We start from the raw sequence: 60,948 nt of genomic DNA, 5'->3' as shown, positions 1-60,948 counted from the left end.
CCTAGCAGAGCCGGTTGTAAGAATAACAAACCATCACCTTATCTGTTGGTTTAGGCTGCTTTATCAAAACGACATACATAGTCTAAGTATCTGCCTTGCACCTGTTGTAAAAAGAAAAATAAAAAAATAAAATCTATAATAGAATAATAATTAAGAATCCTGACTAGCGCCCTTCCCTCGTAGTCCCCCTACAGATGTTCCTTATCGTTTTATTGACCTGGCTGGAACCTTTCTGTGCACTGAGGGAGAGAGGGAGGGGAACAGTTATGGGGGGGCACATCTCAGGTAGGGTTAACAGACATGAGCAACTCCTCCACGCCCACAGGAGCTTAGAGGAGTCCCAGTCTAGAGGTATGCTGTTTTTTTCTGACATTACATGCTGTTATTACTGTCATAATAATTGTTAGTCAGTCCTTTTATTCACTTAGACTGTTGTTATTAGTATTAAAGTTAAACTGTCGTACTGTTCGTCATAATCAAAATACAGCTGCCTACAATACTTTTACCAAGGCTAGCAAAGTACCTTGGTAAAAACAAAATAAAAACAGCAAAAGCTACAAAAATAAAATAAAAAATTAAATAAATACATAATTGGATATTTAAGAATAATAAAGAAAACAATTAAAATGATAATACAATTAAATGAAATTAAAAATCCAGTTCTGTGCTAAGCTGAAGGTCTTGCTTGAGACTGCAGTTCTGTGTTTCTCTGTGATGCTGTTCCACAGATGAGGGTCGTATTGATGGAACAAGGCCTCATCATATGTTTTGGTTCTGCATCCAGCTGCAAGTCGGCCAACAAGCAGCAGCAGATGCAGCTTGCAGCAGGTGACTTCTGTTATTGTTGCAGCAGCAGTCATGTTTCTAATGCAGACACACTTTAGGTAGAATCCTGTCAAATGTTCACAACAACTCAGTTACAGTATTCATGTCAGACACGCATGCAAGGCCTGTTCATCCACAATGTTTTTGTCCACAAATGGAAGCAACGAAATATATTTTACTATGACGATAACTATTCAAACCTTTAAACCCAGAAAACAATGTGACTTGTAGTTTGTGAACAGACCCCAATTTACATTTGATTGCAGTCTTGTGACACATATTATTAAGACTACTGGCATTTTAATAAGTTTAGTTAGTGATTTAGTGATTTATTTTACTGTATTATTTTTCTACGTTGGTGTGTTCGATAAGTGATTAAATCTGAAAAGTCTATTGTAAGGAGGAGGAGGAGGGTGGGGAGGCTTGGCTGGTGAGATATTTGTATTAAGAAGGAATTGAACATGTGGACCATAAGTGACCGCTGGAGGACGTAAACCGACTCACAAACTGGCTCCGCTGTTGCCTCCTCCTATTGGCCAGCCCGCCTGTCAATCACCGCAGCTGCCGCTTACAGGAGCCGTCCGCAGCGGCTCAGCGCGTGCAGAGCTGAAGCTGACGGAGGACAAAGTTCGCTCTGAGTGACTGGATCAAAATGAGCCGTTTATTTCACTTTTTTCATGGAAAATTAAACTGTTTTAATCGTTTCAACAGCTATGCTGCTGAACAGTGATATTTTTCCTGTCGCTCGGATGTTTTCTTCACCAGTAGTCTCTTAGAGTTGAGGAAACTACGACATTAATTTGGGGAAAAATTAATTGATATATTAAAAAAGTGAAACAGCCGCTCTGGTTAAACTGCGCCATGATCCCTGAATGTCCAACCACCGGGGAACCCAGAAGCAGAACCCGCTTCCAGTACAGTCCAGCGGGAGAACCGAGCCAGGGTCGAGTCAGCGGCTTGTTGTCCGAAATCAAAACCTCCATCAACAACGAGCCGTTCACCGACCACTACACCATCATCCCCGGGAAAGAGCTGGGCAGGTAGGAAAGTTGTAAAGACGTCAGGACTGTAAGTTTATATCGTTTTAGTTCGTGGCACCGCTGCTGCGGCTCTGGTTCAGCAGGCAGGACGCAGATCTGTTTCTGTGGTCATTACTGAGTGTTTGGGCTCTGACAGCCAAGCAGGCTTATCCGAAAGGATTTGCGCCCGTTAGATGGTGAACATCAGCCAGCATGCTCAGTCTGCGGTAATCCTCCTCATGTCTGACTCATTTCTTCATTAAAAACGTTCAGTATTGATAAAAACTTGCTGATGGGATTTTAAAGAATGAGTAAACACAGTTTAGGTAGTAACACTTACTGGTGTTTGTCTCTGACAGCAGCAAAGTCAGTTCCAGCCCTAGAATAACACGAATATGAGCACTCTTTTTTTTTTTTAAAGGAAAATATAATATTTAACATGACTTTTTAAAGCTTATTTATTAAAGGACACTCCTTCCTCTCTATAGGCTCAACCAATCTCTGATATATATTCCTGTAAGAGGCCGTTCTGTGTGACACTTTGTCGTATTCCAGGTACAAACTTGGTGAAAGAATCAGGTTTGCAGCCATGACGAGAGTCTTTGAGACAACAAAGGCTGTGCGCGCGTGTATGTGTGCGGCTTTGAATCGCATGACTTGACATTGTGACTGAGATTAGCTGCCACAGAACAACATGAAAGGTTACAATAATCTGCAGCACCGCTCAGACTTCAGCTTGCAGGGTGCAGATCATGTGTCCATCAGAGAGCCAGTCTCAGGTGTTGTCCTCTGTATGCTTATCATCCAATCAGAGTAAAGAGGACTTTTTAATACTTCAATCAATTCACCATTTTCCTCACACACCTCCCCACATCACCACTATGATAAATGAGCATCACCGCTTTCAAGTTTTTTTTCTTCAATATATAGATAATGATAAATGTTTGATGGAAATTAGTTGCCATGGCAACATTATCCCTTAAATCTCCAAGCCGTTTTTTACAGTCTTTGACCCTCTGTTTTTTATATTTGTTTGTTTGTTTGTTTATTTAATGTAAAAACACATGTAGAAGCTTAACCCTTTTAAGGCATGCAGACATGATGTTTACAGGACAGCCCCAGTTGTCAGATTACGAGGCTAAAATGATGTAAAATAAATGTGTTATTAAATATAGCAGCGTAAAGGCTAGGTTTTCTGACTCTGGAAATGTCTGTGTTTATGTAAAATGGGTTTAGTTGACAGATGGTGATCAATCACTGCCGTTTCTTCTGGTAGGCTGAAATCAGCACAGTTATTGCAGGACGGGTGGATGGACGAGGAAATGTGCAGGTTATTTATATGTGTTAAATAACAAGCCAGCCAATAACACTACCATGTTTTTAAAGCATGTGTATTTAGTTAGATAAGTGTGTTGCAGGTATAGTCCTGAGATTTACGAGGAAGATTCAACAGTCTTAATTCTGTCAGATAAACAGAGAAGCTGATAACAGAAGTCACTGGGAGTTCCTACAGAGAGCAGTTTAGACAAAACTCAGTTCTTCTTTTGGTTCATTTCAGTGAAATTACAGCCTCACAGAGGTTATGTTTTCAGTGGCATACATGTATCTGTCTATTTATTTATTTAACAGGGACAAATGCATAAAGCTTTGCTTCATAAAATAATACAAAGTAAATCCCTTGCAAACAGGTTTGTAGCCAAGGCTACAGCCTGTCTGTTTGTTAGCAACATAACGCTAAAAGTAATCGACAGATTTTGGTGAAATTTTCAGGAAATCTCTGAAATGGAATAAGGAACAATGATTAGATTTTGGGGTGATCCGGATCACTGCCTGGATCCAGTAATTATTTTTAATACTAGAACCAATTCCAATACCCCCTAGAACTGCCAGAGGAGGTCATTTTGATATTGTGCATCATCACAATGACAAAGGAAATTTATTTCCTCCTGTGAATCATTTTATCATTTGGAAGTAGACAAAGCTTTAATAAATAATTAATTGAATAGCATGTGACATTACTTTGGGCTTTCAAATAGAAAATGTCAAATACTTACTAGCTTTCACGTTCACTTCTCAGCCAACCTACAACAAAATTAAAATTTTAAATATATTTTATTTTGTTATCAATTATTTCAAGTGGAACAATTAGAAAAAAGTAGCATATAATAGTAAAGTAAGGAAACAGAACGCTGGATTTCAGCTGATATTGATTTCTTGTATCAAACGTCGACAGTTCAATAGTGAACGCACGCCGGGTCACTCTGGCAGCGATGCAGCTCTGGTCGAGGACTCCTGCATGACAAGATGCCAAAAGTAAAGCTTCTAAGTCGTCGGATAAAGCCCAGAATCATTGTAGGAAAAAACCAAACAAATAAATAAAGATTACAAGATCATGGTAGAAGTTATGAGCCGACATTGTTTGACCCGGATCATGTTGATATTCTGGATCTGGTGATCCGGAAGTTCATATATAAGTGGTACTAGGTGGGCTGGTATTTAGGGCTTTTCTCAGGTGGGGGACCGTTGGCATGGCGGAGGTCTGCGCTCACTCAGTGCTTCTAGTTTTGAGTTTAAGCTGTGGCAGCTCAAATCAGTCCCCATCCTGATCGTTGCATCCTAAAATGTCTGATATTTGCTACAGCTTTTATGAAAAGTTGCAGCACCTGAAATTTGAAATAATTCATTAAAATTCATCTATCCATTAAGGCCAATGTCAAGTCAAGTCAAATTTATTTATAAAGCACATTTAACAAAAACCTCAAATCACCAAAGTGCTGTACAAACAAAGCAGATAAAATAGCCAGGCCATCATTAAAATAAAATAAAATAAACCAATATTTCTCATAAAACAAAATACGCAAATAAAACAATATAATCTTACATCAAAATAACATAAAACACGTAAGAACATAAATACAATAAAAACTCAGATAAAATACTCAAGCTGGAGGAAAAGCCAGTGAGTTCCCCACAGCCAAAGCGAGGTTGTGGGGAGCTGGAGTCTATCCCAGCAGCTACTGGGAGCGTTTCACCATCCTGCCGAGCTCTGCAGCAAACTCAAAACCGATTTATTATTTCTTTATCAGCAGCAGATGTGGACATCCATACGCCATCTTGGTGGTTCTTGTTTTCATATCTTCGACTTTCTCTGTCCGTGTTCTGCTGTAGAAAATGTTTAATGTTTATGACTTTTTCTTCCACTACGACGTTTTTCTCCACTTTCATGCAGAACTCTGGGCCGGTGTCGTGCACAGACCTCTGTGGTGACATTAGAGGGTTAATGCGAGTAGTTTCGTACACATCTGTATGTTCATAATCAGAAACTGAAGTAAAGCCGATGTAAGTTTATCACGTTACGCAGAGGAACGCTGTGATTGGTCAGTGTTGCATTAAAGCTGCAATGATTGGACATAATTTGTAAAGACTTGCAGAATTCTTGAACTTGAAATGGTACTTGTCAGTAAATCATTGCTTAGCTTCTGACTTTTGATGGAAACACTTGGTTCAGTTAAACTGCAATCAGATGCTTTTATGGAACAATGCAGCACATGCAGAGATGAGTATTTAGACCGGATCATTTGCCTCAGTGGTTCTGGCCGACCCACAGAACGGAGCTGAATGCTGAACATCACCATGCTGTTATATCATCTGCAGCTTTAATATTTTTACTTTAGGGGTTTTGATTAGTTTAGGATGAACTTACCATCATTTTTATTGTGACAAAACTAAAAATTGGAACATTTTGATTTCACCCCTGCTCTTGTATTTTAGTCCACTCAGACCTCAGACGTCTAACAGTGGCCATCGATTGTTTATTCACCTGCCAGAGTCCAGTGTTTCTGTGTAACTCTATCGAAATTATAAAAATAAAAGATTACATCCCTTTGTCTAATTTATTATGGATAAAGCTGGTTTTGAAAAAATTAAGAACATGAATGGGTGTGACTTATATATCAGTGTTCATTAGGTAATAATCAAGCCTTGCACAAAAAGCAAGGAAATTTGTGTTTGGCAGATTATTTCTCTCTTTAAGACGACCAGCTGCAGTGTTATTATACACCGTTGGAAAGTCACCTTTACAACATGGTGCTTTTGTAGAATGAGCAACAGCTAAACATGTAGGAGGAGGTGCCACAAGAAAACGTGCCAGTGTGGCACCTCCTTCTCCACATGACATCCCATTCCTCCACCAGGAGTTGTTGGAGGTCAACCAGCACGGTTGTGTTGGTCACATTGGACCGAACACTAAGCTGATTCCTATGAGCTAGAGCCCATATTCTAGAGATGTGGAATCACCAGTAGGGATGCCACGATTATGGATTGTCTTGATGTGACTATTGTCAGAAATAATCACAATTTTAAGATTATTATGATTATTATGCACTATAAATGTGTAAAATCACAAACACTCCTTTTATAGGTCTTTAAGTTTGATTTATTTCTATATTATGACACCAATATAAAAAAGTCATATAGCAACAAAGTAAGAAATTAAAGTAAAAAGTCTGATTCCAACTTAGGGGGCTTCTTTCAGTAAACTACATTATAAAAATGCTTTTGGACATTTCTCTTCATCCTGAATAGAGAATTTAGAAACACAGGAATCAGCCTCCACTTGTTGTAGCTGCTGTTTGTACCATAATTAATCCTAGAACAGTGGAAATAAAGAGATAAGACCAGACATCTGGAATTAAGTACAGTTTCTTCTACAGACCATTTCACACCGATGATTATAAAAGGCATGTCTTAAAAGTGAAACTATCCTTAAAAACATTTTGAGACTTTTCTGTTCTTCTCACCTGAATACGTAACGTTAAGTAAATGCAGGTTAACTCATCACGTTGCGTTGTAAACCCACCCTGAGCCGTACACAGCATAACATTTCATTTCAGTCTTATGTTGAGTAAATATAAATGCCTTTTAACCAGTTGTAACTGGTTATCCTGCAGGTGGTGAAACATGTCTACAACTTTTATTATGTAATGCTGTACAGGCTGATGAGCTGTTTTCCACAATGACACCTTGGCCTTTTTTCTTTTTGGAGGGAACAACTCTTCCTCTTCCATACTTTGTTTTCGTTCCACAGATCTGCTCTGCTGATATGCTTCAGACATAATCTTTTATAGAAAGTGACCGTATTGGCAGATCTTTATGATTAATTAATTGTGGGGTTTGTTACAGTGATTAATTGTGACATCAAGTTTGGTGTTGTCCTTAAATTCACCACTTGCTCCAGAATCTCGTTCATCAGTTGATGCCAGCCCTACATCTGTGGCTTACACACCTGGCAGCAGCTGAGTGAATGCCTACAGGATAATATTGCAGGGAATTTTGGCACATTTTCTTGGACACTTTTCACATGTTTAGATGTGTTGCTCATTCCACAGAAGCATGGTCCTTTCAAGTTAGACCTCACTGTAAAGGTAACTAATCTGGCTTTTCAACGATGTATAACAAAACACCAGCTGGTATTATTAAAGTAGAGAAATAATTCACCAAACACAAATTTCCTTAGTTTATTGTGCTGCATTTAAAAGATGACAGCTTCTTGTCTTAACAAGTTTTAGATCCAGTCCACCTTGGAGCTCATACAGCTCCTGAAAGCAGATTTATGTTTTTTCTCTTCAGTCAGTACACCAATAAGGATTTGAGTGGCACGTTGCTCTGGTTAATCAGTGAAACCCAGATGAAGGGGTTGCCGTTCTTGAGCCGTACCTTGTGTGTTTATTGCATTGTTGACTCCGGTCCAGTTCCCTTGTTGAGCTTTCCGAATTCACGTGTGGAATTCCATTCATGAGGCATTCTCAGATTAAAAGCTTTGCCCTAAACCAGGCTTTGTCTGCCTTTTTTTTTTAAATATTTTTATTTTCCTGGACCGACTATAAATATGTTACATATAATTTAAAGAGTCACTTTCATCTGTTAAATAAGCTGAAAGTGGTGTCAGCTTCCATTATCCCACCCCGTGGTTTGTATCTGCTGGTAAAATCTAAGGTACGGCCACAGAAGTAGCAGAACATTCTGCCTGCAGCACGGCGTTCTAGCAGCTTGGTCGATATAAGGTATGAAGTGTGATGTGCATGGTGAGCAGTTTCCTGACTGGGGTGTGGATGAATGCCTCTCTGCCCAGTTGGCCTCCCAACATTCCTGCTCTGTGGGGAAAATCCCTGCTTATGCAGACACCGACACAAACCATATGATTCATATTCAAGCTGCACATAGATGCCAGTTTCATGATTCACTCATCTTTCTGATCAGAGAAGAAGTTGATGAAGGAAAAACACACCAAAGGATTTGAACATATGTTGACCATGTATTTGTAGACCAAGCAGTTTAAATCACCAAACAGACAGATGTTAGTCTGAGTCATGCATTCATGTTTCCAACCACAGCAACAATCACATCCAGGGAAAATGGAAATTTTAAATAATTGCTATTTAATTGTGATCACTTGACTGCAGAAACATTGCAAGGATTCAGTTATTTATGATTTTCCTTCCTTTTGAGCAACTTATTCTTTCTTTCTATCTTGTAGTTTCTTTAACACAAATAACTGTAGGTGCCACGTACTGCTGTCCACGTATTTCATTCCTCAGCTTTATCAGGATTTGACTACTCTTCCATATAAATTTCCTTTAATTACAAAATTTGCAAAGGTTTTTCTTCTGTGTTTCCCAAGCCGGTTTCAAATCCCGCAAACAACATTACAATGATCACATGATTCCATAATGTTTCAGCTTCATCTTTTATCCTCAGTTTGATATGATGCAACATTAAGAGCTGAGAGCTCGAGCTAACCCACCACCATGGTGGGTCCACTAGCTTCACGAGCCTTTAATGATCTGCCAAGCAGGCGTGACCTATATTTCACCAGTACAATGTCACACTGGAAATGTACTGATCCACATTTTTCAGGTCTTATTCAGGTCCATTATCATATAGGTTTTAATTTTTTGATTATTGTTGGCTTGAACTATGTTTTACACAATAAAATAAACACAAAATGTGGATTTGTGTGGGGACCAATGGCTGCACTTCTGTATTGGCATGTAGTGGTTTTTGTCGTCTTTTTATGGGATAAGAATTAACCTTTAGCTTTGCAGTAATGTTTGTTTTTTGGATTATTGTTTTGAAAAGTTGCTGTTCAATTGCACAAACTGGTCACCTCTTCCAAAAAGGGGCTGATGTGGGCTGAGGAGTTTAAGGTAATACCCTTTAATACATCTCTACAGGGGGAGCCCCATATGGCCCTCAGCCAAGCTCCTTTTAGTGTCTACAACAATGGTCACCTAATTCCATATGGTTAAGACCTAAAGCTTTTGCCTCATTCGCTCTTCGTGACATACACGGACCCTCACTTATTAGCCCATATGGTGCTGGTAAGAGCTTTAAGGGCTGGGATATACTTGCTGTGTATGCAAACCTGCACATCAACGTTCTGCACTGCCTGTGTATACTTGCTTCAGCACGACGCAGCCAAAATGCTCAATACTGAAAGTCACGGCTAGAGGCAGTACACACCACTTGGACTTTGAAATGGCAAAAAGGTCAACCTGCTAGTCACACTGCAATGGGTCCTTGGAGTACTTCTAGACCTGACGTCTAGAAGTGGTGCTTGCAGTGCTGTTATGCCGAGGTACTCCTATGTGAGTGGTCGGTTTGTGATTTTCCAGATTACTGGAACTTCTCGCTGAATTTGTGTGGTGACTGCAGAAGACGGGAAAACACTGATTGCCACAGAACTTTTAAAATTATTGAGTAGATGAACACAAATCAGTTTTTATTGAAAGAAATCTTAGAACTGGACAGTGAACGGACAGGGGCTGGTCATCCAGGACGATAAATTTTAAAACTGTTTGCTGTTGCAGTGGCTTTGTTTTGTGAATTTCTCGCATTTTTAAAACTTTTGCCAGTGTTTGTTGTTGCTGGGCTTCCTTGTATTTTTACCTTAAAGGGACATTGTGATTTTCCAGATTACATGTATCATGTATCGCATTCTAAAGCCTCACTTTCTCAAACACGTGATGCGGTAGCCGTCGTGTCTCAAAAAGCCACGACAACACCGATAAAAACATGTCGTCTGATAGTTCATGGAGTATTAGTCCAGTGAAGAGGCTCATAATTTCATAGATATTGCAAACTGTATCCCATCACACTGTCAGATATGGTTCCTCTGTTTTTAGAAGGAAGAATGGTTCTCACAAGGGGAATGGATCTCGACGGGGAAACTGACCTCGACACAGCACCAGCTTTTTGCCACAGTGAAAGCCAGCTTATAAAACATTCCCACCAGCTTTTAGTCCAGCTTTATGAAAGCCAGCATTTTCTGTCTACGAAAGCAAAAGAAACCACATAAACATACACTCTGTACCAACGAGACTGGTGTATTTTATCTGAATCTACTGTTATGCCCATGGTAAGGAGCAACACTGTCTGACAAAACTGAATGGAAAAAGTTAGCTTTAGGCTAACTTAGGCAGTACTGTTGACTTATTTGTCAAAGAGAAAGCTGGCAACTTCAGCATCTCTTTAAAATCTTTGTCCTTTATTGAGCTCCTTCCACCTAGGGAAGGCTAGCGCTACTTTGATCCTCCTTTTGGTATCGTGTGGTCCCGCTGCCATTTAAGTTCCCTTTTTTCTTTTTCTAGGCGATGGTGAAAACAGCTCCTGTGCTGCTGCAGCATATGTTTAACAATTTCACAGATTTTCCAACTTGCTGGGTTTGTAGGTGCTATTTATCCCTTGCCGACGGCTGTAGTTTCAAAATGGCAGACTGTCATGGCGCTGCCCTACCGTCTTACCTGTCACATGTATGAACAAATCTAAAATTATTTGTTCACAAGAATGTGTTAGATCATTAATGGAGGTCATGCTACACCAATGATAACACATATGTACATGTAGACATAATTTTGGCCAGTGAACAACAGAAATTGTTACACAATGTCCCTTTAGGGAACAAACTCCTCGTGGACTTTCACTTGATGGCAACTTAAATGCTTTATAAAGTCACTAGTGTTAAATCTGGCAGCATTCTTGCCGCTTCTGGAAACTTCAGTTCTGCAAATTAGGCATGTTGGTGTCTTGCTAGTAGGATTTTCTAATGAGTAATGATGCCACACTTTTTGAGTCTGTGTGTGGTTGTGTTGGTGGGGTTGGGCAGGAAAAAAGTAATTTTGTAAATAAGAATTTTGTTTTGCCTGTTGAAATAAAATGTTTTTATTTTTTTTGGTGTCAGGTTTAGATACTAAAACCCAACTCAGCATCAGATCTCCTCAAAGAAAACACTCTGAAAGAGGCCGTTTATGCTGAAATATGACACCTCCCTGTTACAGTGACTGCGCCAACAGTCAAAGACATCTTTCTTTCCACCGAACTGAGCGGTTCTGGTATTTTCTTCTCATTTTGTTAACCCATCATTTCATAAATCTGGTCAGCACATACAGCTGTGCAAAAGCAGAGACATTTTGCTGGAATCACCCTTTGCCCACCCAGTCATCAAGCCTCCAGCAATTTAACCAATCACAAGACACCCCTATTAGCTTTGATAGTAGCAGAACTGATCTAGAGGGTCTCAAGATCAATAATCAAAGGAGTAGAAGTGATCAAGCTAAGTCAACTTTATCCTAAGATGATGATGCAGTTTCCAAAACTTACTGTTTTTTAAAAGTCATTTATAGCAGATACAGTACATTTTAAGCCCTGGAAGCAATGGGTTTCAGTGTGGATTGGTCATGGCTGAAAGCAGCAGCAGGGAGATACTGTTTAGTTTGGGAGTCTGGATTTGCTCTTTAGAAAATATACTGGGCCACCACTGCTTTTTCTAAAGCACCATCAGCACATTTCCAAAGCCAGCAGCCTCATTCAAAGACTACACCCTAAAAGACAGCTTTTGTGCATGTGTGTAAATGCACATAAAGTGTATGCATGCACACAGGCCAAGCCAGAGGTAATGGCATGGTCACAGTTAATGTAAAGAAGCACTCTTATAGTGGATGGCTGGGGGGTGGAGGGCAGCTTAAACCAGGCTGCAGCATAAGCAGGATCCATCTAATGGACATAACTTTTGCCTTTTTACAACATACAGTGAGCATGCAGAACGTTTTCAAAACCTTTAGACCAATTCTACTACTTTTTGTAACTTAAAAGTATAGTAGCAGGGATGTTTGCTGTTTGTTTTCTTCATTGTTCTGCTTCTAATGCAGAATGTCCCTTATTTTACCTTCTTCAGCTGACTAACACTTCATGTTTGTTGATTAAACCAGGATGGTTTCCGTGTACGTATTATGGCTGCCATGCATTCCTGAGGCAGCTCGCGCTGATGCAAGTGTCACATGCGCGAGTTGCAATATTGACTTGAAGGCTAGAGGCGCTCATGCAAACCCGAGCATGAACACAAGTTAGGTGTGTGAGAAGTATCCCCTAAAAATGTTATAAAATCTCTGCAATATTCACTCATTTCAAGTGCTTTCAGGTGTGTATCAGCCACAGATGTATGACTAGTACTGGAATGGCATCTAATTGATAGACATATATCTTGTCCTGCCGCCGTCAATTGGCCGCCACTGCCTGCTACCCCAGTGCCACAAACTTTGGGGAAACACTGTTTATTTAAAGACATTACTTACATGATGTGGTTGTTGAAATATTTTGTGACCTGTTCTATGTTACAATGACTGCCACTAATAAAGAAATGATTGTTAAATTGTACATTGAAGCAAATATTTGTATTATTTTGAGTAACATTTAGCCTGGGTTATCTGGAGGTATCTGTAGGACCTCTATGCATGTGGACATCTTCAAAGAAAATTAATGTTATTTTGATTCAGTGAACATCAAATTACATTACTTAAAAAGAAATTCTACGAAATCATATTTCATTCTAATGAAAACTAAATGCAGCCCAGCTGCAGCCTGAAATACCAACGGTCATCACAGGAGGTTCTTTCTTTAGGCCACGAGACTATTAAATTCACCTTAAGCACTCCAAATTTCTTCCTTATTTCTAAAATTTATGCTCAGTTTTTTTTTCTGTGAATAGAATATTTAGTTTTCTACACAATCCTGGGTTGCATAATGATAATTGAATAAAAAAAAAGTCCTTTCTCCTCTAACACTGTATCCACCAGCCAGCTGACTGAGTTAAATTCAGTTATTCTGAACGGTTTGTCTAAGAGCTTCTCACTGCAGCCGAAAAGACACAGACTCTTTATAATTACCTCATCCAACAACCCTTAAAGTAAACAACTGAAGTGATGGAGTCTGCAGCTCCCTGCAGCAGGAGCCCCATGACTCTCACATGAAACTGCTGAGGATGAGGCAGCCCAAGGCTCTGTACACTCATACCAGTCCTTTATGGTCTCCACAAACTCCTTTTCTTTGGGATTTAGTCTGGCAGCCTCTGTTACTGCTTGAAGCTGTGATTTAATCAAGCACTAAGTTTATTTCTTCATGTACAAACATGTTTTGTTCTTGTACTAAGGTTGTACTAAGGTCTCTTAACTAAGGTAATTTAATTTATGCTTTATTTTCCAGTAGCACCATCTTGAGATTCTTCAAGCCTTTTGTTTGTTTTAAAATGTTTACCCCCTTTTCCCCCCCATTGCACTGTGTTCTCTTGAACACAGACAAGGAGAACAGAATTGACCGTGTAATATAATGATGAGGATATTGTCACTTTACAGCTCGTGTCTCTGCACAGCCTACATAACACCGTGTAGAGTAACGTAGAAAACTGTTTAATCTAGTTGCAGTATAGAATTACAGTAAAATTACAGAAGATTAAACGTTTAAACTTATTGTAACATGTCACTTAAACTTTGGAATTTGTTTTTTTTTTTTTTTCATCCATAGATTTCAGTTTGTCAAAATGAACCCCGAATATCAATGCTTGTTGCCCAGAGCGAAACAAATTTTGGCCCAAATATGCATTTTTGTTTGGTCTAAATTTGGCCTTGACTTACGGTGTTGACTAATGTGCCACATGACCACCACAAAGGTTTCCCGTATTAGGACCACTTCTGGCCCACAAAATACTAGCCGTAATCCACGTCCAGGTCAATAACCGACATCTGTACCACACGTGGCCCACAGCAGACTTGCCATAATCCAAGCCAGGCTGGCAACTGACATCAGTGCCGTAACTGAGCCATCAAACATATCTGCTTTCTGGGTGGCCTTAACATGTGCTGATTGCCTTGTTCTACTGAAATTCATTTTTATTGACATGAAGATTTTTAATTACTTTAATTTATCGTCTTATTGTTTATTACATTTTGGCCCTTTGGAGTTTGCCATTATTTTACTTTACTTGGTATGTCAATTGGGAGATGACATACCAAGGCTGCTCTCAAGATGAGATGACAGATGACAGAGAAAAGAAAAAGTAAAATGAAATTGTATCAAAATACTATATACAGGACACAACAGTTATCCAGGTCAAAAATAGAAAAGATAAGAGATCTAAAAGAAAAAAAATGAAGAAACTGGTGAATGAAGAAACAAAGAAAAAGACAAAAAAAGAAAAAGAAATCAAGTCTTCTCAGCCTGGCTGCAAACTGCCATTACATTACATCTTTGCCTTAAATAACATGCTTTAAATAAATAATGTTTGTATGAAAGTTTTGGTTGCACGGTGGTGTGGTGGTTAGCACCGCTGCCTTACCATAAGGTCGGCTGGGGGGAACCCGGGGGGCTGTGGTCTTTCTGTGTGGAGTTTGCATGTTTTCCTGTGTATGTGTGGCTTCTCTCTGGGTTCTTCGGCTTCCTCCCACTGTCCAAAGACGTGCATGTTAAGTTAATTGGTTGCTGAAAATGTTCCCTGTGTGTGTGAATGGTTGTTTGTCTCTTGCTGTGTGTGGCCCTGCGATGGACTGGTGACCTGTCCAGGGTGTACCCTGCCTCTCACCTGTTAAATTCTGGGATAGGCTCCAGCTTACTGTGACGGCAATGGATAAAGCGGTACAGAGAATGAAAGAATAAAAGTTTTAAGTTGTGATATTCTTTTTTGTTTTAATATATCTGGAGGAAACCCTGTGATGTCTAGCGGCTAATTTCCACCGGGTCCTTGTGCTCCACGGTTTCATTCTGACCTCCGCGTCAGGTCAGTTCACACCAGGAGCGTGTCAGGTGCAGAGCGGCTGCGAGTTCAGCGCCAACTGGATCCGCAAGATCACGGAATCACAGGAGAATTGGAGAATCTTGTAATTTTCCACTTCCAGGATAAGTCTCATCGCCCGTGATTAAAAAAAAAAACCAAAAAAACAATGTGACCCCCTGCCCAAATAATGGTGTAATGTTTACGTAGTTCAGTGAGGGCAAATCCATACGGGGACTTTTATTTTGAAAATCACTGAAAGCTTTTACTCTTCTCCCGTCTAATCGGTTTTGGAAAACATTTGATCCTGAAACTGACTGAGCAGCCGCTCACAGAAAGCGAAGGTCTTCACAGCAAACACTCGCTGTGTATTGGCAAGTAGCTGCTAAACAAATAGGTATTTTTGTTGATTCTCTCATCTTCTGATTATCTAATTATCCTCATCTTTAAGTGTGTTTTCAGTGATTTTTCATCATTCTTCTCTGTTAGCGCACTTGGTTTCATGTTGAAAAGACAGAAATAATTGAGTCATTGTAATGCTATGTAACACGAGACCACAGCAACCCTATTATGTCATTACCCAGAACGTATGCACCATAAAAAACAATGGCGGCGGATGAGTGGAAGTTCCCTTTTAATGTAACTGATGAGTCTTTTTTACACATCAGAGCAGGTCATGGAGTTCCTCAGGGTTCTGTGTTTGAACCATTACTTTTCTTATTGTACATGTTTTTATTAGGTAACGTTATTAAATAGTAGAGATGGGAATTTTAAGTGATTTTATTAAATCTATTAGTCAAGCCAATCAAAATTAATTTGATCTTTATGTCATCAGTAATGTGTGCTTTCCTTTTTTTTTCTTTAGGACAAAAAGGAGGAAAAAAACATGTGCCTTTAAATGCCTAAGCATTGAAAAAAAGAAAAGACTTTCTGCCATTAAGGTCTGATGAAAGTTAGGCAGATTACAAAGATGTCTTAAAGACATAAAGGCCTGGGTGATGTTTTTTTTATTTTTTGTATCCTTCAGAATTCAGGCATACCTGGGTTGTTGTCTCTCTTTTAATGCCTGGCTCAGACATATGAAAGAACTCCGAGTTAATTTAATCTTTCACTTTCACTTAAAGAATGCACAGCTGCTACAGTTGACAGTTAAATTAAAACTGTGTGCACAGCCCAAATTAAAAAGCATGTGGTGTAAATATCTGATGGGGGGGCTGATGATCTTGTCAGCTGTCCTCACTATCTGCTGTACAGTTTCCCCAGCTGTCCAGGATGCTCTTTATAGTACCTCTGTAGATGGTGCTGAGGATGGGGTTAAGAGATGAGCCTTTATCAGGCTTCTCCTGAAGTAGAGGCATGACTCAGCTTACTTTTTTATGAAGCTGCTGCTGAGAGACCAGGTTAGCTTTACAGGACTTGATGATTACTCAAGAGTGGTCCTAAAGTCAACTCTTAAAAAAACAAAACAAAAACAAGAACAAAAAAATTTGAAAAGAAACACACACTGAAAGTCGATCAGTGGTTTAACCAGGCCGATGAAGCTCTGACTGCCAACAGTAGTCAGAGGGGGGGTGGAGTGATGTAGGCTCATCATCTCCGTCACCAGCTGCATTTCAGAGGACGGGCCCCCAGCGACACGCGTGACACAATTTTCACATGAGACCACGTCCCAGTGTGCAGTGAAACGAGGTCACAGCAAATGGTGACATGAAAGAAAACGGGAATTGAAAATGGTCCCAGCCCAGCCAAGCCAGCCAAACACAGACATGCATTTGAGTTACATAGAGAGAGATGGGGGGGTGGAGAGAGAGAGAGAGAAAAAAAGGGAGCGCGAGAGAGAAAGAGAGAGAAAGATAGAGAGAGAGAAAGACAGAGAGAGAGAAAGATAGAGAGAGAGAAAGACAGTGATAGAGAGAGAAAGATAGACAGAGAGAGAGAGAGAAAGATAGAGATAGAGAGAGAAAGATAGAGAGAGAGCGGGAGAGAGAGAGAGCGAAAGAAAGATAGAGATAGTTTTGAGTTTTAAAAGGCCCTTTATTTCAGGCTACACATAGCAAAGGAAAAAGATTCACATAAAAGACAACAAAGAACAAACAACAAAATAAGAGGGGAAAAAATCAAAAATTGAAAACCAAACAATTTTCCATAACTGAACACAGAACATTCTGCTGACCCCAAAATTCCACAAATTCCTCCAACCTGTTTGTAAGTTTAAAGAAATCAAATTCCAGCCTGAGCCGAGCTGCCAGTAACCTGGTGAAGACCAGGAGAACCTCCTCTGACCCTTGACCTTTGATCCTGTTCCTTCTGGTCTTACAAGTGGCTAACTTAGCCTCACCGAAAATGAAATTTAACAGTGAGTGAACAGATTTTTTACATGCAGAGTACCGAAGACCAAAAATGAAATAACTGAAAGAGAACTTTTCTCCAAACCCCTGAACCAAACCCCTCAAACAAACCCATCAGCCGTGAACACTGAACAAAAAGATGGTGAACCGTTTCTAATTGGAAACAAAAAGGACACCCAGGCCCTGTGTTTGGATCAAGGTGTGCCAGGTACCTGTTAGTGGCTATGGCCCCGTGCACAACCCTCCACTGAAGGGCACCAGACCGTTTATCAATGGGGTGTTTGTACAGGGACCGCCAGCAGGCTTTAGGGGATGCCCCAGAGCCAAAAACTCAGTCCACCTCGACCCCCTGACAGCCGCCAGAGAGCGTAGGTTTGAAACCTTCATGCTGATGAGGTAGAGGGCGCTCTGTCCCAGCCCTTTTAACTCACCCAGCTCTGGTGTCTGAAAAGTCAGTAAAAGTTCTTGGTTCTCCTGCCACTGCTCTATAGCAGGAGAAGCTACCAGAGAGGGGAAAGCATACTCATACTCATCATCCCACTGGTCAGACAGAGTACGGTTCTCAGCAAACGATCTCAGTGGTTCTGGTAAAGAAGCACAGACCTCTTGTACCATCCTGCTAAGCAGTCTGTCCGAGTGTATCCGCAGCAGACCGGCCAGAGTAGAAACCGAGGATTTCAGGAGGTGGCCCAGTTTGACACAGTCGGCCTCCTTCATCCAGGACCGTAGAGTGACAGATGTAAGGATTGGAGAAGAAAACAGTTTGTTTCCAAGCAGGGGCTCCTCAAACAACCAGAACCCAGGAGTACAGACAGGCTCCCGCTCAAAGGAAAAGACCTGCCATGCCTGCAACACTGACTGGTAGAAAGGTGTCAAGCCCGTCAGATCCAGAGACTGTGGTTGGAGCAGGAACAAATGTTTGTCGTAGCCGAACCCCCCCTGCCTTCTTCAGTAACAAACAGGCGGTGTCCATCAACGGCGATCCAAAACTATAGAGCAGTCTCTGGGCTGTCTGTAGTCTGAAGGCTGTCACACGAGAGACAATGTCAATCAGGTCCTGTCCCCCCTCCTGGACCGGGACATACAGGACCGCCACTCTCAGCCAATGATGCCCCGACCAGAAAAAGTCCACAAGTGTTCTCTGTACATCTTCAAGCAGGCCTTCCAGTGGCGGCAGCACGATCAATTTGTGCCAGAGAGTCGGGACGACCAAATTATTAGCCACTAGAACCCTACCCCTGTAGGACAGCTGAGGCAGCAACCACTTCCAGCTGGCCAACCTAGCACACACTCTCTCCATGACACCCTCCCAATTCTTTTTCTGAAAACCCTCACTCCCCAAATAAACACCCAAAACCTTCAACCCCGGGTTCCCCCAACTGAGGCGTTCAGGTAGCATAGGAATGGGATTGTAGCCCACTGTCCAACCAGTACAGCCTCACTCTGGCTTCAGTGATGAAGAGAGAGAGAGAGAGAGAGAGAGAGAAAGATAGCGATAGAGAGAGATAGAGAAAAATAGAGAGAGAGAGAGAGAGAGAGAGATAGAGAGAGAGAGAGCAAGAGAAAGATAGAGAGAGTGAGAGAGAGAGTCTTGCAGCAAACACAAGCACACAAACAATCACACATATAAAAACACAGGATAAAAGTTAGTAATAAAGCACACAGATAAAATTCAGTTCAGTTCAGAGTTAACGAACTCCCTTCGCTGCAGCAGGTTCAGACTAGTGTTTCTGCCAGGAAACGTCTGGATGTCAGGCAAGAACATTTAGCTCCAAATCCGTAAAAGTTGGACCACCATTTAAAATATAAAGTAAAACAAAATGCAGTGATTTCCAAATCTCATCACTCCATATTTAATCCCAATAGAACATAAACAACACAACCGATGTTAAAACTGAGACATTTCATCATTTCATGTAGAGTATTAGCTTGATTTAAATCTGATGCAGCAACATATCTGTAAAAGTTGGAACAGGAGCAACAAAAGGCTGGAAAAGTAATTGGTACAAATTAAAAAGAACTGGAGGATCATTTGACAACTAATTAGATGAATTAGCTACAGGTCAGTAACATGACTGGGTATAACAGGAGCATTTCAGAAAGGCAGTCTCTTAGGCGTAAAGATGAACAGAGGTTCACCAATCAAAGACAAACTGGGTCTAAAAATAGAACAATTTCAGAAAAATGGTCCTGTGCATATTGTTGTGGTGATTTTAAAGATCAAAAGATTCAGAGAATCAGGAGGACTCTGTGCATATGGGACAAGACTGAAGGCCAAAACTGGATGCTTGTGATTTGTGGGCCCTCAGTCATGTTTCTCTATTGGAAATCATTGCATGGACATATGTGAACACAGTTTACCCTGAAATCTACAAACACAGGTTAAAGCTCCATCATGCAAAGAAGAAGCTATATTATTCTTTTACAGGAAATGCAGTTCCTAGAATCCGTGGAAGTCTGTATGGGTCACTTTCTGTATTGCAGCTGATTTCTCTTTTTCACTTTTACATTTTCAGTCTAGGTCAGTTCAGTAATTGCTTTAAACGAAAGCATCGTGAACTTTACAGATAGTTTTCCCAGTTCCAGTCATTGTGTTTCTAGTTCTGACGGATCTTTCTGTCTTTTAGGGGGAAGTTTGCTGTGGTCAGAAAGTGTGTGGAGAAATGCACGGGCCACGAGTACGCTGCAAAGTTCATGCGGAAGAGGCGGAAAGGCCAGGACTGCCGAATGGACATCATCCACGAGATCGCAGTGCTGGAGCTGGCCACAACCAGTTCCCGGGTGGTCAACCTCCACCGGGTCTACGAGATGGTTTCTGAAATGGTTCTAGTTCTGGAGTTGTGAGTATCCAGCTGAAACAGACATGAAATATGAGCTGTGAGTTACATTTAAACTTCCCGTTTATATTTCTTTATACCTCCAACCTGTTATCCTGTGGCAGAGCTCAGTCTGACCTCACAAGTCAAATCAATCTTTATTTGTATGGCACTTTCAAATACAGGAGGTGCAGCGCAGGTAAAATAATAATACAAAATAAAACACAAAACAACAATAAAATAAACAATAAAAGAGAAAAGATAGTACAAAGCCTGGCATAATGATCATACTCTCTGAAGTTAAAAGCCAATGTAAAAGATGAGTTTTTAAAAGAAATTTAAATTTATTCAGGGTTCTGGCAGACCTCAGAAAGAGGGACCAGTCCAAATACCTGGGGACTGTCATGATCCTGGTTTATTTTCTTGGTTCACGTTTTTTTTTTGTTCTTGGTTTTTGGTGTTCAGTGTCATGTTCTGTGTTTTTTGGTTTCTGCTCGTTACTTCACCTGATTGGAATTACTTCACCTGTGTCTAGTTTGTCCTGCTGTGTTTAAGCCCAGGGGTTTCAGGTCCTCCGTGTCAGTTCATTGCTTCTGTTTGTTTGCTTCTGTCGGTTCGTTGCTTTCTGTTTGCCATGTCGGAGTTTAGTCATGCCACAGTTTTACCACCGCAGGTTCAGTTTTTCTTCATTAAAACTTTTTTTTTTTTTTTTTTTTACCTGCAGCGATCTGCCTTCCACCCCTTAAAGTCTTCTTTTGGGTCCTCAAGGCCCATGACTTTTCTGACAGTAACTACTAACCACCTTTGTTCTTCAGATCTCAGAGCTTTACAAGGACGGTGATAGTGCAAAAGCTCAGAAAGATAGGAAGGTGGCAGACCATTTAAACAATTAAAAGTCAAATTTTAAAAGAAATTCTGAAGAGGAGGAGAATGATGTTAAACAAGTGCAGCTTTTCAGCCCTGCAGAGCTTCAGGCCAGATTTGAACGCTCCAGCAGACACGCGCTATCCCAACAATGTGCTTCACTTGTTTTCAAACACACACACGGTTTTACATCCATGGGGTTTGGCTATTACATTCCCTCACCCTGTACTTCACTGTTACAATTTAATAACTAACCCTAACTCTGACCCTAAAACCAGCTTTTCCTACCCTGCAAAAGTCAACATATTGATCCCAACTCACAGGAAATCTCCAATGTGTGCAGAGTTTTATGTAAATATTCTTTCTTTTTCTACATTTATGGGGGCCCATCATTGACACGCTGGCACTTTAAACAAATCCTGGTCCTCTTCCACAGATTTATTTGGACTTGTGGGAAGACTTATTCTCACTGTGGTGCAGACCAAAGAAGTGAACTGGGGTCCACTTGAAAGTGCAGTTTGCTTAAGCCCCGTTTCCACTAAGGGGTCCAACCCGGTACAGGATACTACAGCTGGCATTTTTTTTGCATTTCCACAAGCATAAACTGGGAAGGGTGCTAGAATTTCCAAACTGTCCCTTCCTTTGAGATCCCAGTATCACAGATCCAACTCTGAAGGGTGGATCTTGACGCATTACAATCCATTGATTGATCGAAAGAATTGCCACTTCCTGTATGACTCAGGAATGAGAACAAAGCAGGAACAGTTGTTTAAAATCACAAGCCGAGAAGAAAGAACACAAAGTTCTAGATGTTCTCATTTGTTTCTGTCACATTCTTCGTTATAATTCATGATGCACGTGATGCAGCTGATTTCTCCACATTCTCTGCACAATTTACCTCCTCTGGATTATCCTGCTGTGAATGTGTCTTCAATTCATTCCCTCCTCCTCAGTTCTAACAGGTTTAATTGTAGGTCTAACCTGAATGTCAAGAAAACACACACACACTCAAGTTTTATTCGAAGCAGTTTGATGTGTTAAATCCATCAGTAACACTTAATAAAGAGCACAACTCGGTGTGACCCAGAATGTGGGATTCTCTCTCTCTCTCTGTCTCACACACACACACACACACACACACACACACACACACAATGCTGTATGCCGTTGACTACAGTAGCCACACCAGTTGTCGATGATCTCATCCCACTGGTCATGCCTGGGCCATGCTTGACCTGGTTCCCATAGTATTTGTGTGTGTGTGGGTGTGTGTGTGTGTTCATGCCACGCCTGGCTGATCAGAAAGACCTCTCTTACTTCCTCTGTCTCTTTTTATGTCCTTGTCTCGCTCTCTTCAAATGTCATATTGGATTTTGTCTGCACTCTTCACAGTATTTGACCCCCCCAGCCCCCAACACTCGTTCTCTCTGCTGAGTCTAAACTGATGGATATTATTGGAAGATTCTGGAGCAGCTGCCATCTGATGTCCAAGCTGTCTGCTGATTATTATGACTGTGTTTCCATTTCCTGTTTTTATCTCATTTTCCTTTACCGATTGTGGAGGATCTACAAATTCCATTCCAGTTAAGATCCCATATGGATCTCCGGTCCTATCAAGAACTACATATTTAACAGGAGATGATGTCTTCTTTCTCCACACATGTGAATGATGCTTTGAGGAAATGGGTGCACAGACATGTTCCTTCCTTTAGCTAGAATGATGCAACAAGGAGGAAACAGGCTCTTCACCAGAAATCAAATCAGATTGGAAGTGGTGATTTTGAAACTACCATTTTAACTTGATCGAGCTGGACTTGTGTTTTTCCTTAGATGAAAACAAAATGAAAACCAAAACTCTGCCTTCTTTCACTGAATGAAAAGGTTCCTACAAAAAAGGTCAAACTGTTTAATATCCCAGTGTGTAATGTAGGCTACTTGTGGCAAAAAATAAAAAAGTTGTAACATAGTTTAACTCAAAATTAGGTCCATATTTATGATCCAAACCAGGCAGTCCCAGATCCACTGGAATGAAATTATTTGATTAATTAAATTAAATTGATCTGATTAACCTCGTCTTGATGGAGCCTGTTTTTCTGACATACCCAAAATAAATTAAGTATATCTTGACAACTACAAAGGCTATATGCATAATCCTGGTCTCAAAAGAAAGCTGAGATATGTGAGATTACTACAGAAGTCAGAGGTTATTAGTTTAAGTGGAAACCAGAGGAAATCAGCCCAATTCATCTAGGAATTTATTAAAATAATGTGTGTTGAGGAACTGTTCAAAAGTAGAAGCTAAGAAAGTGAAACTGAGTGGTTTTACAGACGTTTTAATAGGGTTGTCACGCAGGTAAACATCGTAGGAAGCCACCACCTGACTGATAAGCAACACCTCTATTAATCATCAGGAGAATCGAGGGGTAGCCAGAGTTTTTAGCACACAGTAATGAGACACAATCAGCAGCTTTCATATGACACCTTGTTAGTGTGGTTTTTATTTCCCATATAACTGCTTGGGGTTTGAACTGGTGTTTGGTTTGGATGCCAGTGCTTGGTCTTTTAGCTGAGTTTCTTCCTGTCATTTTGGTATGCTACATGTTAGGATTGATGCTGTCTGTTGTGTGCAAAGCTCTTCTGTACTGTACGGGTCTCACGCTGCCCCTCTGTACTGGTGAAGAAATTAAAGATTCTGCTGCTTCCCATCATTGTATAAAGAGCTCCTCAGCAATGAAAAGGTTAATGTGAGTTGCAGTAAGCAGTTGAAATAAATTAGAATAAGTATTCCAGTTTTCTGGTTTATTGGCAGCTTATAAGATTTATGAAGCAGTAGAATAAAGCAGAGATGCTACACGTCTGTCACATGTTGTTTTTCAGGATCATATATGTTCAGCAGCACATGCAAGACTTTCCTATCAAGGAGGCCCCAGAAATGCCTCTTTTAATGATCCAGTTGGCCCACCTCCCCAACCTCAGTCCATAATCCCAATCCCAGCCATTGTTCATGCTAAAGCTAATCCCAGAATTAATTGCTGTCCATGATGAGGATAGTGCTCTGTTACACGCACACCCACACACGGTCTACTTGCATGTACTCATACACACAGACCAAACTACAATAACACAGAAAGTCACTGTTTGGATGGTGTTGTACATCTGTTAGTGGTTTCCCTAAAGTTAGAAATCCTTTGTTAAAGTTGTTTGCATTAAGAAAAGAAGCTAAGTAAACTGTACAAGTAGAAAAGTCATTTCTACTGGCTCTTGAAGCTGGAAGGTGTTTTTTTTGGTTGGTCAAACTTTCAGCCTTGCTGCCATGTTCTGGACCAGCTATTACAGTTTTATTGTGCAAGCAGGGAATTTGGTACAAATTTGGTACAAATATTTACTCACCATTTGACGGATAGCCCTCTGAGATTTACTCTCCAAACAAAAAATGTACTCGCATTTGGCGCCTGGCAACTGTTAATTTTGGACCCTGGCAAGTGGCGCTCGATTTGCAACTGAAAACAGCACAAGAGGAAACGGCGACGGACAAAAATAATCAGATCATTTCATTTTTATGATCGTTGAAAACTCAGATCGTAATTGGGATTATATTCGATTAATTGCCCAGCCCTATCGGTACTAAACCTTGGAGCATCCCAGCAGAGTCAGTAGGTTACTGATATTAGTTTTTCCACTAATACACACCTTGACAGAGCACCCAGGTAGGAATGATTGTGACTTTACATGTTTGTATTCACAAACACAACAAGTTAGGGCTGGGCGATTAATCTTTTCAACCTCGCCAGTGATGGGCTGGCCACATTGGAGGCGACGTCGCTCCTTCTCCATCATTTTCTATCAAACTTGCTCGAATGAGGTGAAAATCACTGCCCTCCTCCAGCAAAGCGACAGACGATATTCGTGCGTGTGAAATGTTTCACTTGTTCACGCAGACGTGCACACGGGGGTTTGCGACGCGACACAACAAAATAGAAAAATGTTCAATTTTTGTGAGTCGCGACTAAATAATCTAGAGATTATCATTTTTCCCATAATCGAGCAGCCCTACAACAAGTCACTGCAAACATTATGAGAGGTGTGCTATGGTAGAAAATAATTTCAGGATAAAATAAGTGAGGCTGTTTCACAGCTAAGTTTTGTACCAGAATCACAACCAGATCAGGTTGTAGCTTAATTGTTTTCCTCTTTGGGTCACATTCACTTGTATCTGCTGTCTTCCTACTGTGGTCAAACGTGATGTTACATTACTGCACCATTCAGTCAAGTCTATCCCTGTTGGATGTCATTGTAAAGAATTATACCCTAGTCACTATATCCAAGTCTTCCTCTGGGGGGCTTTATATTCAGATGACTAGTACTGAGTCTAACTAGTAACTAGTACTGAGTCTGCTTATCTAAAGCAGGTCAGATGAGGCAGAGTATCCAGGTCATATGACATGCCCTCCCTTTTATTTAATATATTTTTTTATTTTTGGATCAAACCATTGAGGTTGAATGTAACAGGTGGCTGATCGAAGCGGAATTGATTGATTCCCCCAGGACTGCTCTGACACAAATTTGATTAATTACTTTTTTCAACTGACCAATGAAATTCCAGCAACCTCTTACTGGGTTTCAGGGGAGAGTTTGAGTAGGTTTAATAATAGTGCTGAGCAATGATTAAAATTTTTAATTGCATGACATGCTGCAATTAATCGTGATTAATCGCATTGTTACGCACAAAATGTCTCTTTCCTTTAAAAGAAGGCCTACAGCTATATAAAGAAAATGCAGTAAATTTTGGTTTACAAACACTACATCACAGGTCTCCAACCTGTGACTCTGGAGCTGCAAGTGGCTCTCTGGACCTTCCACAATGCCTCTAAATACGTAGCTAAAATATTTTTGTGGTTCTTCAAAAAAAAAATATATACTATGGTGGTTCTTCATTAAAAATATATATTGATTTGCTTTTTTGCAAATTATCTTTGGTTCTTGGGTCAGGCATAAAGGGTTAAGAGAAATGCGGCTCAGTCTACTGTGAGAAGACATTACAGATTAGTGAAACATGAGTGTAGGAGACATACACGCAGAGGTGAAATAGATAATGTGTGTGTGTGTGTTGCAGAGGTGAATCACGTGGGAGTGGGCATGTATAGGCACGGAAGTGTATAAAGGTGCACACCCACCGGTGATACGGATGGAAAGAGTCGGGGTTAGGGTAGCCGGTAATTTTTGTTGACCGCACGCCTTTTTGCATATCTTCCACACCACAAGCACTGTTCTATCATCATCTGGAGTTTGTTCGATTCTCTGGGTTTTCATTAATTAATAACTCATCTTGAATACGCTGAAATAGCTCTGTGCAGCACGAAAATAAATCATCTGAAAGCATTCTGGATCTCAGCGTATATCTCTCAGCAACTTTTAAGCGCGTCATCAATCTTACAACCCAAGGACCCAACCTCATACTCTTCGCGGCTAAGGTTTTAGTTTGGTAGCCGCAATATTTGTCAACAAAAACCACGGTTTAGGCACCTAATGAAATCATTAAGCCACTCACAAGCACCAAAGAACCAAGTCATCAAGCAAGGATAAGCCCGAGAAGGAGTCACAGCTAAGTGCCACACCCTATCCATTCATCTGGGATCAGGTAGGCCTGCACCTGTTCATGTTTGTGGATGAAGGAATCTGCTTCGATTGGAATGCATTCTGTCAAATGAGGACAATTTAATGAATGGATGTTACGTTGGTTGCATTGGCGCATTGATGGTGGCGCAATTCTCCGCTTTGATTGTTATGTCGGGACTTTGTGGCATGGATACGTGGCAGATGATGTTGTCTTGAGGTATAATGTGAAAGTGTTTGGACCAGAGCTGCTCTGTCATTGGACTAACAAATGCAATGTTGGTGGATGAATTTTGATGCAATATTTGGATGCTTTGAAAAACACGCAATGTTCGTGGAGGGATTTTGAATGCGCTTTCGATGAACTTTGACTGTGTTGCTCTACATACAAAAAAGGAAAATCGAATGGAAATTAGTCAAATAAATGTTGCTGAAGGTTTAAATATGGAGAAAAGAGAAATAAAACTGACGGCTAAAGCCGTGGAAAATAAAATTGAACGGCTCCAGCATGAGCGCAAAAGTGCCGTTAATAAAATTAAATGGCTCATTCCGCAAATTAAAGCGCACATGAAATCAAAAGAAAATGTAACTGAAATTCCCTCACACCTGAGCAGCTTGAATGCACTGTGTAAAAATGCTACTGACCTGCACAATGAGCTACAGCCACTACTTCCTGAGGAGGAAGTTAAAAAACAAAATGAGTGGCTTTCCAGCATCATGGATTATAGTGATGCATTCAAAGAGCAAGTGAAAATTTGGATTTTGGAACATCAACATGAATACTCAAATGAATTACCAAGTCAGATAAACATTTCTGAGAAACCAGCAAATGAAATAAATAACGTGCAACATGCTTCTTTGGAAAAGAGTAAAGATTTGCCTGCTGGTGACCCTTCAGTATGTGTTCCTACTGTACAAGACTTTCAGGATGAGCTGCAACCCTGTGACAGCATCTCAAATGCATCCAAGAGATCACGCTCATCTGCTCGCTCAAAAGCTGAAAGAAATCTTGCAATTTTGGCAATAAAACAAAAGGCATTAAAGGAGAAATACGCACTGGATGAAGAGGAATTAACGTTGCGCAGAAAGCGAGAACAGCTTTTGTTGGAGAATGAGATTGCTGAAGAAATGACAAAATTAAGTGTTATAAAATCACAAAGCAGTGTTGGCAGTAAATTAAAGTCAAAGGTTTCAGATGGGATGAAGTCATATTTTGAAAGAACACACTTAAAACAACAACTTAATATCAATGCCATTGAATTTGTTCCATCCTTGCCAGTTGAAGTAAAATCCAAAGTAACTGAAACTACACATCCAGTTGTGAAGCCTAAAGTCACTCAGTTACCTGACATAAAACAGCCCCCAAGTCCTTCTTACATGCTTCAACGTTACCTAATGGCACCTGAAAATCCTATGACCATACCAACTGATGTATCACAAAATCATAATGTGATGGATATAATGAGGAAACAGAATGAAATAACAACACTCCTGATGCAACAACAAAGTTTCTCAGCACTTCCAAAAAGGGAAATTCCTGTTTTTGATGGTAACCCACTCAAATACCATTCATTTATTAAAGCCTTCGAAAATGGAGTTGAGCAAAAAACTAATAACAACTGTGACAGACTTTATTTTCTTGAACAGTACACCAAAGGCCACGCAAAAGAGCTTGTGAGGAGCTGTCAGCACGTTGAGTCAAACAGAGGATATTTGAAGGCAAAAGCTCTATTGAGAGAGCATTATGGGAATGAGCAAAAGGTTGCATCAGCATATATGGAGAGGGCTCTATCTTGGTCCACTATTAAAACGGAGGATGTGAAGGCCCTTCAAGAGTTCAGCCTCTTTCTACGTGGATGCTGCAATGCAATGGAGGATGTACAGTATTTAAATGATCTGGATACACCCACAAATATGTTGGAGATAATCAAAAAACTGCCCTACAAGCTCAGAGACCGCTGGAGATGCCATGCATGCGACCTGCAGGAAAAATACCACAGAAGAGCAAGTTTTATGGACATTGCAAACTTTGTTGAAAAACAGGTGAAAATATTGACGGATCCTGTATTTGGAAACATCCAGGACACTGTTACATCAACCAAACAAATGAAACACAAGTCTCACCCTCGTTCTAGCATCAGAGGAACCAGCTTTGCTACCACAGTGAACCCTGTGGAAAGAACAGCCCAACCTGTGAACAAGACCAAAGAAATAAGGCTACCAGCTAAAAGGATCTGTCCCTGCTGCTCTGGAGGACACGCATTGGATGTGTGTGCGCGGTTGGAAAAAATGGAACACAAGGAGAAAATTGACTTCCTGAAGGAAAATGGTGCTTGTTTTTGCTGCCTGTGTATAGGACACATCAGCAAAAACTGCCAAAGGAAGATTTACTGCTCCAAGTGTGGCCAAAAACACCCGACTGTGCTCCATAAGGACAGTGTGGCAGTGGCAGAACCAGCTGAGAGGAGTGTCCAGGCAACAGTGCACGGCACCTTAGTTTCCAGTGGGCTTACAGGGGCTGGTGAAATGGAGTGCAAGCTTCCTATCGTGCCGGTCCAAGTAAAAGCGAAGAAAGGAAATAAGATCATACTTGCATACGCCTTTCTGGACCCGGGAAGTACTGCAGTTTTTTGTACAGAGAGCCTGAAGCAGAAGCTCAATTTGTCTGGGAAGAGAGCCAGCATTCTTTTAAGGACAATGGGACAGGAGAAGGTGGTAAATAGTTACATCGTACCAGAACTGGAAGTGGCGGCACTTGAGGATGACATCTTCATTGAGTTACCAAAAGCATATACTCAACTGTCAATGCCAGTCCATGAAGCAAATATACCCACAAATAAGGACCTGAGTAGGTGGCCATACTTAAAGCACCTCAATTTACCGCAGATTGACGCTGGAATTGAGTTGCTGATTGGAACAAATGTACCACGAGCCATGGAACCACATGAAGTCATCCGCAGTGAACAAAATGGACCATACGCTGTAAGGACAGTGCTGGGCTGGACAGTAAATGGACCACTGACAGAGAATGGTGGAGAGGCCAATTACTGTGAGCAGCCAGTTTCTGTGAACCGTGTGTCCATAATCAATTTGGATGAACTGTGGCAACAGCAATTTAAGATGGACTTTCCAGAATCTGCTGTGGAGGAACAAGTGGGCATGTCGAGAGAAGATCTGAGGTTTATGGACATGGTCACAAGGTCAGCCAAACACGTTGATGGTCATTACCAAATCGCCCTGCCATTGAAAAATCCAAATGTCACCATGAGTAACAACAAGAAGGTAGTGGAACAGCGCTTATACAATCTGAAGAGGAAGCTCCAGAGAGATCCAGTGTTTCACATGGAATATAACACCTTTATTAATGGGCTTCTTGGTAAAGGTTATGCAGAAAGAGTTCCTGGTGCAGAGCTAGAAAAGGAGGATAGTAAGGTTTGGTATATACCCCACCATGGTGTCTACCACCCGACAAAGCGAAAACTTAGAGTTGTGTTTGATTGCGGTGCTAATTACCAAGGACAGTCTCTTAATGAAGAGCTATTGCAAGGCCCCGATCTAACCAATTCACTTATTGGAGTTGTGACCAGGTTCAGGAGAGAACCTGTGGTTATCATGGCCGACATAGAGGCCATGTTTCATCAAGTACGAGTGCCCCCAGAAGATGCTGATCTGTTGCGATTCCTCTGGTGGCCACAAGGAGATTTGAACCAAACACCCTGTGAATATAGGATGAAGGTACATCTTTTCGGAGCTACATCCTCTCCGAGCTGTGCCAACTTTGCCCTCAGAAAATGTGCCGAAGATTTTGGACATGAATACAAGGAGGAGACAGTGGATAAGCTGCAGCACTGTTTCTACGTGGACGACTGTTTGGTGTCAGTTGCAACAGAGGAGGAAGCACTGACCCTCTGTCATGAGCTCATGTCTCTGTGCGCAAAAGGAGGATTCTGTTTGACAAAGTGGCACAGTAACAGATCTGAAGTGCTTAAGTCTGTCCCAGAGCCCCACAGAGCTGGAAGTGTGAAACAATTGGACCTAGAGAGAGAGTTGGAAAAGGTTCACATTGAAAGAGTGCTGGGTGTGGAGTGGTGTATCAAGTCGGATACCTTTAAATTCAAAATTGCATGGAAGAACAGACCACTTACCCGCAGAGGCATCCTCTCTACCGTCAGCTCTATCTTTGACCCTCTGGGTATGCTCAGTCCCCTTGTTCTGACAGCAAAAAGGATCTTGAGAGATTTGTGCAGAAGAGGAGTTGGTTGGGATGACCACTTACCAGAGACTGTCTCCAAAGATTGGCTCAAGTGGATGCAAGGGCTCCACCTACTGGACAACTTTAACCTAGACAGATGTCTAAAACCTCTGGAGTTTGGAGATGTTGTGACTGCGCAATTACACCATTTCTGTGACGCTTGTGAGCAAGGCTATGGCACAGTCACTTACCTGCTGTTACAGAGTGAGCACCTCCAAACTCATAGTGCTTTCATAATGGGAAAAGCCTGTGTCGCCCCACTGAAAACAGTGACAATACCAAGAATGGAACTGATTGCTGCAACAATGGCCAGTCGTATGGATGTCCTGTGGAAGAAAGAGCTACACATGACTCTTCGGGAATCTGTCTTTTGGACTGATAGCGCTTCTGTGCTGAAATACATCAAAAATCAAAGTTCCAGATTTAAGGTGTTTGTTGCCAATCGAGTTACAGAGATACTGAAAACATCTCATCCTACTCAGTGGAGGTACGTGGATACAACTTTAAATCCAGCAGACGCAGCATCCAGAGGGGTCAAAGTGGAAACATTCCTGCAGGACAGATTATGGTTAATGGGACCTCAATTTCTTCACCAACCTGAAACAGAATGGCCTGTGAATTCTGAACCTGCAAGCCGTCTGTCTCAAGACGATCCAGAGGTGAAGAAAAGTGCTGTGGTAAATGCTGTACAAACTGGGGAGGATCCAACTACTCACTTGATCCATCATTACTCCTCCTGGAAACGACTTAAAAGGGCCGTGGCATGGTGGCTGAAATACAAGGAATGGTTGTGGTCCTGTAGTAGGAAGAAGAAAAATCTAACAGCCAATCAAAGTGAAGGAATCATGCAGCATCAGAGCATGATGGAGGAGGAAATGCGCATGTTTAAAGGTACAGCTGTCCTCAGAAGTCTTATAGTGGAGGACATTGACAAAGCCGAGCTTGCTATAATTCAGTTTTGTCAGAGGAGAAAGTTTTCAGAGGAGTTCTTGTGCCTGGAAAGGGGACAGAATGTCAAAAGAGGTAGCCAACTGTACAAGTTGTGTCCGAGGTTGGAGGATGGAGTCTTGCGTGTGGGAGGTCGGTTAAGTAAAGCAGCACTGCCAGTGGAGTCTAAGCATCCTGTCATTCTGTCAAAGGATCTTCATATTTCTACTCTGTTGCTGAGAAATATCCATCAAGATGTAGGACACAGTGGACGCAACCACATGTTGTCCAAGCTCAGGGAGAAATACTGGATGACCGGCGTAAGCACTGCTATTAGGAAAATCTTGTCCAAGTGCACCATCTGCAGAAGACTTAACGCCACTCCGGTTTACCAGCAGATGGCAGACTTACCCACAGATCGACTCAGACCTGACGAACCTCCATTCACTTGTGTAGGAGTAGACTATTTTGGACCCTTTGAGGTGAGGAGCAGGAGGAGTACAGTAAAAAGATATGGTGTCATATTTACCTGTCTTGTATTGAGGGCTATTCACATCGAGGTGGCACCTTCTCTGGATACCGACTCCTTCATAAATGCTCTGAGGCGTTTTATTGCCAGAAGAGGACAGGTCCGCGAGCTTCGCTCCGATAATGGAACTAATTTTGTGGGTGCAGAACGTGAGCTAAAAACAGCTATTGAGCAGTGGAACCAGGCAAAGGTGCATGATGTGTTACTGCAAAAGGGTATAAAGTGGAGGTTCAACCCCCCTGCTGGATCACATCATGGAGGCGCATGGGAGAGGCTGATCAGATCTGTGAGGAAAGTCCTGAATTCCACCCTCAGAGTTCAACGCCTAGATGAGGAGGGACTCCACACGGTCCTCTGTGAAGTTGAAGCCATCATCAACAGCCGGCCCATCACCAAAGCCTCTACGGATCCTAATGACCTTGAAGCACTCACACCAAACCATCTGTTACTGCTTAAAAACCAGCCTTTATTACCACCTGGAGAGTTCCAAGCAACAGACCTGTACGCCCAGAGAAGATGGAGACAAGTTCAGTATATATCTGACCTTTTCTGGAAACGCTGGACATAGGAATACCTGCCTCTGTTACAGGAACGACAGAGATGGACTGGGGTTCAGAGAAATCTAGTTGCAGGAGATCTAGTTTTGCTCATGGACAGTACAGCGCCTCGTAATTCCTGGATGATTGGGCGTGTGCTGCAAACCTTTCCAGATCGCAAGGGATTTGTTCGGCAGATTCGGATAAAGACTAAGACCAGTTGCTTGGACAGGCCCATATCCAAGGTCTGTTTGTTGTTGGAGGCAGAGGAGGCAGCTTAAGGACTTTGCTGACCTCTACAGAGACTTTGTTTCTTCCAGCCTGGGAATGGATTTTACACCAATTGGTCATAGAGTAGACCAGAAGAAGGAATACTGCATGGACATTTTGCATTTGAAATGTAAAAATGATTTACTGTGTCTCCTATTGTATTTGAAATGTGAATTATTATGTGTAATCCCATAATTCAGGGGCTGGAGTGTAGGAGACATACACGCAGAGGTGAAATAGATAATGTGTGTGTGTGTGTTGCAGAGGTGAATCACGTGGGAGTGGGCATGTATAGGCACGGAAGTGTATAAAGGTGCACACCCACCGGTGATACGGATGGAAAGAGTCGGGGTTAGGGTAGCCGGTAATTTTTGTTGACCGCACGCCTTTTTGCATATCTTCCACACCACAAGCACTGTTCTATCATCATCTGGAGTTTGTTCGATTCTCTGGGTTTTCATTAATTAATAACTCATCTTGAATACGCTGAAATAGCTCTGTGCAGCACGAAAATAAATCATCTGAAAGCATTCTGGATCTCAGCGTATATCTCTCAGCAACTTTTAAGCGCGTCATCAATCTTACAACCCAAGGACCCAACCTCATACTCTTCGCGGCTAAGGTTTTAGTTTGGTAGCCGCAATAATGAGTTTACCTCAGATGCTCATTTCTCCATCTGAGGTCTGCACATAATGATATATGACTTTACACAAAGCATACATTATCCAAGTGTGTTACATGATGATGATGATGACTGTGGGAAGGAAAGCCTTAGGAAGCAGCATTGTCTGTGAGAGAGAAAAACACCCTTTGGTGTTGCTCTGTAACTACAGACTGATAATGTGCTCTGAAAACAAGCTATGGACTAAAATAACTGTTTTGTGTGTTATTCCATCCGACAGTGTCACCATACAAGCTGTGGTGAGTTGAAGTCAGCGGAGGTCATGGCTGGCTGGAGTGACGGTATTAAGCAGATACCAATAAAGGCAAACAAATTCTGTAATTATTCAACCATTCTTCCACTACTTCTTTCCCTTCCTGTTCAGTGTTGTCTAACGACATGTTGCTAACGTCATGAACATGTGCCGTTACTTTTCTATTTAGTCCCCAGGGTTTTTTTTTCTAGGTTTTCGTCATTCCCTGTCATGTCATTGGTCTGTAGAACAGCTGTTTTTTACATTTGAGTACGTAATAAAATGTGGTTACATGTGCTTCTGTTTGTCTGTGAATCTCTGGTCAGACAAACTTTCTAGCTGCTCAGCTCAACAGTTTAATCAGACTGTTTCTTCAGTCTTGTTCTGATGTTTTACCCGATAGGACTGTCAACTCAGGCTCAACAAAATATTAATATTTTAGTCCTTTAGAGGTAATATGTAGTTTATAATTAATAGGAACAGAGTGTACCGGGAACTTGTCTGAGCAATACCAAGTTTGCCATAGTCTTGTGTGAAATACTGCACAGTATAAGCGTCACAGCAGCATGCTGCTCGCTCACTCCAGTTGAACCAGTTCAACAAAGGCTGAATGCAAACAAAGTCATGTGTGGAGTTGTTTTAGCTCCACAAACAGCAGTGGTATGTGGTGTGTCTGGAAAGACAGTTAGGTATTTTGGTAACACCACAAATCTTATCAAACATCTGAGAATCAATCAAGTTATGATGAGGCGATTTGAAGAGGAGGAGGGATGTTGCTAGGGTGGGATGGACGCCAATGGGATCAGCATCACTGATACCAGCCTGAATTTGACTTGGTGTTGTTTTAGAAAGGAAATCTGTGGCGTCTAACAAAGTCTTCTGTTGTATGTTTTTTTTCTGGCTGTTGGTAAACTGGTGCCACCTTTTGGTGGTAGTAATGTACTAATACTAGCTGCTTGTTAGAACAAGACGGTCACCTGGATAGATGAGTGCCTTTGCTTTGCAAACAATGCTGCTGCTACATGCTAGTCATTTAGGGATGAGTACAATTTGACTGCTGTTCACCAGTGCTGACCATGCTGTTACTGTTTGAAAGTCTGTCCATGTTTCTAAAAAGAGGTGAAGACCTTTCTTTTAAGGTTAGCTTTTAACTGAATTTTTGATTATAGGGTGGGCTCCTAGTGCGGACAGATCCCCAAAATATCGTTAAATTTAAGCTTGTTTTTTTCGTTTGTTCAGTTTTTGCAAAAGTTGAAGTCTGTGACTGCAGTTGGAACAGCACAAAATAGCATATCTTCACTGGGTCAAAATGAACACTGCATGGAAAGAAAAGCTAAATAAAATGATAAAAGATCTGCACCTTGATACACGTCTTACACCTTTTTTTCTTTTTTTTTTCATTTTAACAAGAAGGAAACTGTGTCAGATTAGATTAATTTCTGTCTGATCCTCAGAGGAACAAACCTTCATTCCAACAATTTAGTGCACATTCAGAGAGCGGACACGTGGGCAGGTGTGTGCATGTGCATGCAGTGCTAACACAGATTAGCTGCTAATCATAATTCCAGTTCTGTCTGCCCCTCTGTGCTTCTCCTGGTCTGCACACAAGCCTTCAGACAGAATAAAGTGTGTTTTACAAGTCTAACAACTCTTCAACATCAGTCTTAAACTGTAGTTCATTCATAGTTTGATGGTTTGTCATAGTGAAATTCTGTAGTAGTGTCCTTAATTTAAACAAGCTGCTTGTCCAGTTAATACATTTTTACTGTTAAAAAATTAGTCATACTAAATTTTATGATATATATATATTTTTTAGAATTTATCAAACTCTATTTGCATGACAAAAAAGATTTTTTCTTTTTCTGGGAAAATTCGGATTGATAGAGGACTGTTCTTCCCCATGAGCTACAATCACACTTGTACATTCAAATCGTTGCCACTTTTGGACTCAAACTTGTACAATCGACCTTTAACCTGTTGTTGAGAGCTCTCACTTTGATTCGTTGTCCAACATAGTTAATGAGAAGAAGGAGAAGGATAGCCCTGACAATAGAAAGTTAATGTCAAATGTAATATGTCACCCACAATCTTCTCATTAACATTATTTCTTTAAAAGAAGCAACACTTCACAACAATGTGGCTCTAGGAATAGATATGAAATGTACTAACTGAAGTCATCCAAACGATCAGGGCTCTGATAGGCCGCCTCTGTTTGACAATATCAAGAAATACAAAGCGATGTTTGCTTTTTTTTTTTTTTTTTTTTTTCCTCTTTTTTTCTTTACCCTAGGATAGTCCAGGGAACTTCATGTTGCACCTTCCCTTGGTTTGGTTTGCTTTTACTTTGCACTTTACTCAAGCAGATCAAATTGCCTTGACCATGTCACGCAGTTACACATGCTCGCTAGGGGGCAGTATTCCCTGTAACATCTCCTGAACAACAAGAAAGTTCGGCCCACTGATTGGCCAAGACAAAAAACAGCTCATCCACCACAAGTAAACATTGGTGCAATGCCAAGTTGTTGTACTTTTGGGGTAGCCTAAATCTACACTTTGGCTACGCGATATAAGGAAAACATGTGCTATGCAATAACACCCTTGATAATTGTAGCAGTATGACTGCGATAAATTAAATTTCCTGCTGCTTGAGGTTTTTTTTTATAAAACAGCTATACATGCAAAACTCTCATGCACAGACATCCGCTTAACTTTACAGCTGGTATTATAGTAATGCTAGTAGCGTTGTCTTAGCTAACACAGTCAAAAACTGTTTCTGTCAGATAAATCGTAGTTAACATTGATGCACTGATGTCTCACTAACATGAAACGCAAAATAACTTTGAGACCTCTAGATAAGATTCTCTTATCAGTAGCTGGACCACTGTCTAACGTTATCAGTCCAGATACCCATGCTGCTGTCCATTCAGTAGATACACGGTAATTAGGACTTTTAGGGATGGGCCGATACCCATACTAGGATCAGATATACTCGCCAATCCTACCAAAAGTAAGGGGATTGGTATCTGCGAGTATTTCTGTCTGAACACCATCTGATACCATGGAAACGGAATCATAATTCTTTGTTTCCTGCCCATCACAACCACACACAGACACAGGAAGTTACGCAGTCTTGTGTGACCACTGTTTGAGCTGGTAGGCGGAGAAGCAGCTGCACAGTTGTGCTAACATTTAGCATAAATGGTATGTTAGTAATTTGGCGTCATTACTCATCAGAAAATAGCAAAACAGCGACATGCCTGATATGCAGGGCTGAAGGTGACATGAATGCTGCCAAATCTACCACCAATTCTACAAAGCATTTTGGTTGAAATCACATGAAAGAGCAAGAGCTTGCTGCCTTAAAGGAAATGTGAAACAAACCACAGCAATAACAAACTTTAGCAAATGCTTTTAAAAACATGGGGAATTAGCAGAAGAAAGCCAGAAAGCCACTGCAACAGACGTCTTAGAATTTATTATCCTTATTAACTGCCCCTGTTCTTTGTGGAAAATGTTCACTGTACGTCCGATTTCAAGATAGTTTTTAATAGAAAATCCTTGCTTCTCCTCTGCTTCTACCCCTCTTCTCACTTGTTGTTCCATGACCGGTTGTCTGTGATCAGCTGATCGGCTTCTCTGGTGCTTGCACCGTCTTTCTTGTTGCACTTGTTTATTATTCATCTGAGAAAGTGGAAACTAGTGGCTCGTGGTTCATCTTATATTTAACCCAAAGTATTGTTACTGGATGCACTAGCAATAGCAAAAATTTATCAGTCTCGTGTTAATCAGATCCATGTCACTGTCACGTTAAGCTGAAGAATGAAATAAAATTTATAGACCTCTTAAAAAAATAACACTGGTATGGGATCCGTACTCGGTGTTGGCAGATACCTAAACCCTAAATCCCAGGTATCGGGATCAGTGTTGGACAGAAAAAAATGTCATCGGAACATCCCTACTTGCAATAATGGCAGGAAGATGGTGCAACTCACAAAACAGCTGCTGAAGTCTTCTATAGCTCCTTGTGATTGTCCTGTAGGTGGAGATTAAACTTGTGTCCCCTGATGTTTGGCACAAGTATTCAACATGTCTTTCAGAGTACCTTTGTGTTTCATGTAGTTCAAAATAGCCAATGTGCTGTTATGTTTAGCCACAAGTTTGTCTTCATCCACATTTTCCTCGTTCCTCTTGTTACCTTCCACAATCAAAACACTCACTCCATGTGCCTTACTGCCACAGCTGTTAGCATCTTCATAGAGCATCCAGGACAGTAGGAGTACACAGAGCATGAATGCTCAGCAGTATTTGGAACAGCGTCACCGTTTATCGCAGTTTAAGCAATTGTTGCAATACGCAGTAATATCAGTGATGATGAACTTGAAGGTAATGAACTTTCAATATATTGTTCAGCCCTAATCGACACAGTCCTTATAAGTTCTACCATCCCTTTCAGCCCTGGCAAATCACCAGTCCCTCTAGGAATTCATTGCATTTTTGGGATTAGTGCAACCTAAAATGCCAGATTTCTTTTGTCAGCGTTTGCAAAAAGTTGCAACAAAAGTTTTGGAGTTGCATCAGTGTTTTTTTTTTTTTGTTTTGTTTTTTTTTTGTTTTGTTTTTCTTTGCAAAAGCATCTAAAATTTATTTAACTTGACCCAAGTCTACAAAAGAGTCACTGAAAGTGTCCTTACCAGCTGTATCACTGTGATTTGGCAATATCACACTGGACAAAAGGAGATCACTGCAGGGCATAAAACCTGCAGAGAGGCTCATTGGCTCCAGCGTTCTTTCCATGGACACTGTTTACACCCAGTGCTGCTGGAGCTAAGCACAGAGCATCATTAGGGACAAACATCATCCAGCTTATGGTCTGTTTTAAAGGATGGATTCAGGTAAAAACCTGAGGCTCACAACAGCTTTTTATCTGCCACCATTAGAGCATTGGCACAGGACATTAAAGAAGACAAGGAACTACCTTGCTCCACAAATTACTTATTTTTAGATAACAGATTTGGCATTACAGATTTCTTTTGGTTCTCAGGCTCACGGGACCCTGGGTCCTGCACTTGACTCACACTTGGCTGCCATTCCAGACTCGCTATGATATACAAAAAATATTTCATTGATTTAATTTAACTGAGCAAAAAATCAACAAAACAGAAATCAGTTTTCAGTTTCTTTTTTGTCAGACACATCATCTGTCACACATACCTACCTAAAACAAGACACTGTGAATTTGTTTGGTTTGAAACATGAGTCAGATTCTGTTCAGGTTTGTGCTCGAGTTTGAGTTTTACACAAAGTTTCTGCTCCTGTTTGACTACCTGCCATTTGGTTTTTACTTTGGCTGGTGGGATGTAGGCTGTCATCTACACACCATAATGTATTAACCAAGGGTTGCACTTTCAGATGAGCCTATTAAAATACTTTTCAACAAATGAAAGAAAACCGAGGAAGAGAGCTCTGGTCAGGTAACAGCATCATCACAAGTTTCATGGAGGACTCCTGAACAATGCCAAATAATTTAACAGTAGAATTTTGATAGCCTAGTCACAGGCTTAAACAGATGAAAAATGGAATAATTTGCTTGTGACATATTGGATAAGGTAATATTTGACAGGCTGGAGTAGCCCAAGGGTTAGGTGCAGAATAGTCAGGAAGCAGGACAGACAAGTGGAGGAGCAGGGGACACGAGTGGCATAGGAGACAATGAAATAAAATATAATGCCAATGGCCAAAATACAAATTACAGTATGTAACTGACACATTTAACTTAATAGATGTACACGTTGGTGAATCATAAGTTTGTTGTTGTTTATGGTGCCGGTTGTTTGATTCGACCGCTGGTACCACCACACCGAGGGGAAACTCTGACTCGTCCTCCGAGTCATGACTATCGTACAGGTTACAGGTCAGATAGTTTGTTTGATTTTGACTTGAGTGATTTTAAAGTCCTTTTCTTCTCACCTTGAAAACCCAAAAATACAGTCCCTCCTCCTCCTCCTCCTCCTTCCACTGAGATAAAGCCTCATTCAGAAGCTCTCTGAGGGACGTCGTGTCTGTTCCTGACTGCCGTCTTTCTCCTCTCAGAGTTGTTAACTGACCACTTTGTGCCTCAGAGTTTATCACAGGTCAGAGGAAATGAAAGGGGGTTGACAGAAAGCAGCAGTTTAAGTATTTCTGATTGGCTCTGAATGTTTTATTTCCACCAGTGTGTTTTTGTTGAGTGATCTGTCAACAGTACAAATGGCCTCATTCAAGTGAAGCACGTAATTAGTTTGCTATATTTGGAGGTGCTTTGCTATTTCTGCCACCACCTCATGAAAACCAGCACACAGGCATGCACACAGCGTGGTGAAGAAGCTTTATTTCTGCCGAGTATCCTGCTCATTATGGTGAAGTGGAAGAAACCGGAAACCCAGACTGCAATTCGGGTTTGCTCTGGTACTTGCCAGATGGATCTGTTTGTGTCCTTGTGCATCACCCTCAGCGTTTCACAGATAAAAAATGTGTTATGTCTGTTTGCTCATAGCGCTGCTGGAGGAGAGATTTTCAACCAGTGTGTGTCAGACCGGGAGGATGAGGCCTTCAGTGAGGAGGATGTGAAGAGGCTCATGAGACAGATTCTGGAGGGAGTGGCCTTCCTCCACCGGAGCAATGTTGTCCACCTCGACCTAAAGGTCAGTAGAGATCAACAGCTGAGGTTTTTGTAATGGCAGTTAAAGCCTCTGATGCAGTTTGGTCTAAATAGGTAATTTCAGGTGACATTGTCTTGAATTTTAGTCCTCAGCTGATCAGTATGAATAAGAAAAGTGTGTGTGCTGTGTGTGAAAGGGATCAGACAGATGTAGTCGTTTCTTGTCTAACATCAACTTGTCCCATCAGCCTCAGAACATCCTGCTGACCAGCAGCTCTCCTCTGGGTGACATTAAGATTGTGGACTTCGGTCTTTCCAGGAAGGTCAGCAGCCACCATGAACTCAGAGAGATTATGGGAACCCCGGAGTATGTTGGTGAGTCGTTGCTTCGCATAATTTTTTAATCACTGTGTAAGAAATAATGGAGCTAATTTGATATAAATAATGATTCCCATGTTCCTACTCTCCCAGCTCCTGAGATTCTCAACTATGAGCCCATCAGCACAGCAACAGATATGTGGTAAGAAAACCGTTCAGCAGCCAGCTGCAGGTGATGCTTTTCTTTTTGTACAGATAAAGAGTAATTTTATCTCAGGTTAAGGAAAGTTCCTGAATTTTCTGTATATTTTTGTGTCTTTTCTGAAACGTCAGAATCTGAGTTATTTTAAGAGAAATATGTGGAATTGGTCCAGCTTTAGTAAATGTATAACCAGATAACGAAGGGGTTGATGCACTGTATGAAAGTGGCTGACTCAGAAAACCCAGGTAGGATTAGATGTGAGCAGGAGTAAGTTTTTAGGTGAAGGGTGGAGTTATGATGCAGTTTCAATACTGGAAGTTTAACCAGCCCAGACTGGAGCATCTCTGTCATCATGCTCTTCTAGATTATAAACACAGTTTCAAGAGCAAACAGTACTGCACTAACTGGAGCTGATTTCACTAGTGGATGTTATTCTGTTGTGTTCACAGAAACATGACAGAATAATGCAAAAAAGACCCTGTATTTGGATTTAGACCATCACCCCCTCAGATTACTGTGTAGCCATTTTACAGATGATGTAGTATGTTGGCTCAAGATTGAATAATTTTGATAAAATTATCACAAGCCTTAATAATACCAAAATAATACCCTTCCTAATGTATAATATTTGATACATACAGTTTCTTAGATTCCATCACTTTATGGTAAAAGCTATATGGTAAAACACTGTTGTGTCACGTCAACAACTGGTTTGAAAACGTCAAATTCCCACTAATATCATAACCAATCAAATTTCTTAGAGAAAAGCGATCTTAGAGCGCGATGCACGGTACTGCTCCCGTCGCTGTCGTTGGTCGCGTACCGTGTGTCGAGCCCATAATGCGCTAAACACCATTCAATGGAAACACCTTCAAATTGCATTTGTACTTTTTTGAAGTTTTAGAAAGTAGGCTGTGGTGGTTAAATCATGCCATGTTAATACTAAGGGGCCAAAAGTGGGCCAAGAAAACAACCCCCCACACTAATACACCACCAGCAACCTGAACCATTCAATCCAAGGCAGAAGGGATTCCTGCTCTCATGATGTTTCCACTCACTTATCATAAATAAGTAAGTTCATAATCAGTTTATCAGTGAAGAATAACTGTGGTACACATGTTTGTTTTGCTTGTCTGGGTTCAGTTCATAAAGGAATCTGTATTAACAGATGAAGTTGAGAGGATCAGGTTTTAACTGCATGTTGTGTGTTTAGGAGTATTGGTGTTCTTGCCTACGTCATGCTGACGGGCATCTCTCCCTTCCTGGGTGATGACAAACAGGAGACATTCCTCAACATTTCCCAGCTCAACGTGAGCTACAACGTGGAGGAGCTGCAGCAGCTGGACCAGAACGCGCCGTCCTTTATCCAGATGTTGCTCCGCAAACAGCCACAGTCAGTCCACACCAGCAACCCACACCAGCAAACCACACCACCAGACCACACCAGCAACCCACACCAGCAAACCCACACCAACAGTCCACACCAGCAAACCACACCAACAACCCACACTAACAGTCCACACCAGCACACCACACCAACAGTCCACACCAGCAACCGACACCAGCAAACCACACCAACAGTCCACACCAGCAACCAACACCAGCAACCCACACCAGAAAACCACACCAGCAACCCACACCAGCAAACCACACCAGCAGGCCACACCAGCAAACCACACCAACAGTCCACCATGTCCTATTGAACACAAACGTTAACATTGGGACTGTTAAGTACCAGATTTGTGCCAAAGACTAGATTAGCAGCGATTGTAATTAGTTTGTCTTTTTTCCAGCTAAAATGGTTTTGACGTGTAGTTTTTGAGGACTTCTTTTTGCCAGAATGGTTGAAGGAAAAAATATTTTCCAGGAGTGTTTCTGTGTCTGATCTAACCACAGACATTTAAATCTTTATTAAACCAGTAGAAAGCCATAATATCAGTACTAACTTCATTTTTACAAAACATTGATGAGTTTCCTGTAAAAAAAAAAAAGGGGGAAAAGGGAAATTACAGGCTTTTTCCCTCTAAAAATGTGGTTTTATTAGAGGTTTATGGTACAAGTCTTGTAGTTAATAATCCCAACATTACAAAAACATCTCACACTGTCAAAATACAGTAGATATATGGATATGGATCAAACTCAAGAAATTACTTAATTAATTGAAAAACATCTTTCCTTCCCAAATTTCATATCTCGAGAACATTCGCTGCTGAAAAGACCTCAATAAGTGCACCTCACAATTACACAAATTTCCTTAACAGGCCATAAAAGTTACTCTCTCATCTTTATGTAAAATGTTTTCATGTGTTTGTTTTCAGGGACCGGGCCACGGCAGAGCAGTGTCTCAACCACCCCTGGCTTCAGCCCTCAGAGCCCCAGGAGCCGCTGACAGCAGAGAGGATCCTCCCAGTACAGGAACAAGAGGCTTCCAGCTCTGCCAGTAGCTCCACCTGCAGCCCTGAACCTCCCAGCTGCACAAGCACAGTTGAGGAGGAGGAGGTGGAAGGCCCTGTGACAGAGGAGCTGATTGTCATGGCAGCCTACACCCTGGGTCAGTGCCGCCAGTCCTCCAGCGGCTCCTCTGAGAAGGAGGTCCTGGCTGCTGAGCAGAAGGCCATCTTAAAACGCTTCAAGTTCGAGGAGCCCTTCAGTGCCCTGCAGGAGGTCCCCGGAGAGTTCATCTACTGACCTCCACCCAGCACATGCAGCACCAGCCCTGAATACGGGAGAACCAATTAGTGTTGTCACAGTAGCAAAGATTCTCACTATATAAATATATATTGTAATCAGATGCTGTTATTTAAGCTGTTTGGTTTTAAGTGCATTTTTTTAAGTTTCTACCTTCATATTTTTCCACACCGTATCAAGTCTTGACCCCCTGATCCTTCCAACTGCAGGCTATGTTTCATTTAGTTTCCATGGCCCTGCTCCTTGTAGCTGCTGCTCGGTTGTAACATGAATAAGCTGTCTGCAGAAAGCGTGGCCATCAGGTCTTCTGGAGCTTCCCAGCATATATAACTCACTCTGACAGAGGAAGGCACTTAGAAAACTGAATATTACTGAATTTTTAACTGTTATTTTGTTATTGCTGAGTCCACTCAGCACCACCAGCAGCAGGATCTTCGCCGCTGTCTTATGCCCAATAACACACCGGCTTGTAAAGTGTGTGTGTCTAAAATGCAGAGTTGTTTTAGAACTGGAAGCACAGGAAATGGACCAGACCTCAGACATCCAGATGTGGATCCAGCATCTTCAAGGAACCCACAGGACAGTTCTGCCTCTATGAGCAGCTTCTTACTAAGTAACGTCTGTTGTAGTCAGAGCCTGTTTGATGGAGTTTTTAGGCCAAAACCAACTTTGCCAATATCAACATGTCAAGCTAAAAAAGTTTTTTTAAAATTAAAAATTAATTAATTAAAAAAAATTAATTTAATACCACTGATTCTCTGTTGCTTAGCAACAGGATGGAAATCGGCTCACAAAACTGTTGTGAAACCCAAAAAGTGGTTATTTTATTAACAGAATACAAAATTAAAAGCTCTTTTCCTATTTAAGCTGCTGTCAGTTAAATCTGAAAGACAAATGAATAAAAGAAAAACAAACAGATCTCACCTCTGACCCCAGGTAGAGGTTTAGACATGAGCCTTCAGCTGCTGTTAAAGCTCACTGCTATCCAGCTGTTCTCACGGTAAACCTGCCTGCAGTATCTAATCCGTCACAGTTCCTACAGAGAGCATCATACTGGACCAGGACAGGAAGATCTGATTATCCCTGAATGTAACTACAGTGTTGTCAGCAGGACTTTACTGCTACTGAATCAGGTCTTCTAACATCCTCGGCTGTCAGAAAAGCCAGTGTGTCTCAGTTCATTTCATGTGTTTTGATTCTGTCTTTTATCTCAGCTTGATGTTTGATCTGGACTGTGTGTGCAGGTTCAACCACCATCTTCTAATGTGGTTTGTATTCTCTTCATTAGCCTTCTTCCACTTTTTCCAGTAGACTCATCTTTGAGAGGCTAATGTCTGCAAGACATAATCAAACTATTTAAAGAAAAAAGTCTTTGTTTTTGTGCTTAGGAAAGTTCCAGACAGGCTGAAATGAGCTGGAAGTATCTTAGAGGCTGCTGAGATGAAAGCTGCTCAGATTCTCTGCACGTTCAGGAAATGTGCTTCAGTGCTTCCGGTCTGTTCTCCTTTAGTCCATGAAACACTTTGCCATGCTTGATGTCATGGAAATGATGATGTTTTTGTTCCTCGCAGCAGCAGCAGTAAAAGCGATTCTCCATCTAACTGACATTCTGCCTCTCGTTTAACATTTACTGTCACGCGGTCAAACTGGTTTGAGCTTCATGTCCATATATATACATAGAAATGAGTGTGAGCAGCCATTTTTAATTTGACTAATAAACCTTTGTTAAAAAAGGAATGTTTTTATGTGGTTCTCTTTTCTACAGCTTGTATGAGACTGCACATTATTTATGTTTTAGTCTGCATCTAAAAGATGTTTTAGTCATGGCAGATGAACCATCAGCTGATGCAGCCTGGTGAAGATAGAGTTTCTTTTCCATTTTGACAACTTGACCCCCAAACTTTATTCCCAAACAGAAACCAGGATGTTGTGGCACCTGGTTCCTTGTTTTACATGTAAACATCCTGAAGATTGTCAGATCAGGACGCTGATGTAAGCACAGAATCAGCTGTACAAAGAGATTTTTTTGAGTGGTAATAAGATCAGTGGGAAAATGCAGGCTGGGATCGTCACACAGTGATGACTTCAGTATTTAATGTGTTGTAGCTGATGCTGTGGAGCTGCACATGCACATCCACTCATCATATATCTGCTCGTGTTCTGATGACTTGTTTTGCAGCTGGGACTATTTGCTAAGCCCAAACCCACTGCTCACATTTTATTTCATGAAATTTGAACCAAATCATCTTGAGTTTTGTTCATTTTCTCGTCTGCGCTGCTCTCTGAACAGAACCATGTTTGTATCTTTATTTTCTATTTGGTGCCGTGCTCAGAGTAAATATTCCATTTATTTCAGTTCTTTTTGTTTTTAGGCCTTTCTGTGTTTTCTTACAGATATTGCTGAGATATCTTTTTATGATTCTTGTGTCCTACAACTTGTATTTAACAGTACCGTTAGAGCCATGTCACATTTTCCTGTTAGAGCGCAGACTGAACTTCCTGTCTATGAAATTATCTCTGTTACTATGGATACAGCTTTGTACATGAATGTCCTGTACTGTAAATAAACATTTCCAAACTCTTAGGAGCTGTTCTTGCTTGTGTACAGTTGGAGCTAAAGTTTTCAGTATTGATAACAGTCATTTACATGCTGTCAGGACATGTTGTAAACATGAAAAATGTTCAGTGCATATGACTGGATAATTAAGGCCATGTTTGGATCAACAAACTCCACCCCTTCCCGTAGAACGCTTCAAGTAACAGTTGGAATATGAAATAGCCATTTTTACCTGAATGTAACATCGGGGTCGGGGGTGAAGATAGAATGAAGGATGGAATGATAGATGAGGGGGTGGAAGGATGAATAGATGATGGAGGGAGATGATTAGATGAAGGAAGGAAGTTGACAGAAGGGAATGAGGGAGGGAAGGATGGGTGATGGTTTAGCGATGAGGAAGGATGAAAGATAAGAGGAAAGTGGATGAAGGATTAACAGATGAGAGAGGACAAAGAAAGATGAATAAGTGAGGGAGGAGAATGTTGTAAGGAGGGATGGTTGAGTGAGAGAAGGAAGAGGATTAAAGGATGAATAAATGCAGCAAGGCTGGATAAATGAACAAAAGGACGGTGATGAATGAATGAATGGATGGTTTAAAGAGTGAAGGGAAAGGATGAATGGATGAGAGGGTGAAGATGGATGGATGAGGGAGGAAGGAAAGTGAGGATGGATGAAGGATGGATGTGAGAGAGGATAAAAGGATGAATGAAAATTAATGGTTGAGGGTGTGTGAATGGACAAAGGAGGAATGGGGGGATTAGAAAGGGAGAATAAATGGTTGAGGGAGGATGAATGAGGACAGGGATACAAAGGGTGGAGTCACAACAATGAGATAACAGATCTAAGTAGGTAAAGCAGGAAGAAGAAAGCTCACCATATGACTGGAGGTGTGGTGGAGGCGTGGCCTTGATCATGGACCAAAGTTAACAAGTTAACTTCAGTTTTTGGAAAGTTTGACAGGAAAGGAGGCAGACCTGCACCCCAAACCCAAGAGCAAACAATCCTGGATGGAGTCCTTTTCTCTCACTTTCATTAATCATTTCATTCTTTCTTTTATCCTTTGATGAGCAGAGTTGAAACCACCCTCAGAGCTCAGATGACTGGCAGCTGGAGCAACAGACTGCTCACTGTTAAAGTAAAAAAAATGATATCATTTATGATAATAAAATAAAAACTTGCCAGCAAAACAGAGTGATTGCAACATAAACTGATGTATGACAGCTTCTCCTGCCTCTGCTACGTCATGCCTGGGTCATGCTACGTCATACTATGACAGTTTTCTTGTCTTCTGTTTGTATGAGAAACGAGAGCAGAGAGGAGCCCAGTGCATCATGGGATGTCCCCCAGCAGCCTCGGCCTGTAGCAGTAAAAAGTTAGGGGTCACCAAGCCAGCCCTAACTATAATATTTATCAGAGAAAAGTTTAAAGCCTCCACTTTTAAATGGTGAGAAAGGTCTGCTTCCTGAAGCCAAACTAAGAGCTAGTTCACCACAGAGGGGTCGATAACTGAAGGTTCTGCCTCTGATTTTGGAACCACAAGTAAAACTGCAGGAAAAGTGCTGTGTTGCTAAAATCTGGAACTCTGACATCTTTAAGATCCAATGAGCATAGACACTAAAAGCTTTGTATGTGCAGAGAAAAATATTACTGTCTTCTCAAAGTCACCAAACTCTGTTAAAAAATCATCAGTAATTTCACTTTGCTGAAGACAGAACTTTTTATTTAAAACTTATGTCTTATAAAAATGTTAAAATTAAGGAATTGAAAACATTTCCAGTAATACAACTCTCTACTTAAACCTTAAATTTCTCTTTGAATGGTCACCAGTGTTCCATGTATCTTATTTATACCTAGGGCTGTTATCAGTTTCTTCCACTGGGACTGGCCGGCTGCAACTCCATTAGGGCAGCAGGATTACCTGAAGTCACCACTAGATGGTAGCAACCCTCTTACAGTGGATGTCATGTGGTGAACCTGATCAGGAGCTTTGAGCTTGAATGGATGCCATTTTAAAAATGAGATCAATTCAATCTGTCTTGACAGATGACATATAGTAAATCTGACATTTTATTGGATGAATTAACATCTCATTCTTTGTATGTTGTCATCTCATATTGTCTCATAGCAGGATGCTTACTGGAAGTTAAATGTTTGTGGATAACAGACAGATACATAATTTTTCATAGATCAGTTTATTTTATTTTATCTACATTTTTTTAAGGGACAGTGTGTATTAATGAACATAAAAAGTAAACATGCAAGATTATACCAAAGCAAATTTCCGTCTTTCTTCCCTTGGCAACAAAATAATGACAGTAGGAAATTAAACTTTATCTATCTATCTATCTATCTATCTATCTATCTATCTATCTATCTATCTATCTATCTATCTATCTATCTATCTATCTATCTATCTATTGATTCATTCATTCATTCTCTGTACCACTTAGTCCATTATGGGTCACGGGTAAGTTGGAGCTTATCCCAGTATTAACAGGTGAGAGGCAGGGTACACCTGCTCAGGTCAAAAGTCCATTGCAGGGCCAACACATTGGGGACAAAGAACCATCCACACTCACTCCTAGGGAGAATTTAGAGTCACCAATTAACCTAACATGCATGTCTTTGGATGGTGAGAGGAAGCAGAAGTACCCGGAGAGAACCCACGCATACATGGGGAGAACATGCGATTAATGCATTAACGTGTCCAGCACTAATTTAGTGCGTGTTAATCGCGCGTTAATGCAATGCTTAATTAACGCCATTAATTTGTTTAATCGCGCATAATTTTTTTTTTTTTTTTGCTGGCCGCTGGCTTTGATGACAGAAACATGGCGTCCATGTCTCTCTTCCCTGCTGCAGCGATGCGTCTGACGTGATCGGGAGAGAGCGGGTTTATTAAAATGAAGAAATGTTTTCTGTCAGGAACAGGAAGAAGAAAAAAAGAACCAATGATTCTCTTTGTCAAAATACATGCAGATGGACAGAACATCTTAATTTTTGGACGGGAAACTTTTTTATTATTATTTTTTTTAATAAATGTGGTTTAAATTTATGCAAGACAGACAAAGGTAAGACATGCTTTCTGACTTTTAAAAACGTGAAGCATTAATCGAGCCTTCTTCTACCTCTGGTTCGGTGAATCTTGGTCATAGCGAGATGAAACTTCCAGCTGTGGAATCTGTGAGATGTGAGCTTTCAGTAGAGGAGTCGTTTGTTCGTGTTCATGCCGTGGGGTGGACATGGGGAGACATAATTTGTGTTTACATATTTTTCGGACTTTGTGTAGCTGCTCTTTCAAATAATTTGTTGTCTTAACTGTGTTTGTTGGTGATAGAAATGGTTTTACTGAGCTGGTAGCTGAGATTCTCAACTTTCTGTGGATACCACACGTTTAGAGTTACATCTACAGACCTGACGCTACACCCGGAAACGAGATGTTAACCCCTTAACTCCCGGTAGCGGAGGTGAAAATTAAAGTTTAGAGAAATTATAGGCCAGAAACCTGGATAATGAAACACTGAAGGTGCATGGATGGAAATTATTGTGCATATTGAGAATATTTCTCTTTCCTCACCATTTAGAAGCTGTGAGATTCTCATCCTGCTTTCTGTCTGTTCACCTGATGCTGATATTCATCACATATTGTTCCTTCTGTGTTTAGAAGGAAGCAGCTTCACAGCTTTAAATTCATCCTGCTGACTTTTTTGAAGACCACATTTTTATTTCCATTTTAAGGTTTTAAAATAAAGAAAAACACAAAACCTTTACAAAAAAAAAGATGATAGACAGACTTTCTGCTAAGGAATGTAGATATTTGTGGAAAATGATGTAAAGAAAGGAAAAAAAAAGTCCATGGTTTCCAACCTAATGACAAGAAAGATAGATTTAAAAAAAATATTTTAGCCACGTATTTAGAGGCATTGTGGAAGGTCCAGAGAGACACTTGCAGCTCCAGAGTTGCAGGTTGGAGATCCCTGATGTAGTGTTTGTAAACCAAAACTTATTGCATTTTCTTTTTATAGCTGTAGGCCTTTTTTTAAAGGAAAGAGACATTTTGTGCGGAACGATGCGATTAATCGCGATTAATCGCATGACATGCTGCGATTAAAAATGATTAAAAATTTTAATCCTTGCCCAGCACTAATATATATATATATATATATATATATATATATACTCTACATCAGAGGTCCCCAACCCTGGTCCTCAAGGCCCAATATCCTGAAGATCTTAGATGTCTCCCTGCTGCAACACACCTGATTCAAATTAAATGGTTCTGTGACAAGCTCTGCACAAATCTGCTAATGAGCCATTCATTTGAATCAGGTGTGCTGCAACAGGGAGACATCGAAGACCTGCAGGATAGTGGGCCTTGAGGACCAGGGTTGGGGACCACTGCTCTACATGACTCTCTCTCTCTCTCTACCTGACTGTCTCTCTCTCTCTCTCTACCTGACTCTATGTCTCTTTTTGTCTCTCATGGAGAAATGAGTTCTAAATCAGGATCCTGGATCAACTCTATTTTAGTGTAAGATCATTTTAACTATATCTAGTTACATGCTGTACTTCTGCCCAGATTAAAGAACTTACCTTTGGTTTTATATCTTACATTTTCCCTTTTTCTTCCTTGGGAAAGGAACGTTACTGTGGCTCATTGTCAAGTTTGTTGAATATTCAGTGTCCACGTGCATCATCTTGCTTACAAAATGGCCTTTAGAGGCAGAATTTCTAATAATTTTTGGTTTGCTCTTTGATAAAAATGAAAAAGCACACAGTATATGCAAAAAATCTTTGAGAGGTGATTTCTGACTAAGTGGACAAAACTGGTTTCAGAAGCCAAAGATGTATTTAGCTTTTTACAGGAACTTCGCATATGCTGATAATTTTTTATTAATAAAAAAATGTAACTGATGTAATATGCCCTGTTTCAAAAGGGTCAAACTACATTAGAAAACACTAAACATTATCTGTAGGATGTACTGTTATGTGAGCCAAGTGAACAATTAAATATGATATGGGAATATGGGAAATCATTTAACTGATCATCTCCATCAGAGCTTTCATCATGGCTTCTTTCTGGAGGAGATCGGGTCAGAACCGCCATCTGAAAAACAAGAACTTTAAAAGAACATTAAAACTTTTCAAGGGAATACATTAAAAAAAGGGTCAAGCACATTTTTTCTAGATGTTACCAGAAACCACTCTGTTTAAAATCTGTGTTTTTATCTGTCCAACGGCAATACCTTTACATTGGACGTGTCTGTTTTGCTGGCATTTCATGCATGTGCACATTTTTGACACCAGTGCTCCTCAGCCTCATAGGGCCTACAGTGTACAACAACTGACCCAAATTTATGGCTTCTGGACCCTTTCAGGGGCCACCCAGTCCCCAAAAAGTAAAACAAATTAAATGAATGACAAGTGGACAAAATGGAAATGGACGCATAATTTCTCAGCCAAAAATGATCCAAATCCGATCAAATTTGGGCCTTTTTCTGGGCTTTCTCACAGAATCTGAGAGCTCGGCCTCTATACCCTGTCTGAACTTACTTTACTGAAGATAGCAGTTATGTTGCCAGCGTCAATGTTCACCAACTAAGGATGTCAAACTGATCACTTCTGTCGATTTCTGTGTCACTTGGACAACAGGACAAAGTTAAGGCTCTCATTGATGGTTAGGTCAAAACCTCTAATGAAATCTTTTTGCATTAGTTTCAGAGGCTGAAATTTGAAGCCAATTGTATTACTTTATTTTTTGGTCCTGCGGGCTTGATCAGACCTCAGTCTCAAAGTCTGATTGGAATCTGGTCAAAAATGCAACTTTCTCAGATCTGCTTTGTTTTCGCAGACTGTTTTCGGGTCACTCGGGTTTTCGGCTTGACTTTTCGGGGCCTTCGGATGCTTGCTCTGCCAGAGCTCAACTGGTAAGAGTTACAAGCCAAAGGGATTGCCATTGGACATAAAAAGCGTCCAATGGCAATCCCTTAACATTGGACGGTGGGGAGGACAAACAGGGGCCTTGAGCTTACAATGCATATTTTTCATAATAATAAATAAATAATCAGTTATTGAATTATGAATAAAATTATGACACATTTGTTTCATAAACAGATTTCAATTTCAGAGGATGATTTTTTTTTTCTTTTTCTCTTTACAAAATATAATTGTACATGTTGCTAACTTGCAAATGATATATCCTTTTTGTATAAAAACTTAAGACAATATTAACTCTTAAGAAACACAAACACGTAAAATAAATCCCATAATTTATCTGTTTCAACTATATTTTTATAGTGAATTCTACGCTGTGATGTTCTGTCCAAATGAAGGACAGTACCATTTTCCCTATAGTTGTATATGGCCAGTAATTTTGCTCTTTGCCTTACCACACATTTTACATTGATAGTGGTAATTGTCTTTGGTTTGCCACTTTTTGGGGGTCTCACCTCTCATTTCTTGTTCCTGATCCTCAAAGGCTGCCTTTCGCAGTTGCCATTTTCTGAACCGATTGTAAAAAGTTGGTGCTATGGCTGGTTGAACTGGATCAGGTGGCTCCTAATCAGACTGGTCACCTTGAGAGTGTGACGCTGGTACTGGTGGCAACTGGGATGGTGACCAGCCCTGAGATGCTGAAGCTGAGTGTGACTGGTAAGAGGACCAGTCCTGACAATGAGATATATCTTTGTAGGATGTAAAAATCTGTGTTCTGCCACCGCGGCGTAGGCAAGTCCATGCTTCACCCTAACGGTTTTCCGGTTCCTGGAATTACATAAGTTTATGGCCATTATGAACAGGCTCAGATGGCAGGTCCTGGACCTCCTTTGCCAAATCAACCTGCTGAGGAAGCTGCACCCCTTGAAGCAATGAATCACAGTCAGTTCTCTTCAACCTATCCTGCAACCAAGAAGTAAGAAAGAGCCCACACAAAAGAAGCATACAGAGGACCACATAGTTTCCTTCAGTTTGCTGGGAAATTATTTTCTACTTATATATGTTTTATTACTTAATCAAGTGGCACCAGTGGCAACTTAGTTAACCATCATCCTACTAGGTAGAAACTGCAAAGTCTTTGATGTTGAGAAGCTTATAGATCTTGGTGTTGTTACAATGGCACAAGTTGAGTTTCAAAAGTGTGAAGGTGTTCTAAAGCAGTTTAAATGGTTTAAAATACTTTGCTGAGATTATTATGAAGCTGGGGTCAATAGTAGAAATATGGCGTTTTAATGTGCTAAAATGGTGGAATGTTCAATAAAATATTGTAAAAATAATGCTAGTAAATTCCAATATTTCAAGTTTTTTTGCATTCTAACAATTTGACATTTTTTGCCAATTGCAGCACACAGCTGAGAGCAATAAGTTAATTCATCTTGCAGCAGTTTAAATGATATCAACAGCAATATGTTAAGTATCAGCAGGAGAAAGTATCTAAGTTGTTGGCTTAGAACCTAAATCATAAGGGTTTGTTTGTACCAAAGAGCATCTTCAAGCGCACACGTGCAACCAGAAACACTGGCAGCAGAATCCAGAATTACAGTAAAAGTTGTCAGTAGCGAGAGGACTGTGTCTTGCTGGACACTGCTTAATGGTGCATCCTGCTGAAGAAGTTTTCAGCTCATTATGCATAGGACTGTCCAATTGCTGGGCCGAAATGCTGCATTGTTTTACCTGAAGGACTTTTGTCCAATCAGGGAACCCACACATTCACGCTGCATCGAGAAGGTACAATTCGCTGCTCATCTTGGGACCAAGAACACAGAAACTGCGGACGACAAACACAAACCCGGAAGAATTTCACTAGTTGTGACTACACTTGTCAGCTGTGAAAGTGCCTTCAAGCCCACCAATGCTTTGCGGTGTGACGTCAAATTTACGAGCTCCGTTTCATTTCTAGTCTTTGAGACCTCTGTGGTAAAATATCTATCTAATCTAAACACATTGAGCGTATTATTTGTTGACTTAAAGATTTTCTAATATTAAGTTTGGGACAAGTGTTGGGACATATTACTGGCTTCAGTATCTGGTGTTGATTTACGCTAAGACCTCTATTCTTTCACAGTGTTGTTGAACATTTCATGTGCTGCCAATTAGCCACATTTGCCAGATAACAAGATTGTGATTAGCCTGATATTGACAACTCAACGGAGCTAGAAACCAAGCAAGAGGAACTAAAAACCGCCTTCAAATCTGGTCAACTGCAGGAGTCTAATGTACAAAAGTTGATGGCTTACACATATTCCCTTCAGCACGCAGATATAAACAATGAGAGCTCTGTAAACAGGTTGTTGGAGGAATGGCCCTTCCTCTTCAAGGCAGTCTTCCTCTTTAATCACACACGCACTCTTCTTGGCTTTCCAGTACAAATCAAACTGGCAGATGAATATTCCAGGAAAGAAAAGACAATTAGAGACTTCCTCAATTCAAAGGGGATGACGAATGAAGGTGTTGACCCTTTGGAGCTGATCTCTGGAATTGCAAAATACTCCTGATCAAATGTTCCACCATGACGAGGTATGTGTATGCATATATATATATATATATATATATATATAGTTTTTGGTTAGAACTGTTGTTTGTTCAGCTAGCCAGCAGTCAGTCACCTTTCATACACACCAAAGAGCGTATTCACTTGATCTTAATGTAATTCTTTATAAATTTTGTTAGAGCATATGTTCGTTTACTCCTAAAACACACAATGGGGTAGTCAAAACGATGGTTAATGAAGTAACTTACCGCAGGTTGGTGCGCCATAGTGATAGCTGCCTAGAGGTCCGACAAGAGAAACTCTGGAGAAGTTCACTCTGATTGGTTAAACGCTGTGACTCGTGAAAGCACATTTGTGACTTGCAGCAGCAGATTCAGGAAGTTGTAATTGCTAAGTTGGGGTTGTAAAGCAAAATGAACACTTGAAAAAAAATTTAATTACAAGTAAACTATGGAAGATAATTTGTCAGATGGACTATTTTTTCTCTGTAACTTCAAATTTGGTTCACAGGTGTGTGAGTTTTCTTTACAGCAGAAAATTTTGACATACAAGTTCAGATTTTTGATGCGCAACTTCTCACATTGTATTCTACAAGTTTTCACATCAAATCTACAAGTTTGTTCATTTTGGCACATTTTTACCTTCATAAAGTTCCTTTGGAGGAGGTGTACAAGTCTGTCAAAACAGTTACAAAACAGGTGTAGTTTAGACAATGACTCAGGTATATACAGCACTTTTAGTTAACTCTGTTAATCTATTTGTCAGTTGCTATATTGACACATCTACAGTATTGTCAAATCACAATAGTCTCCAAATGTAATCTGACTCCAAAATTCTCATTACTTTTGGCTGTCGAGATCTCCAACTCCAAGCAGTCGTCATGAAGTGTCCTTGCTCTGTTACTAATATAGATAATACATTCTTTTTCTTTATAGAATCTTTCTGGGGATCAATCCTGAAAGAGGAACAAAAGCAGTGAAAAAGGGGAGAAAGAGGCAGCATGTTCCAGCAAGACTGTTGACATAAATTATGTTTGAATTATTTTTGTGATTAGTAGAATTAGTTGATATTTCTTTGTTTTTTCCTTTCCTTAACCTCTTAAGTCCTAGGGAAAACACTTTTGCTTTTGTAATGTTTTAAGTGTTGTAGTTGGAAACTCTGCATCATTTGTTTGTAAGACACATTGTTTTTCCATGATTTTATGGCCTGTCCCTTGTAGTGGACTTTGGGGTTTCTGTTGTAAAGAACGTAATTATGAAATGTCATTATACTGTTTATTTTTATGTGGCTACAATATAATGCTTTTTATTTATCAATTTATTTATTTATTTTTATGTTTTTGTTTTTCTTTTTGTTTTTGTTTTGTTGTTTGTGAATTTTGCAATTAATTTAAAGGACCCATGACTTTTAGGTTTCAGACTCATGTCCTGCACAGGAGACAGAAATGAATCGCGGGGTCATTGGACTCCAGAGAAAACATGAATAATAAGAATAAATTAAAGCCGCAAGCGGCATCCATCGGGTCCGAGCGGCCTGGACCCCGCCACCCGATGTTGCCCTGACAACAGGTGGTGTAATGCGTTAAGGACCCAACATGTATGAATCCTGTGATGTTTGGTGCAGATCCCATGTATTCCTATGGAGATATGAGCAACCGTGTTTCATGGCGAAAAGGTCATTTTCCGTCTGTTGCCACGGTAACACGCTTTCTGCTATTAGTAAATTTTTAATATCGTTTGGTCCCCAACTTGTCCGGAAGCTTCCCACCAAGTTTGGAGTCAATCGCACGAATCCCCTCAGACTAGTTCATTGAAATACGATGTGGTAAAGTCCAAAAAATGGCCAAAATATGACCACACACGCCAAGATGGCGGGCACCCCGTTGCCTTGGCAACAGCTGTTTGATTGACTTTTTTGTTCAACTTGGGGTGTTACACGTGTGTGCCGAGTTACGTGTTCCTACGTCGAAGTAGACTTTCGGGACCCCATTCATCTGGGGAATTAATTTTTGTCTAGGTGGCGCTGTTGAGCCAATTTTGTATTGAAGTATATGCGGACCTTATAATACCCGAGTTACGCTGGGCTTGATGTGTGTGCCAAGTTTCACAACTTTTCATGGGTGTTTAGGGGGTCAAATTTGGCGTCGAAATGCTTAGAAAAATAATAATAATTAAAGCCGCAAGCGGCATCCATCGGGTCCGAGCTGCCTGGACCCCGCCACCCGATTTTGCCATGACAACAGGTGCTGTAATGCGTTAAGGACCCAAGAACTATGAATCCTGTCAAGTTTGGTGCAGTTCCCATGTATTCCTGTGGAGATATGAGCAAACAGTGTTTCATGGCGAGAAGGCGTTTTTCCGTTGGTTGCCATGGTTACACGCTTTCTGCTATTAGAAAGATTTGAGGAGCGTTTGGTCCCCAACTTGTCAGGAAGCTTCCCACCAAGTTTGGAGTCTGTCGCACGAATCCCCTCAGACTAGTTCGTTCAAATACGATGTGTGTAAAGTGCGAAAACTGGCAAAAAAATGGCCGCACACACCAAGATGGCGGGCGCCCTGTTGCCATGACAACCGATGTTTCATTGACTTTTCTGCTCGACTCGGGGTGTTACACGTGTGTGCCGAGTTTCGTGTTCCTACGTCGAAGTAGACTTTCTGGACCCCATTCATTGTGTGATTTTTTTGGTGTCTAGGTGGCGCTGTTGAGCCAATTTTGCATTGAAGTGTATGCGGACTTTATAATATCCGAGTTACGCGGGGCTTGACGTGTGTGCCAAGTTTCACAACTTTTCATGGGTGTTTAGGGGGTCAAATTTGGCGTTGAAACGCTTAGGAGAAGAAGGAGAAAAATAAACATTTCAACTACAATAGGGTCTCGCCATACTTTGTATGGCTCGGACCCTAATTAAAGCTGCAAGCAGCGTTGGAGGCCCTCGCACCTCTGGCGCCGCTTCGGCCTATTGCACCGCCCCATCACCCCGCAACCTCCCTCCAGCAGCACAGCCACTCTCGCCCACAGCCATTTACCCATTCTTCCAGAGTTTATCTCCATCAAGAGGTGATTTTCCTCATGAGAGGATCAACTTGCAACTCAGCCTTTCCAGTGATGACATCTGAAGCATTCATGACCTTGTTTCTTACAAACTGTGTTGAATTCCCACAAACTGGAGCATGATTTTATCAAGAGGAAAATTCCACGTGGCCACTAGGTGGTGGTAAAGTTGTTTTAATGTAGGACCATGTTCAGGTTGGAACTCTAATGAGAACAGGAAAATATTAGCTTAATTGGTCAACTGACAGCAGGGTTAGTGCCACTTCCTGTATAATGGCGAATGATTTAAATCTTCACAGAAAGCCATTTTAATCATGATGCTGTAAGACGTCAGTCATATTTTCAACCATAAGTTCATGAAGGATGATATTAATGAGTTAGAATTAGTTATACAGATGATAAAGGTTAAAATGGTGGGACTTCCTTTTCCCAGGGGGCGGGGCTATGGTGTTGAGAACATAAGGACATGAAGAGGCATTTTTGTTTGTCCTGTCATGTTACATAAATATGCCACATTTTACCATGTCGTTCAAAGCAGTGGTTGGAGCTGATAGATTAAATATTTATAGGGGGCGCTATAGAGCCATATTACCAGCATATATCTATTTGAATCAGTTCCAGGCCTGACCAGTGTCCTCCCTGCCAAGTTTGGTGGAGATCAGGAGTACATTGGGTCAGTTAGAAGTACTTCCTGTTTAATGGCGGTGGATGCCATTCGCCATGGTTTTGCTTGGGGAGGGAACTTGGTTTTTTTCTGTAGTATCATGAAAGGGTTTGACCTGATCTGAAGCACTTTTGAGTGTGTGAGATTCATTCCTAAAAAGAGGGACCCCGGTGTCTGAAAAAATCACTTCCTGTTTCAAGTGGGCGGGGCTTAGACCAAGACCAGAAGTAGTTGTATGTATCTGTTCAAGAGCAGACCCTGATTAATCACTGTAAGTGTGATGGTGATTGGATGAAAATTGAGGGATTTAAACTCATTAAAGATGTCATGGCGTCTTATCCAAGCTCGTCATGGCGCCATCGTCTCGCCATGCAGCACTGAGCAATGTCCAGGTGACAACTTCTGGACATGTAGATGTGGTCAGCATGGAACTGAAGTGAAACATGGGCAGATTGGTGCAGACTGAGTGTTGTTTGTCAGAAATAATGGATTACATGCTTGATGGCGAAACATCAAAACTTGACGAGGCGCCACCGCTGAACGCCACCTCCTATTAGAAAATTTTCAATAACTTTTAACCACACATGCCTCTGGAGTGTTCAGACTGAGTTTGAGGTAAATACGATAAAATCTGTAGGAGGAGTTTGTTCAAATGCAAGGCAAAGAAACATGCAAAAATGACCCCAAAAATGACACTCTTTTCAAAATGGCCGACTTCCTGTTGAAGTTATCATATAGGTCCAAGAGGCTTTTTTGTACATCCTCCCAAGTTCTATCATTATACTGGATTTCAGCCATATCGGTCAATGTAGTGGGCAGTTATGATCAATTAAATATTTGTAGGGGGCGCTATAGAGCCATATTGCAATTTTTCCAGCATATGTCAATGTGGCTGAGTTCACGGCCTGACCGCGTGCCTTGCTGCCAAGTTTGGTTAAGATCAACGTTACAATGGGTCAGTCACAAGTACTTCCTGTTTGATGGCGTTGGACCACTATTCGCCATTGTTACGTTTGGCGAAGGAACTTCAGATTTTTATTGTGGTATCATGAAAGGGTTTGACCTGTTGTGAAGCACTTTCAAGTGTGTAGGTTTCATTCCTGAGGAGATGGACCCCGGCGTCTGAAAAAAAGCACTTCCTGTTGGAAGTGGGTGGGGCTTATGGCTAGACCGGAATTGTTGAAATTGATCTGTTCAGGGCCAGACCCTTATTAATCCCTGAAAGTCTGATGAGGATCGGGTGAAAATTGAGGGATTTATAGTGATTTATGATGTCATGGCGTCTTATCGAAGATCGCCATGGCGCCACAGTCTCGCCCTGCAGCGTAGAGCAATGGTTTTCACTGGATATCATCACTAACTTGTTTTCTGCTGTCTGACCCAGTTTGGACCTGGTTGTGTCCAAAACGTCAGATAAGTGGGTCTCCAAGTAAAAACCATGACTTCCTGTCACCAGGGGGCGTGGCCAATTCATAACCCAAATATTGACATGTAAATGTGTTCAGGGTGGGACTGGCATCATACATGGCCATTTTGGTTCAGATACATTGTTTTATGTGGAAGTTATATCACTTTCGTTCTTCACGGCGAGACACCAAACTTTGAGGCCCCACCCCCTCCATGCCCTTTCTCCTATTAGAAAACTTTCAATAACTTTTAAAGACACATGCCTTCTGGACATCCTGAGCTATTTTGGTAGCGGTACGATGAAATCTCTAGGAGGAGATAGATTTTGAAAATGTCAGTAAAACGCCAAAATGGCGACTTTGATCCAAAATGGCCGACTTCCTGTTGGTTGTAGGCTGTTGCTCCAAGAGGATTTTTTGTTCGCCCGAACATTTAGAATATATGTAGCGATTTTCATAAAGATTGATGACGTGCAGTGGCGGGGCATATTAAATAGGTGGCGCTCTCATTCAATTTTGCCCGAACAGTCCCAAGCACCCCAAAATATCAAATTTTTCGCATTACTTTGGGGGGGTACACAAAAATAGGCGCGTTTTCGTGCATGTTCAGGTCCCCAAAAATGCCTCCAATGTTTAAGAAGAAGAAGAAGAAGAAGAAGAAGAAGAAGAAGAAGAAGAAGAAGAAGAAGAAGAAGAAGAATAAGGAAGAAACGGAGCAATTACAACAGGCCTTCGCACCGCCTTCGGTGCTCGGGCCTAATAAGAAGAAAAAACGCTTGCATTTCAATAGGCCTTCGCACCGCCTTCGGTGCTCGGGCCTAATAATAATAAACGCTTGCATTTCAATAGGCCTTCGCACCGCCTTCGGTGCTCGGGCCTAATTAAAGCTGCAAGCAGCGTTGGAGGCCCTCGCACCTCTGGCGCCGCTTCG

General features: G+C 41.0%; 1 protein-coding gene across 2 annotated transcripts; it reads left to right on the top strand.

Annotated features, from left to right (window-relative positions):
* The first annotated feature begins 1,426 nt into the window (after positions 1-1,426).
* stk17a (serine/threonine kinase 17a) lies at positions 1,427-44,553 on the top strand. 2 transcript variants are annotated; one of them, XM_041968556.1, is made up of 7 exons: positions 1,427-1,865; positions 19,916-20,128; positions 40,542-40,689; positions 40,895-41,021; positions 41,118-41,166; positions 42,380-42,559; positions 43,485-44,553. In XM_041968556.1, the coding sequence occupies exons 1-7, from the start codon at positions 1,687-1,689 to the stop codon at positions 43,852-43,854; spliced, it is 1,266 nt and encodes a 421-aa protein (XP_041824490.1). In that variant the 5' UTR covers positions 1,427-1,686; the 3' UTR covers positions 43,855-44,553. The 2 variants fall into 2 exon arrangements, with proteins under 2 accessions (XP_041824490.1, XP_041824492.1); XM_041968558.1 differs by lacking the exon at positions 19,916-20,128.
* Positions 44,554-60,948: the final 16,395 nt, after the last annotated feature.

Source organism: Melanotaenia boesemani, chromosome 18 (genome assembly GCF_017639745.1).
Source record: "Melanotaenia boesemani isolate fMelBoe1 chromosome 18, fMelBoe1.pri, whole genome shotgun sequence".
In the NCBI taxonomy this organism is placed as follows: Eukaryota; Metazoa; Chordata; class Actinopteri; order Atheriniformes; family Melanotaeniidae; genus Melanotaenia; species Melanotaenia boesemani.
Note: the sequence above shows the minus strand (reverse complement) of the source record. Positions and strands in the feature narration are given on the sequence as shown.

Bases quoted from the DNA above. Each gene is read 5' to 3' on its own strand.
- stk17a (XM_041968556.1), top strand. From the start codon at position 1,687: ATGATCCCTGAATGTCCAACCACCGGGGAACCCAGAAGCAGAACCCGC. The intron at 1,866-19,915 runs GTAGGAAAGTTG...TCTGTCTTTTAG, and splicing joins CCCGGGAAAGAGCTGGGCAG to GGGGAAGTTTGCTGTGGTCA. The intron at 20,129-40,541 runs GTGAGTATCCAG...GTTTGCTCATAG, and splicing joins ATGGTTCTAGTTCTGGAGTT to CGCTGCTGGAGGAGAGATTT.